This window comes from Papaver somniferum, chromosome 2 (genome assembly GCF_003573695.1).
Source record: "Papaver somniferum cultivar HN1 chromosome 2, ASM357369v1, whole genome shotgun sequence".
In the NCBI taxonomy this organism is placed as follows: domain Eukaryota; kingdom Viridiplantae; phylum Streptophyta; class Magnoliopsida; order Ranunculales; family Papaveraceae; genus Papaver; species Papaver somniferum.
In genome coordinates, this window is record NC_039359.1 from 84,184,687 (window position 1) to 84,256,775 (window position 72,089).

Sequence of the window (72,089 nt, forward strand, 5' to 3'; positions counted from 1 at the left end):
ATACATTGAATGAGTGAAGATCCTAATACTATAATTACATCAAGAGAATTAAATTTATTTCTATAGATAAACCAAAGAAATTAAAACTAATTACATCAATATTATTCTTTGCATGTACTAATCTTTGTTTCCATATTCTACATTGCATGTATTCAATCACATATTATTCTTGCATGTACTAATATTGTTTCCATATTCTTCATTGCATGTACTTAATATGTGTTGATCTTCTTATATATTTGCATGTGTTAATTCCCCCCTCAAGTTGGAGCGGTAGAGCCTGAACGAATGCCCAACTTGCCAACTACACGACCAAATTGCGGAGCTCCCAGAGGCTTAGTGAAAACATCAGCCAGTTGATCAGACGACGGAAGATGTTTTGGTAGAATCAATCCACTTATTAACTTTTCACGAACAAAATAGAAATCAATCTCGATGTATTTAGTACGTTCGTGAAATACCGGATTTTGAGCAACATGAATTGCTGCTTGACTATCACAAGAAACAGTGATAGGAAAAGGACAAGAAATGTGCATGTCTTTGAAGAGATAAACTAACCATTGAAGCTCAGCAGTTAGATTTGCCAAAGCACGATATTCAGCTTCAGCTGATGAACGAGCCACAGTAGGCTGTTTCTTTGATTTCTAAGAAATTGGACTATTACCTAAGGTAACAAAATATCCAGTGGTAGAACGACGAGTAATTGGGAAGCCTGCCCAATCAGAGTCAGTGTAACCATGAATAGAAGGAGAACTGGATGAGGACAAGAATATGCCATGTCCAATGGTTCCCTTGAGATATCTTAGAATACGATGAGCAGCATCCATATGAGTTGATCTGGGATGTTGCAAAAATTGACTCAGATAATTAACTGAGTATGTGATATCCGGCTGTGTTACCGTAAGATATAACAAACGACCTATTAAATGACGAAAGCAGCTTGGATCAGTCAATTCCGTACCATCTACAGGAAGCAACTTGAGTTTTGTATCCATTGGATAAGCTGATGTATGAGCCCCTGTGAGGCCGGAATCCTTAAGGATATCAAGAATATATTTTCTTTGGCATATAAATATACCATTGGATGAGCGAGAAACTTCAATTCCCAAAATATACTTCAAACTACCAAGATCCTTGATTGAAAAATGAGAAGCGAGATGCAATTTGAGAGAATTAATGAAGTTATTATCTGTACCAGTCATGATAATATCATCAACATAGACAAGAACAAATATAGAGGTTGTACCACGATGATACGTGAAAAGAGAATTATCACATAAGGATTTAGCAAATCCTTCAGATAACAAAACTGAAGAAAGCTTCGCAAACCATTGGCTAGAGGCTTGCTTTAAACCATAGAGAGACATTTTGAGTTTGAAAAATTTGGACTCACCTGGACGTGCCATACCTGGTGGAAGCTGCATGTAAATTTCTTCACCCAAATCACCTTGAAGAAACGCGTTGTTGACATCAAGTTGATGAAGAGACCATCCCTTAATAGCTGCAATAGATAATAAGACACGAACAGTAACCAACTTAGCTACTGGTGCAAAGGTATCATAGTAGTCTATACCCTCTTGTTGTGTATATCCTTTGGCTACCAGTCGAGCCTTGTAACTTTCAACGGTACCATCAGCATTGAACTTGATTTTAAAAACCCATTTGCATCCAATAGCTGTTTTGCAAGGTGGTAAATCTACTAATATCCAAGCATCGTTGGCTTCCAAAGCAATGATTTCTTTGGCCATGGATGCGCGCCATTTGGGACATTTATTTGCCTTTAAATAGGATGGTGGATTACGAGAAAGAGATGGATGTGAATGTATTGTTGATGATGGAATCGCTGGAGACATAAACACTTGAATAGGTGGAGATGTGGCTGATTGTCCTGGCAATATGGCAGGTGACTGAACTACTGGAACAGTAGTAGTATCGATATAAATTGATTCTGCGAAATGGACAGAAGACGAGCCACTCATGGAATTGCGTGTATCAATAGTTGGTTGTGAAGCGGAATCATGAGAAGGTACGACAGGATCTGAATGCTCAGAATGCGACTGAGACTGAGAGCATGGGATAGAATGCTCAGGATTCGGAATATCACCACATGATTGGGACTGAAATATGGAGTCGTAATAAGAATAATCAGGATGTGAAGGCTCAACAGGAACTGATGCTGATGAAGACATATCTTTAAAAGGAAATGTATGTTCATGAAACACTACATCGCGTGATACATACGCAGATTTTGATGATAGATCAAAATTTTTGTAACCCTTCTGGCCATGCGGATATCCAATGAAAATGCCAGGCTTAGCACGTTCATCGAATTTGTTACAAATACGTATATTTCTGCCAAAACAAAGGCAAGCAAACACTCGGAGATGTAAATAATCTGGTGGCGAATTGAGAAGTAACTCATGTGGAGATTTATGAGATAATACCGGTGTTGGCAATTTGTTAATCAAATATGTTGCAGCTAAAATGCAGTCTCCCCAAAATTGGATGGGTAAATTAGCTTGAAAACGTAAAGACCTTGCAACGTTGAGCAAGTGGAGATGCTTGAGTTCAACAATACCATTTTGCTGTGGCATATATATACAACTGGTTTGATGGAGAATTCCATTTTGATGAAACCAAGATTGAAGTTCATTTGATTTAAACTCAGACCCATTATCAGACCTGAAAGTCTGTAATTGAGAAATAACTAATGAATTGATACCAGAGGAGATGCTGGTAATGTGATGCCCAAATTGTTTTAAAACAAAGGAAAAGAAATATTTGAGAAACTTCAAGGTTTCAGACTTTAATTTCATCAAAAATACCCATGTACACCTAGAGTAATCATCTACTATTGTAAGAAAATATTTTGCACCAGTTAAAGAAGCAGTAGAAAAAAGACCCCATATGTCAACATGAATCAATTGAAATGGATGCTTTGATAAAGAAATACTGTTATTAAACTTGAAACGAGATTGTTTTTCCCGTGAGCATACATCACATAAGTGTTTAAATGAAGAACGAACATAAGAAAAATTACGAGCTAAAAAAATAAAACAATCCATATGTGGATGACCGGGACGACAGTGCCATATATCCACTGGTTTATTAGAAGCTAAAGATGAAACTGATGGTTGGAAACTAAAATGGTAGATGCCAGCGATACGCCTACTCCATCCAATCTCCTTGTTCGTGAGACGGTCCTGAAAGATGCAAGACTCGTGTGAGAAATTGATACAACAGCTTGCTGTGCTTGTAAGCTGACTTACAGAGATTAAGTTAAATTTAAAACTTGGAATGTGAAAAATATTGAGTAGCTGAATATTGGGAGATAGATTCACAGTCCCAATAAGAGTGACATATATATTCGAACCATCTGGTAATTGAACCGTGATTGGGTTCATAACCACTGTGTAAGAAGAAGAAAAAGAGAGAGAGGAGCAAATGTGATGAGTTGCACCACTGTCTATAATCCAAACATTAGAAGAACAAGTCAGAGTAATACCTGCAAAATTTGCAAATGGAGTGACAGCAGTGTCTCCATTGTTTGGTTCAAGTAAAGACATAAGTCTGGCATATTGAGATGCAGTTATACCAGGAGCAGCCTGTGTATTGGGAACAATAGCAGCAGCAACATATGCCGGAGTTGGAATATCTCTGGATCTCGGCGGATCTTTTGGGTAGCCATTGAGCTTCCAGCAGGTAAGCCGAGTATGACCATGTTTGTTGCAGTGGTCGCAAAAAGGTCTGGGTCTCTTGTTGGTACCATTGCCAGCATTGGATGTAGTGTCGGGATTAAAGAAAGACCTCTGATTTGATCTTTCTGAGTTGGGAGCACTGCGAAAAACATTAAGTGTAGCAAATTCAACCTGATTAAGAGAGGATGAGTTTATACCTTGCTGCTCCTCCTCCTGCCTCACGAGATTATAGAGTTTGGATGCTGATGGCAATGGTTCCATCAACAAACACTGACTGCGCAGTGCAGAAAAACGGTCATGCATCCCCTGTAAGAACTCCATGGCTCTACTTGGGTATGATGATCTACAAAATCTTTTCCTGCACCACAGATGCAAGGTTAGAGGTATGAATGTATCGAGTTGATCCCACAGCGTCTTGAGTTGAGTGAAGTACATCGCAAAGTTTTGATTTTCTTGTTTTAGAGATAAAATAGATTGATTCAGGGCAAACGATTTCGGTGCATTCTTATGAGAGAACCTGTTCTTAATCTCTAACCATTGTTCCCGTGCAGATGGGAAAGACATGACACTGGATTTGGTAACTGGATCGACTGAGTTTTCAACCCAGCTACCAACCAAATCGTCTATACGAGTCCAATGGAGGAGATCATTTGGATCCGTGGGTTTGGTGATGGTTCCATCAATGTAACCTAGCTTGGCTTTGGCACTTAGGGATTTTCGGATTCCTCTTTCCCAGATGCAATAGTTATCATCTGTGAGGAGAGGAGTAAATATGACAGTGGTAGGGTTGTCAGCCGGATGCACATAATAAGGACTTGATTGAGGAAGACCTGAATCTCTATTAGGTGGAGGATTACTGGAAGATTTAGGTATTTGGATGTCATCTTCAACAGTCATGATGATACAGTTGCAGGTAAAAAAAAAACTAACCTAGCTCTAGAGTACCATGTTGCAATATTGGGTTTTGGGATTTCTATCTCACACAACTGTGTTGAGATTAATTTCATTATTTTGTATATATACTTGTACAAATACGTTGAATGAGTGAAGATCCTAATACTATAATTACATCAAGAGAATTAAATTTATTCCTATAGATAAATCAAATAAATTAAAACTAATTACATCAATATTATTCTTTGCATGTACTAATCTTTGTTTCCATATTCTACATTGCATGTATTCAATCACATATTATTATTTGCATGTACTAATATTGTTTCCATATTCTTCATTGCATGTACTTAATATGTGTTGATCTTCTTATATATTTGCATGTGTTAATAGACTATGTTCTTGATTCCATGGCTGAAAGTGCAGGGATGGGTTGGGTTTTTTTGTAGAGAAGAAAACAGCAGTTACCTTCATGTATATGAATAATCCTTGAAAAACAAAAATAAATAACCATAGTCTTACCTTCGACATCAGCAACAACTCTACCTAAGCTTTGCAGTTTGGGGTTTTCCTCATATGATGATTTTGATTGGATTTTAGGGGGTAATGTTTTTAATCTATATGATCTGGTCGCTCCAGTTTTGGGTTTTTCATATTTGGGTTATGTGATGGCCTATGTAATGGTGTTCTTAGTTTAAGGTCTCGGTATGATGAATGTTTGCTTCAAGATCGATGATGATTATTTCCGGTAGGTGCAGGAGCTCCAACGTCTTTACCGTGGAGTTCATTGTTTACCAACTGAAGATTATAATCGTTTTTGGTCTTTCAGAAGTTTTTTCTATGGAAGAGAATGTTCTTCAAATTAAATTAAAAAATGTTACTGGGTAGTGAATTATGCTGTAACGGTTCAATCCCACCCGTGTGTATACGGACGTTACTATTATCGGTTACTAGGTATTGCATCGCTGGACATCCTATTACCTGAGTTTCTGTTGTCTAAGATTCTCCCCTTGGTTCTGTATGAAAATCGTTTAGCGTTGCAGTCAGTCGTGTGTATTTGGTTTGTGTCATATAAATTTCGGGACTATCACCCTGTTTATTTAATAAAATAAAATAAAAAATGAACAAGACCCACTTTAACGAATCCTAATCCCAAACTCAATCTCATGTTAGGATGGGTGCTATGGTCGTTCAAGATCCAAGATTCAAGCTGGTGCCACGTCACTCTAAATCCCAGCCCCTACGGTAGTTCAACATTCCCTCTAAAATCGACTAACCATCGGGCGCTCGACGTCTAACCATTGGGATCTTCTGACAGAGCGGCAAATCATTAGGCGCTTCACCTAGTCAACTAAGCTGCTCATGGATTACCCCTAAAACTAACTCGATCTTCTTTAATTTCTCTTTTCCCTTTTTTTGTGTGTGTACTCTCCTGTGATCAATTTATAATATTTAAAATTAAGTTATGAGTTTTAGCTAAACTCTACGAAGTTCAGACTCCTCACCGAACCTTCATATCCCTACCAGAATGCGAGTTATCATTAACAATGTGAGTTATGTCATCTGAGTGTAAACGGGGTGTAGTACAAAAACGGATCAAACAAATATTTAACGCCAGTGACCAATGGTTAGGCGTCCAGGTGGGGTGCCAAATGGTTAGCCGCCGGGCGCCTATACAGTAGACGCTAGAAAACATATTCTGGGAGAATATGTTGTTGAGCACCAAACTATTGGATGCTAAAGCAGAATTTTGAACGCCTAATCATTGGTCGCTCCTTTGTTGGTTCAAGATAACATCCAAGCAAATGGTTGAACCTTATATTGAATTAGAGAAAACACCACGCTTTCGTAGCGGTTTTCAGGCTAAATGTTTAATCTTGAACAACCATAACACCCAGTCTTAAAGCAGCTGAAAATCTGCAATCCATTTCCCTCTCGGGATATACCACGAGATTCTACCCGATGTGGGTAGACTGTAGAGCTCAGGTTGTACCCAAACTGTACTATGAAGTAGCAGCGTAGCACCATTTAAAAAGGAAAAATACCGTTTGCTCCTTTTTTAGGTGGGCCCATGTCTGTTTGGTCCTTTGGAAAAATGCCTTTACTGTTTGGTCCATAATTATTTAAAAATATTAAAATGACAAAAGTACCCTTCCGTGTTAATTTTTACTTATTTTCTTGTAGCAGTTCATTCCAGAAATGAAGTCCATATAAAAACCTAAAAAAACAGACTTCATTCCAGAAATTAAGTCCATATAAAAATCTAAAAAACAGACTTCATTCCAGAAATGAAGTCCATATAAAAACCTAAAAAACAGACTTCATTCCAGAAATGAAGTCCATATAAAAACCTAAAAAAAACAGACTTCATTGCTGGAATGAAGTACATATAAAAACCTAAAAAAACAGACTTCATTCCAGAAATGAAGTCCATATAAAAACCTAAAAAAACAGACTTCATTGCTGGAATGAAGTCCATATAAAAACCTAAAAAAACAGACTTCATTTTTGGAATGAAGTCCATATAAAAACATCAACAACATCATCTTCATCTTCTTCGACGTCTTCAACAGCATCAGCAACATCGTCGTCTTCAAAAACACCAGCGACAACATCATCTTCCATCATCTTCATCAAAACAGATCGGGTTCATATTCATTTGTCGTCGTCGTCTTCATCAAAACAGATCGTCGTCGTCTTCATCAAATAGATCAGGTTCATCGTCGTCTTCAACATCTTAAGCAGATCAAAAATCTTCAAGAAAAAGCTCGTTCACATCTTCAGCAGCAGCAGCGACGAGAGATGAACTTCAACAGTAGCAGCAGATTAAAAACCTAGAAATCTTCAAGAAAAACTCGTCTACATCGTTTGTTGTTTCTTATTTCATCACTGCAAATTAAAAACCTATAAAATCTTCATCTTCAAACACTAGCAGGAAGAAAAAAAAAGAAAAAAAAAGAGAGAAATTTTAGATCTGAAAATATAAGAGAGAGAAAGTAAATCTGAGAATGATTCCTTCTCTCTTACTTTTTGACTATATATATGGTCATAATCTAAAAGGGGTATTTCTGCCACTACAAGATGAGATTCACATCATCCATGACATCACCTTAGTCCCAAAATATAATTTTTAGGACCAAATTATAATTTATATTACCAAATAAGACAAAACAGACGATTGACTAAGTCAATTGGACTAGACTTTTTCTAATATATTATTTGTAGGACCAATTGGGTATTTCCTACGTTTAAGAAAGAAGTCAGCCGTCCACACGGCCCTTGGGCCCTGCCCAGTGCCCGGATAATGAGGTAAATATACGATAGTTGACAAAAATACCCCTCTCCCTTCAAAAGTCTTTTATGACTGACGTTCTTGTTCTCTTTATTATATTATTATAAGTTCCTTTCGCTCCTCGGAGTACTCTTCAGAGGTGATCATCTCGTAAAGATTTTTTATAGCAGATATGGTGAGTATAATTCAATAATCAAGAAAAATATTTGATCGTTTGAATTGATTGTGTATTTTTTCATGATCTTGAAGTTAGGGTTTTTGGGTATTTGATTGTTTGGGTGTATTAGTACTGTTGATGGTGTTAAAAATAAAAATTAATTTGTGATCATTATTCTAGAATAATCTTGAAGTTCCCTAGACTAGGTAAAGCCCAATACATTCTAGAGTTTTTGGGCCTCTAGAGTCTTCTTTTTAGTCACATGTAATCTAGAGAATTCTTTCTCTAGAATTCTCTTAAGGCATAGTAGATCATAGTCTCTAGAATTTTCATTTCTAGAGTTTTCTTCACTAGGCCTATAAATAGGCACTCCATGGTTTCATTTTGATCATCAAAACTCAAGTGAGTAACCAAGTAGTAGAGTGAGAGCTAGAGTTAGAGTAAGAGCCAAAGTGCCTCTTTGTAAACAACTAGTGGAAGCCAAAGTTGCTACACAAACCTCTTGTAACATTTTCATTTTCATATTAATCAAAGCCTCACTTTCCAATTAACCAACCTCTCTTTCAAAATCATTTCCATAAACCCATCACATTTCCGCATTGCGCCAACAAATTTGGTATCAGAGCAAACCTAACCCAGTAATCCTAAAACTCTACTCATGGCAATTAACCAAAATATTCAAGGTTTCAACTATGCCCAAAGTCTAATTCCAATTTTTGATGGTGAGAGTTACGATTATTGGAGTCTACAAATGAAGACACTATTCATTTCACAAGACCTATGGGATTTTATAGAAGAAGGTTATAAAGTACCAGAGTCAGCAGAAACTCTGTCGTCATGGACGGACGCAGAGAAAAAAGAGTATAAGGAAAATAAGAAGAAAGATGCTAAAGCATTACTGTTTCTACAACAGGGCGTAAGCAAAGCTATTTTTCCTCGAATTTCGGTGGCAAAAACTTCACAGGAGGCCTGGAATATTCTCAAAGTAGCATTCCAAGGATCAGAAAAGGTAATCTCCATTAAACTACAAAATTTATGGCGAGATTTTGATAATTTACTTATGAAAGAAAATGAAACTATCCAGAACTTCTTCTCAAGAGTTACTGGCATAGTAAATCAAATCAGTAGTTATGGAGATACCATTGAAAATAAAAGAGTGGTAGAAAAGATATTAAGAAGCTTACCATTCAAATTTGATCATATCGTCGCTGCCATTGAAGAATCAAAAAATTTATCGACTCTCTCGGTACATGAATTAATGGGTTCACTCGAGGCGCACGAGAAAAGAATAAATAGGTTCGCGGAGCAACCATTGGAGCAGGCATTTCAATCAAAAATAAATTTCAGTGAGAAGAAAAATACAGAAGCCAAAAAAGAAAGCTCTAGAGGGGGATCATCATCCAACTCGCAGTATGAGAAAGGGTCGACGTCAAATCAAGGACCCAGAAATTACTCCCGCGGACGTGGAAAAGGAAAAGGAGGTTATAGAAACAACAATCAAAGGTACGGAAAAAATAACTCCTCAAATCTCCGATGCAATGTTTGCAAAAATTTTGGACATGCAACTGAAGATTGCAAGTATAAGTGCACCAAGTGTGATAAATTAAATCACATGGAGAAAGATTGTTGGCTTAATGAAGCAAACTATTCCGAGAAAAACAATTCTCAGAATCAAGTATTCTATTCCTGCCTCACCTCGCAACAAGAATCGCAAGGTATATGGTACGTCGACAGCGGATGCAGCAGCCATATGACAGGAAACAAAGAATATTTCGTAAAATTGGAGGAACAAGAGATTCCGCCAGTCAAACTTGGAGATGGAAAGTTCCAGAATGTTGAAGGAAGAGGAGTCATATCCGTACGTACAAGGTCAGGTAAAACTCGATACATATCTGATGTTCTTTATGTTCCTGGCCTAGCTCAAAATTTATTAAGTGTTGGACAACTTATAAGAAAAGGGTACTCACTACATTTCGAAGACGGAGAATGCACAATTTACGATAAAATTAATAATCAATTGGTGGCAAAAGTAAAAATGTCAGGAAATTTTGTCTTTCCCCTATCTATGCCATCAATTGAAAATTGTGCAATGAGTACCAACCATATTGACGAAGGAAAGCTATGGCATTTGAGATACGGGCATCTCAACTACAGATCCTTAAAGGTTCTAAAATCAAAAGGCATGGTAATTGGTCTTCCCAATATCGACGGTGGAGATAAAGTATGTGAAGGTTGTATTCTAGGGAAGTTTCATAGACTTCCATTTACGAAGACATCGTGGAGAGCAAGAAGGCCCCTCGAATTGGTGCACGCTGATATATGCGGTCCGACAAGAACAACTTCACTCAACAACAGAAGATATTTTCTCTTATTCGTGGACGATTATACCAGGATGATGTGGGTGTACATTCTTGAGCAAAAGTCCGAGGCATTCACTAAATTCCTAGAATTCAAGGCGCTGGCAGAGAAGCAAAGTGGCCATCAATTGAAAGTTTTCCGTACAGACCGTGGTGGAGAATTTACTTCAAAAGAGTTTATCAACTACTGCAAAGAAAATGGAATTAAAAAGGAGCTCACCGTCCGATACACTCCACAACAAAACGGCGTTGCGGAAAGGAAAAATCGTACGATCGTGGAAATGGCTCGCAGTATGCTAAAAGCAAGGAAGCTACCCAACACCTACTGGGCGGAAGCAGTCAACACAGCAGTGTACATCCTTAATCGCTCGCCAACAAAAGCGGTTCACAATAAAACTCCATACGAGGGATGGCATAAGAAAAAGCCTGAGGTAACTTCTTTCAGAATTTTTGGTTGTGTAGCATACTCACATATTCCATCCCAACATAGAGAAAAGTTCGATGAAAAAGGAGAAAAGCTTATATTCATCGGATATAGCGAGGAGTCTAAAGCCTATAGACTTCTAAATCCAGATACAAAGGAACTGGTAATATCAAGAGATGTTATCTTTGATGAATTCAAAGCTTGGGATTGGAATGATGAACCAGATAACCACGAGTCTCCACTACTCATCGAAGAAGAGCCATATCTGTCACACCAAGAAGAAAACACTCCACCAGCAAGCCCGAGATCTCCTAGTCCAACACAACAAAGTCCAAGCTCATCTGACTCAAGTGCCCCACCTAGAAAGGTGCGTTCCCTAAGAGATATTTATAATGTATCTAATTGTGCTTTTATAGCACTAGAACCTCAAAAATATGAGGATGCGGCGAAAGAAGAAAAATGGAGAAACGCCATGGACGAAGAAATGCGAGTAATTGAGAAAAATAAGACATGGGAGCTCGTCAATCAGCCAGTTGATAAAGAAATAATTGGTCTGAAATGGGTCTACAAGACAAAATATAATGAAGATGGGTCAATTCAAAAGCACAAAGCAAGGCTAGTTGCAAAAGGATATTCCCAGCAACCAGGAATTGACTACAACGAGACATTCGCCCCAGTCGCTCGCATGGAAACAATTCGGATGGTGTTAGCTTTGGCAGCTCAACTCAAAATGAAAGTCTACCAATTAGACGTAAAGTCGGCGTTCCTAAACGGAGAACTAGAAGAAGAGGTGTACGTTGAACAACCTCAAGGATATATCCGAAAAGGAAAAGAAAAAATGGTATATCGTCTCCGCAAAGCACTATACGGTCTTAAGCAAGCACCGCGTGCATGGAACAGCAAAATCGACAAGTATTTCCGAGATAATGGATTTGAGAAAAGTCCAAGTGAGCCATCACTCTACATCAGAAAACAAGGTACGGACTTCCTAATTGTCTGTCTCTATGTTGATGATTTAATTTATGCCAGTACAAAACAAGAGATGACAGAAAAATTTAAGAAGGAGATGATGAAAGAATATGAGATGACAGACTTAGGTTATGCGATATTTTTCTTGGATTCAAGTAAAACAATCTCCAGAAGAAATATTCATTTCTCAAGAAAAATATGCGGAAGACTTACTGAAAAGGTTCAACATGATGGATTGCAAACCAATTGCAACTCCAATGGGTACCAATGAGAAATTGGTAAAAAATGATGGAGCGACAAAAGTTGATCCAACCTTATTCAGAAGTCTAGTCGGCTCACTGATCTACTTAACAAATACAAGGCCAGACATCGTCAATGCAACCAGTATTGTTTCTCGGTTTATGAGCGAGCCAAGCAAGTTACACTATGCAGCCGCAAAGAGAATTCTTCGGTATATCAAGGGAACGAAGGATTTTGGCATCAAGTATACAAAAGAAAAAGATAATGATTTAATTGGCTTCACAGATAGCGATTGGGCAGGTTCTATTGAAGACCGAAAGAGCACATCAGGCTATGTTTTCTGTATGGGAACAAAAGTTATCTCTTGGAGTTCTAAAAAGCAAAGCACGGTGGCATTATCGTCAGCCGAAGCAGAGTACATAGCATCAACAAGTGCAGCATGTGAAGCAGTGTGGCTAAGAAGAATAATGAATGACCTACAACAAAGGCAAATGCAGCCGACGACTATCTACTGTGACAATATGTCTACAATTGCAATGACAAAAAATCCAGTCTTCCACGGAAGGACGAAGCACATAGGCTACGACACCACTTCATCAGAGAGCTTGTAGAAGACAAGGAAATCGAGCTCCAATTCTGTCCAACACAAGAACAAAATGCAGACATTTTCACGAAAGCAGTCACGGTGGATAAGTTCAATCATTTCAGAGAAAAGCTCAACATCACAAATTAAGAGGGAGTGTTAAAAAAAAATTAATTTGTGATCATTATTCTAGAATAATCTTGAAGTTCCCTAGACTAGGTAAAGCCCAATACATTCTAGAGTTTTTGGGCCTCTAGAGTCTTCTTTTTAGTCACATGTAATCTAGAGAATTCTTTCTCTAGAATTCTCTTAAGGCATAGTAGATCATAGTCTCTAGAATTTTCATTTCTAGAGTTTTCTTCACTAGGCCTATAAATAGGCACTCCATGGTTTCATTTTGATCATCAAAACTCAAGTGAGTAACCAAGTAGTAGAGTGAGAGCTAGAGTTAGAGTAAGAGCCAAAGTGCCTCTTTGTAAACAACTAGTGGAAGCCAAAGTTGCTACACAAACCTCTTGTAACATTTTCATTTTCATATTAATCAAAGCCTCACTTTCCAATTAACCAACCTCTCTTTCAAAATCATTTCCATAAACCCATCACATTTCCGCATTGCGCCAACAGATGGTATCTTTAACTCTTGATCCATACAATTTGACATGAAAAGGTTGAGTTTTTTCCTCTGATCTTTAAGGTTTTTACCATCGATCATCATGAACTATCTTAAATGGTGCTTCTTGATTCTAAAAGTAAAAGTAGATGGATTGAAATTAGCATATAATTCTTGGCTCAACTTTCTTTCGATTTTCAGCTTTAATTTGATTGTTACAATCCTTGTTGTTATTGTCGCTGGCTTTGATTTCTTACTTTGGTCTGTGTTTGATGTGTATGCAGATGACTTGTGCTATATGCAACGGTGCCATACAAGTAGGAGATGGGAAGCCCATGTTCACTGCAGAATGCTCTCATTGCTTCCATTTCTTATGTGTGGTTTCGAACGCCAAGAGTGGCAACCAGAACTGCATGATTTGCCAAGCCAAATGGAAGGTTAGTCCTTTACAAGGTGCTAATTACCATCCTTCGTTTAATGGTTTACCCAATTGGATGATTAGTCCTTTAGAAGGTGCTAATTTTACTGATCCCTCTCATAAAAGGGTAAGAACAAACATGGAAAATTATTGGCCCGCAAATCTCGAAAATTTTGGGTCGACTGTATTAGACCCGACATTTGGAAACCTTTTGGTCACTGAAGATCCCTTGGATCCACAATCTCTATTTGCCTCCAACAGCTCCCCGTACATTGATATCCAAACATACCCAGAAATATCAGCTGTTCAACGATCAATTCATAAAGAAAACTTCAGTGTTCTGATTAATCTTAAAGCTCTTGTTACTGATATTAAGCAAGATAATGATGATGCACATATGTCTCAAAGTTGCCGTGCCCCAGTTGACCTTGTCACAGTTCTTGATGTAAGTGGTAGTATGAGGGGCTCCAAGATTGAGTTGCTAAAGCGAGCCATGAGGTTTGTGATAGAGAACCTTGGCCCTTCTGACCGGTTGTCTATAGTTACTTTTTCATCTTATGCCAGACGCCTCTTACCTCTCCGTCGGATGACTGACTCGGGAAAGCAGCATGCACTGTTAGTTGTCAACTCCCTGGCAACCGGCAGTGGGACTCATATTCTTAATGGACTAAGAACGGGTGCTTCAGTGATCGATTCACGAAAAGAGAAGAATCCGTTTTGTAGTATCATGCTTTTATCAGATGGGAAAGACACATCTAGAGAAACGGCAATCTCAACAAAATTAACCACGATTAAGGTTCCTGTGCATACATTTGGTTTTGGTTCCAGCCATGATCCTGTCTTGTTGCACTCAATTTCCCAGACCTGCAAGGGAACATTTTCTTTCGTTGAAGCTGAGAGGTTCATACAAGATGCTTTTGCTCAGTGCATCGGTGGACTTCTTAGTGTTGTTTTGCAGGATGTTCAGGTACATGTCCAGTGTGTGCATCCTGATATATGTCTTGGCCCACTTAATGCAGGTAGTTATTCAATGCGTCTAACAGATATGAATCAAACTGGATTCATTGATGTTGGAGATTTGTATGAAAATGAAGAGAGGGATTTTCTCGTCTTGCTAAATGTTCCAACAGTAGGAGATGAGGGCTCTAGTCTTGAGACAGAATTAGTTCATGTGGGGTGCACTTACAAAGACCCTTTCTCAAAACAAATCAAGAGTACAGCAGTTAAGAAAGTCAAAATTCAGAGACCTGAGACTGAGGAAGAAGGATTTGTTGTTGTGTCTGTTGAGGTAGACCGAGAAAAATGCAGGCTTCGAGCTACTAAAGCAATGTCAGAGTCACGGGATGCTGCTGAGAGGGGTGACCTATCTGGTGCATGGTCTATCCTGGAGAGTTGTCAAAAGGAGCTCACGGAAACAACTTCTGCACGTGCTGGTAACCAATTATGTGCAGCATTAGATTCAGAGCTGAAAGAGATACGATCAAGAATGCAGAACATGCAAATAGATGAGTCAAGTGGGAGGGCTTATGTTCTTTCTGGAATGAGTTCACATTCCGGGCAAAGGGCAACAACACGAGGAGATACTTCTAGTGATAGCTCGGGCTTTGTTCATGTCTACCAGACAAAGTCAATGGAAAACATGGTGGCAAGATCTCATACTACTGGTTAGTGCTGCCTTTTATTTCCATCTTCACTTGTCTAGTAAGGCTTTCCTTTATATTTTTCTAGTAAATGGAGACATTCTATGTGGCGTTTTTAGGTTCTGTAGATGAATAAAGTAAGGCAAGTATTTGATTAGAAGGATGGTATTAGGATTTGATGAAGTATTGGATACTTGATGTGCATAGATTTCTAGTTTTCTTTTTCTTTTATGGATGTCTGTAAGAATTAATGGATCCTCCTATTTTGTTAGTTTTGCTGTAAGATTGTAATTATTGTGGCTTTGCATGGAATGTCAGTTCCACTTAACAGGTATTAATATAGTCCCTCCGTACCTATTATATAGGCGGAGTTTAAAATTTTTGTAGTACCATTAGATAGACGGAGCTCCACTTCCAAAGTTGTTTTTTCCACATACACCCCTATTAATGATGCATGGGTATCATACAATCTAGTTTTACATGTGAGATAGAGAAATGTAAAGTAATATTTATATTGGAACAAGGTAAGGATAAATTTGGAAAGTAGAAGGAAATTTACGAAAACTAAACATTTTCTTATTCTAAGAGAATACTACTTCTCCGCCTGTATAATAAGTACGGAGGGAGTGGTACGTAGTTTTCTCTCTGGCTACTATCGTCCACGGTCATGTTTATGTATACTGAGCCATTCTTCTTTCTAAAATGACTGGTAAGATGTGGGAGGGATATGGATGGGGAATAGGCGGTATGGTTTACCAGTGAGATTCCAATGTACCTACTATATTCATTGTAGTGTTGAACTCTGTCTAGTTCCTAATCAAGACTGATGAAGAAAAATGGTTGGGTACATTGTCCTCCCAAGCCCAAGCCCACCTCCACTCAAAACTCAAAAGACAATTTCCTTGTTCCCTTGCCAAAAAAGGATCAGCTGGCCATCTGCTGATCTGTGAGCAAAATTGAAACCCATAGGAAATGCCATGCCCTAAGTAAGTGATGACTGATTTACTAAATCCCAGATGATGCAGATTTTTCTCGCTGCCATTTCCTTTAAAAACAATTTGGACTGCAGTTCATTTGGTCAAGGAAAGTCAAGTGGTCAACACTGCTTTTAGCAAAGCTTCCTCTACACACTTCCCTTGGTCTGTGAGACTGTGCCCTGTACCTTCACTTGCAGGCAGCACGTCTGTGGCAGTTTGACCCATCAATCCTAGACATTCAACATCACATCACCTCCCCATAGTCTAGAGTCTAGACTCTAATCGTGTGTGGTTCACTCTTACCCACGTAAGTAAAAAAAAATCTTTAGAACTAGATTTTACTGCCGGGTAATTATAGCTGTCTGTAACTTCTCAGAAGGCATTTAATCAGTCAAATCCTTAAAAGACCATTATAAAAACTTAACTGCAAACCCCTAGACTCCATTTTCACATCCCCACAACCATCACTCCTACCTCTACCGCCATGGATTCTGTAATGGATGATAATTTCTTCAACACAGAAGAATCAGAAACCATAAGCAAACCACCACCACCTCTTAAGAAGACGCGGAAACCCCGTGTAAGTCTCATTGGAAAAGTACTAAACAACCCTAGAGACAAAAACAATGAAGTTGAAGAAGCCATGGAAGAAGCTATTAGAGACATAAGAAAAGCTTGGAGAGGTTATATCCCTTCCAAAGACTACTCCATAAGAGAGCTTCAAGATGGTTTTTTACGTTTCAGTTTCAAAGATTCATTAGATAAGCAATGGGTCATGGATGAAAGACCATGAGTATTAGGTTATCAGGGTTATCTTCTTGTGTTAGAGGAATGGTCTCGTCCTTATGTTCCATTATCATTGGACATATTTCATACGTGTCCATTTTGGATTCAAGCTCATGGTGTTCCTGTTGAGTTGGTGTCTAGAGAAATGGGTTTTGATATTGGGGAAGTATTTGGTGCTGGAGAAGCTTTGCAAGTTGAAGTGGAAGAGAATGAAATCAAAAATGAAAATGAAAGATCTGTTCTTTTGAGAATCAAGGTTAATGTTAATGTGAAGAAAAGGGTGATTAGTGGGTGTTGGTTATCTCTTCCTAAAATTGATGCTGCTGCTGATGATGATAAGGTGTTGTGGGTGTCTTTTGTTTATGAGGAATTGCCTTATATGTGCTTCTCTTGTGGTATTATTGGTCATACTGCATTTGGTTGTTGGAATGATAGACTACCTGCAAGTATGAATAGTAAGTTGGATCATGGCAATGTCATTGTTGAGTATAATGGTGGTGAGAATGAAAAGCCAGTGGTTAGTGAAGGGAATGTTTTGATTGATATGAGAGAAGTGGGTTATGGGTTATGGATGCAAGATCAATCTCAGTTGAAAGAAGGTGAGGCATACCCAGATTTTGATGACTGTGGACCTAATTTTAAAGATAGGAGGAAAAGAGAAGGGAAAATTGTCTTGGCTAGAAATGGGACTAAAGCTTGTGGCTATCAAGTAAATGTTGAGAATGTCATTAGTGTTGTTCTCCAGCCAAAGCCTGAGATTTGATGCTGCTAGATCAAATTGGGTGTGTTTAGTTCAGGATGCTTTTTTTGTTGTGATGTAATTAGGGGAGACTTTGAAGGATTTTGAGTGCTAAGCCATGAGTTTGATATGTATTGCTATATAATGTGGTTAATGTAGTACTGTTGAATGCTTTTTATGAATCATGTTTATCATTTTTGCAACATTTGGTGAAACCATGATTCCATCCTTTAATCTTTAGTGCATTTCTTGATTGACTCTTGCTGTCTCTTGGTCTGATTCAATCTCTGTTGTTTCTATCAACTTTGATGGTTTAACAGACCATGGTTTTTTTTTATTTTTACTAGTGTTCTATGCTCCAGTGTACACTGTTCAAATCATAGCAACTCACTGGAATTCTTGCACTAGTTTTTTATGCTTCATTACTGTTTCAGGCTTTCGAGTTTGGATCGACTGCATTATATCATTGGCCAGTACCAGTGATTGGTATTGTCTTGGAATTTATTCATAGCTGGAGGAGTAAAAATGCTTGCTGGAGAGGTCGAATCGTTGACAGGTGCAGATTCTAAAAGAGTTGTGCAGATACATTTTGAATTTGTGCCCAAGACTAGAAATCACTGGAAGGCTGCTGCATCAGCTACAGTAGACACCACCAAGTCACACGTTCATAATAGAGGAATGTTTTCAAGACCAAAATTGCTCTGTCCATCAGTACCCATTGCGAAATTGTAGGTAAGCTGTCTGATCCCCAGCATTTTATTAATGGGCAGCTCTCATATCTTTAAGAAATTAGTTAACAGAAGACAAATACACAGTATTTCAGCTTCTATTCAAAATATATAATGTAGTTCACCACCATTGTGCTTTAAGCTGCACATAGATATGCATTTTACTGACAGAGGAGGAAAAAACATCACAAATTTTAGTCATGGACAAGAAGAAGAAAAATAAAGCAGAAAACGGTTATACCCATAAAACAGCACTCCACAAAACAGGAATCACACTAAAGTAACCAACCAGAGAAGTAAAAACCAATGAAACCTCCACTATTAAAGTACGTAACACTACTACTACTAATACTACTACTACTACTACCACTAGATGCCATTGGAAGCCTTATTACCATCATCTGCAGTGCCTCCACCTCCGCCACCATTAGATGTCATTGGAAGTGTACTCAAAAGTGAAGTGGAGGAGCTGGAGACTGTACCTAAGTTATGTGCAAGTGGGTTTGGAACAAATGCACGAGATTGTTGAACCATTTTACTCATCGAAGCTGTCTGGTAAATGCTCTCAGTAGAATCTCCTCGAGCTGTAGCCTTTTGACTCTCCTGTGAACATATTTCTGAAAGTAGATATCCCCTTCCTGTTGATTCATATATTTCCTGGCTTTCCATCCTTGATCGCACCTCTTGAAGCTCAAAATCTAAATGAACAGATAATTTGTCACCTGCATGTGCAGAGGCAGTATCTGATAACTGCATCCTACAACCATCAATTATAGACCATGCGGTGGGGAGATCACCTCTCCCAGCAGCAGCACGCGAATTACTCATTGCCTCAGCGGCCTGCAACCGCTTCTTCTGCCTATCAACCTCAATTGAAACAACCATATCTTCTTCATTAACCATTTCGGGTCTCTGAAGTTTCACTTCTATAGCTTCAGTGGTAACAGATTCTATAATAAAAGGATCTTTGTAAACACACCACACACTAACCAACTTCATCTGATCATCAAAATTCCCACCTGCTACAACTGGAATGTTGACCAGCACGAGAAAATCTCTCGCTTCATCTGCATACAAATTCCCAATGGCGGCAGATCCTGTTTGGTTATCTCCTGTCAAACAAGTGGAATAACTACCTGCTTTTAAATGACTAATAGAAACATAAGGGTCAAGCGATTGGATGTGTACTTGCAAGTCTTGCACAACTACACTCAGGAGACCACCAATACATTGAGCAAATGCATCTTGTATTAATCCCTCAGCTTCAATAAAAGAAAGGGTTCCCTTGGAACCCTCTGCGATCGAGTGCAACATGATGGGGTCATGGTCTGCGCCAAATGCAAATGTATGAACTGGAATTCCTAACCTTGAAATTTCTTTAAGGTTGATAGTCTTTGTGTTAGAATCCTGCCCGTCGGATAGCAGCATGATGCTACGGACATGATTTTTGTGTTTTCGATCTTCAATAACCTTTGTTCCCTTCTTGAGTCCTTCTACAGTGTTTGTCACACCATCAGCAACCAAAGAACTCACAGCTTGTAGTGCACATTGTTTACCATAATCAGTCATGAGGAGTAGGGGGAAGAGGCGGCGGGAAATCGATGAGAAGCTAACAACAGATAATCTATCAGAAGGGCCAAGGTTCTGTATTACAAACCCCATGGCTCTCTATAACAACTGAATTTTTGTACCAGTCATGCTACCACTTGTATCAAGAACCGTTATGAGGTCAATCGGTGCACGACAAGTTATATCACTATTATCAGTAACACTAGATTTGAGATTGACAAGTATATGGAAATTTTCTTGTGAAACTGACTGCGGAACAGCTGAGAATTCAGTATGTGTTTTGATATCTATGGACCTGATACTAGAAATGTTGGATTGGACATCTATGGGATCATCATCATGGAAGATAAGTGGCTCAGAAGATGGGAAATGTGATGTAATGAACGGATTAAAATTTGTTGGTGAAGGAATGTATGGCCATACTGTGGCTTGTGTCAGTCCACTCAAAGGATCAGCAGATATGTTATCCGAGGAAGAGTTGGGTTGGAAGTTTAGAGGATCATCGTCATTGAAGACAAGTGGCTCAGGAGATCGGAAATCTATGACATTTATGGGATCATCATCATTCAAGACAAGTGACTCGGAAGATAGGAAATCCATGAAATCTATGGGATCATCATCATTGAAGTCAAGTGGCTCAAAAAATGGGATTTCCATGAGACCTATGTGATCATCATCAATAACATTTGTTTGTGAAGGATTCCATGGCCATAATGTGGCTTGAGTATCCTCCCATTCAGCAGATATAATCTGTGAGTCACCGGTTGGATCAAAACCAAAACCTATTGGTGGAGGAATAGGTGGCGGTAATGGAGCTGGTGCAGGGCCAATGATAGGAATATCTTTCCACTTAGTATCACAAGTTGGGCATATCTGGTTTTCAAGAGTGCAAAAGAAAATAACAGTTGATTGAAATTCAAAGAGTTTGAGAAGTTATATACTCAACGCCATAATAATGTAGTCTGAAACAACCCAATCAGAGAATGATCAGTGAAATGAAGAGTAAACAAAGTCTTTGTTCTTCTGTGTTTTCAAGAGTGCAAAAGAAGTGTGTAGAGGAAGCTTTGCTGCAAACGAGGTTGACCACTTGACTTCCATTGACCAAATGAATTGCACCACCCAAATTGTTTTTTTATAATTTTACTAGTGCAGAACTCAAAAGAAAAATGGCAAATATTAAGGGTGTACAGGAACCGAGCCGGACCGACGGACCGTGCCGGAATCGGTGGAACCGTACCTGATTTTGGACTGAACCGAGGAACGGGGTACAGGTACCGGTCCAAAAAATAGGAACCGGGGTCTGGGGATACAGGTACACGGTCCACTACAAGTACCGTGCCGTACCGGACCGAAAGTACCGAATATTAAGAGCCGTTAGATTTAGGGGATCATAGATTAGTAATAGCCGTTAGATTAGAGGGGGTATATAAACCAACATAACAAAGCTAGGGTTTCTCTTATCAGTTTCCTTTCTTTTTTTTTTTTGTCCGTCTCCTCTCTCTGTGAAGGAGAAGAAGTGAAGAACCCCATTACTAAATCCATCTTCTTTGTTTCAAATATTCAATCATCTCTTAATTTCTCACTCTTAGAAATCAGGTTCGTCATTTCTTTTGATTAGTTTCATCTTTTTTGTTTAATTTGTTTTTAATTTTTTTATGCCTGTGATTGACGAATTTTTTTCTGTTGTATCATTGTATTAAGATTCAAGACTTCAACTCCACGATCTTCATTACACCACCTCTCGATTTTGATTTTTGACTACTGGGTTCAGTAAATCTCGATTTGGTAAGATGCAATCTAGATTTGTAGTTTCCAGATCTAATGAAATGAAAAAAAATTAGTTGATGTTATTTTTGTCTATCCTGAAAGTTTCTATTGATCTGATGACATGAATGAATTACCAGTGTTATCATTTTAAAACCCTAAAGCCCTATTTTGCCTTTATTATGAATCATTTCTTCTCACTGGATAATTCAATCTCCTTTCAGAAAATTTCTTAATTGAATTTGTGTTTTCTGAAATGCTAGTATCATTTTGATTACATATGTATCTGATGTTATAGATTGAATTTGTTGCTGGTTTTAATAGGCTGTTCTGTTTAGCAATACCGATGTGCATGTGCTGCTCCTTCACTGAAAAAAATCGTTGAGATCCGGTCTTACAAGGTAAGGATCTCTTCTTTATGCCAATTGTTTTGCTGATTTGGTTCAAGTTAAAAATCTTGGTAACATCTAGTTTCAACAGACAATGGGTACCAATTAGATTTTGGATTTATGGATTCAGCTTGGTGTCTTGAATGCATGTTGTTTGTGTTCTTTAGATTTTTTTCCAGCAATGATTCATGTTTGAATTGTGTATATATTGTTTGTCAGTGACCAATCATTCATGGATGCATCAAGTCCAGCTAGGGATCGGAACATAATATGGCGTCATTTCACTAGGAGAAATGTTGCAGAAGCCACTTGCAATTACTGTGGAAGGATATATAGGGCTCACAACTGCATAAATGGAACAACAACATTGTGGAAGCACTTTAAGAGATGCCCCCACAGAGATCGCATAATTAATGCTTAGCACTAGGCTTAGAGCCTTAGACTTAGTTTTATCCAGGGACAAGCCAAAGCAGTGTAAGTAAACCAGGGGCATGGCCAAATCGTATGAAAGAGTTGATGTCAAGGAGTAAGAGGTTCAAGAGTAGCCCAAATGATGACATGGGAAAAATAGAGTTGGATAGATATTTCATTGACAAGTATGAAGAAGGTGAAGGAGAAGATGATGATGAGGAGTTTGACTTATTGGGTTGGTGGAAGACCAACAATACAAAGTATAAGATACTTGGACATATGACTAAGGACATATTAGCCATTCCTGTGTCTTCTGTTGCCTCTGAGTCTGCTTTTAGCACAGGAAAGCGAGTCTTAAGTCCTTGTAGAAGCTTTTTATCTACAAGGACAGTTGAGGCATTGCTTTGCACACAAAGCTGTCTAAGGAAGCCAATACAACTTGATCTTATATCTGATTACATACCAGATGATGATGTTGAACTTGAAGAAGGTAACATACAATTGTACAAACATATACATTGCTGATATACATATTACATTATTACTTGTGTTTGGAAGTAATAGATATAGACTAATAGTTACTAACTGCGATTATTTGTTTTTGCAGCGTTACTTGGTCCTATCAACACTGATGCCACCACAAGTGCTGCTGACATGGATTAGAAGATCAAGATTCAAGACTACTGCAGTACTAGATGCACTGCTAGTTGTTCTTTTTCCAGATTTTCTCATTTTCAAGACTTAGTATGTGTGTCTGTGGCTACTGCCTACTGCTACTTGTTCTTTTTTCGGATTTTCAAGACTTTAGTATGTGTGTTTGCCAGTTTGTGTGCTACTGCCTACTGCTACTTCTTTTTTCAGATTTTCAAGACTTTGTTTGTTTGATTTGCTAGTAATATTGCTACTTATTAGTTGGTGCTTTGTTTTTTGATTGAGATATTACTTAATATATTGAAAAACAGGTACTTATGTTGTGAGAGAAAAAGACATATTTATGTCTGGAAAAGTACCGACTGGTACCGGAACCGTACCTGGTACCGGACGTGTACCGAATGGTACCGGAACCGAGGTACAAGATACAGATACCGGTCCAAAATTTTGGAATCGAGACTATGAAGGTACAGATACTCGGTCTCTTCAAGAACCGAGCCGAACCGTACCGTGTGCATCCTTAGCAAATATAGAGTTGGAACATTCAGAAAAACAAAAGAATAGGTCTACACAGGCTGACGATTAAATACCATAAAAAACTATATTAAACATTCCTATGAGAACTGAGTCAACTTTTTATTCATGAGCAGCTCTCACATCTTTAGGAAATCAAAGCAACAACAAAAAAAAACGCAGTATTTCAGCTGCACATAGATATGGATTTTACTGATTCACTGCTCAGAGGGTCCAAAGAGGCATGAACGCAGTTTGCAAAAGAAAACAAATCAAATTGTCACAAATTTTATTACTTAATATTCGTGGACAAGAAGAACAAAAAAAGCAAGAAACTGTTGTACCCCAAAATAGCACTCCACAAAAATAAAGCAACCATCAAGAGAAGTAAAACCAATGAAATCGCCACTGTATGTCAACTGATTTCATTCCATACAAACTGGTGAACCACGGTGCATAACAATACTACTGCTGCCACTCGGTCAACTTCAATGAACTGCTGGTTGTGGGCTGCGACTAAAGCAATTCTTTCGCCTTTTCCATCCAAGCATCAAAAACATCAACCTCAAATAGAACAAAATGCACCTCTTTGAACTTTCCGTCCGATTCCATTACAGTAGATATTGCAATCTTAGCAGCTTCGTCATAGGGATAACCATGAATACCACAAGATATGGCAGGAAAAGCGATATACTCTATCCTGTTCTCTTTTGCGAGCTTTAAGCAGTTTCTGTATGCATTTCTTAGAGTAACTTCCGGGTGATTGTCAACAGCATAAATAGGACCAACAGTGTGAATAACATGCGAAACAGGCAACTTAAATGCTGGAGTAATTCTCGCTTCTCCTTTTGGGCAGCGAATTTCAGGACAAACCTCTGCAATGGTATAACACGCTGCTCGTAGTTCGGGTCCTGCAGCTCTATGTATAGCTCCATCAACTCCCCCGCCTCCAAGCATCCGTTCATTAGCTGCATTTACAATGGCATCAGAAGTACCATTGAAACGCCACTTTGTGATATCACCTCTTTGAATTTTTAGACTACTTGATGAAGAAATTTTGAAAGCCTTAGTACCATCATCGGCAGTGCCTCCACTGTTAGACGCCATTGAAAGTTTGCTGAAAAGTGAAATGGGGGTGCTGGGGATTGTAGGTGAGTTATTTACAAGTGATTTTGGAACAGATGCACGCGATCGTTGAACCATTTTACTCATGGAAGCTGTCTGGTAAGTACTCTCAGTAGAACCTCCTCGAGTTGTAGCCTTTTGCCTCGAATGTGAACTCATTCCTGAAAGTAGATATCCCCTTCCTGTTGATTCATATGTTTTCTTGCTTTTCATCCTCGATCGTACCTCTTGAAGCTCTAAATCTAAATCAACAGAAAATTTGTCACCAGCATGCACAGAGGCAGTTTCTGATATCTGCATCCTACAACCATCAATTATAGACCATGCGGCGGGCAGATCACCTCTCTCAGCAGCCACACGCGAATTACTCATGGCCTCAGCGGCCTGCAACCGATTCTTTTGCCTAACAACCTCTATAGAAACAACCATATCTTCATCAACCATTTCGGGTCTCTGAAGTTTCACTTCTATAGCTTCAGTAGTAACAGATTCTTTTGTCAAAGGATCTTTGTATCCACAACGTACACTAACCAACTTCATCTGATTGCTGGAATTCCCATTAGGTACAACTGGAATGTTGACCAGCACGAGAAAATCCCTCTCCTCATCCGCATACAAATCCCCGATGTCTACAGATCCTGTTCGGTTATCACCTTTCAAATGAGTGGAATAACTCCCTGCTTTTAGTTGACTAAGACGAAGACAAGGGTCAAGCGACTGGATGTGTACTTGCAAGTCTTGTACAACTACACTCAGGAGACCACCAATACATTGAGCAAATGCATCTTGTATTAATCCCTCGGCTTCAATAAAAGAAAACGTTCCCTTGGAACCCTCCGCAATCGAGTGCAACATGACAGGATCATGGTCTGCACCAAATCCAAATGTATGAACTGGAATTTGCAACCTCGAAATTTCTTTAACGTTGATCTCCTTCGTGTACGAGTCCTGCCCATCGGATAATAGCATGATACTATAAACAGGATTTTTGTGTCCTCGGTCTTCAATAACCTTTGTGCCCTTCTTGAGTCCTTCTACAATGTTTGTCCCACCACCAGCAACCAAAGAATTAACAGCTTGTAGTGCATATTGTTTACCAGAATCAGTCATGAGGAGGAGGGGGAAGAGGCGACGGGCATCAGATGAAAAGCTAATAACAGACAATCTGTCAGAAGGGCCAAGGTTCTCTATCACAAACCCCATGGCTCGCTTTAGCAATTTAATTTTTGTACCTGTCATGCTACCACTAATATCAAGAACCGTGACGAGGTCAATTGGTGCACGACAAGTTACATCACTAATAACTTGATCTATATCAGTGACATTAGATTTGAGATTGACGAGTATATGGAAGTTTTCTTTCGAAACAGACCGCGGAACAGCTGGGAATTCTGTGTGTGTTTTGATATCTACGGATCTGATAACAGTAATGTTATTAGATGAAAAGTTGGATTGGGAATTTAAGGGATCATCGTCATCGAAGACAAATGGCTCAGAAGATGGAATTTGTGATGTAATGACCCGATTATAGAATGTTCGTGAAGGAATATGTGGCCGTAATGGGGCTGGTGTGAGTCCACCAGTTGAATTTGAAGCAGTACCAATGACAGGAATATCCTTCCATTGAGCATCACAAGTTGGGCAAATCTGGTTCCCAAGCTTCACATATGAAGTGATGCAATTGAAATGAAAGGGATGTGAGCACTCGGCAGAGAATATGGCATTACCATCTCCAAATATCAAGGCACCATTGCATAAAGTACAAATCCTCTGTCAAATAAAAGATAAGAACACCCATTAGAAGAAACTTATATGAAGAACAAATAACTAAGCAAAACAATTGGTAAATCTTGCAAGCAATGCTGACAGAGCACAGCACATCCACACTACGCACATGTGCAGTTATAAACTTGGAGATTCTAGGCCTTTATAGTCAACTGATTTAAAGAAATGACAAAAGAGAAATGAGAACCAACAGATTTTTCAACAATGAACAAATTTACACTTTTTAAACAGATATGCAGTAGAGCTAATAAACTGATAATCTAGCAAAGTCAAGAGAGTTTCATAAATCATTAAATCACATGTAGTCATATATTGATTGCAATCTAAACATATAGGAATGAAAAATTGAACGAACAAAATGAAAAAGATGGTAAGTCAACGCCAAATGAGCCAATTTGAGATGAATCAATCAATGTTAAAGTGAAAAGTCAATGAGGACAGTTGAAACTAAAAGAGATTTTCAGAAGTTATACTCACCACCATGAATGTATCGTCTGAAACAACCCAACCAGAGAATGATCAATCAGTGAAATGAAATAAACAACAATGTCTTGTATCTGGTTTACAATGAGATCACCACCAACACCAATTAGCACTTCTGCAAACAAACTTGTATAGAATGAAAAATACCAAGTCTTTCTTTTGATCTTCTGAGTTTTAAACAGTGCAATGAATTGGTCTTAAATAAGATGTCAAGTGATGGAATTTTGTTAACTTAAGTCTTAAGATAACTTCACTTGTCTTTTTTTTAATTAAAAATGATTCTATATGATAACAACCAACCGTGTTGAAAAGTCACAACAGCCTTAGTTAACAAAACGGAGTGCTTTATATATCAAACTATGGACTTTGAGATTAAATTAACAGAAAAGCAATATAGGTAGTACTTCAGTTCCTATTCAGAGTATATAATGACCATACCGGAGGATTCATCCACCAATGCACTTAAGCTGCCCATAGATATGTAATTTACTGATCCACAAAAGAGGAATGGCAGATAACAAAAAAAAAACAGTTTGTATGGCTCTTCAAATCACTTAAACAGTTGGATACTTTCTCAGGTGACAACAAGAGCTGCAACTCCTTCCTCTGCAGTAGCTCCCTTGTTCTCCTTAAAGTTTCAAAGTTCTGGAACTGGAAATCTACCGCCTGGGTTATATTCATTGAGCTCCAGAAGTGCATGAATAACTGCGGAATATGATTCCGCACCCTGTTCGTTCTTCAAACCTTTCAACAATTCATCCTCCTCATTGATCAATTCCTGCAGCAAAGAAACATACACATAAATGATCCCTAAGTTAACACTCCCGCTATCTGTTCGCAGTCGAATGATTGCATTAACAGATTAATTACACCAATTTCAGGAGTCAATTAGGAAGTCAATTGCAAGAGAATGAGATATTACCTGGTGTTTGCCATTAACAAGAGAAATTTAAAAATGATGCCAATGTGCATCTCCGAGCATTGCATCCCAAAAGCCACAAAGCTAGGAAAACTGACTGGTTAATGCATTGGGGAAAAAACGGTTCAGTCCAAAACCGCACAAAAAAGAACAGATTACTCCACTCCGATCCAACTAGGAACAGATTAGTCCAAAAAATGTATAAAGACGCTGTTATCCTTCGCACGCTTTTAGTAAAGCACACGTGCAGTGAATGGATACGGTTTTGTAACTGACACCATAAACGTAGTTGTGACACGTAGCTTGAAAAAAAAAACTGAATTAAAAACTGAATTAAACGGCGTAACGGACAAATCATTTATTCCTTCTTTTTCTTTTGAAGACTGGATAGCAGAAGAAAAAAATCAAAACTACTCATACCTCAACATTTTGAACTCTAGAAAATTTTCAATTCACAAAAACTTTCAATCAAAAACTCTAACATCTTACTAATCAAAACAACTAGATGGTTGAACAATCAGTAACATCATGTTGAAAGGAAAAAAAGTAGTTTCAAAGAAAAATGCACCACCAACAGTGGAAGATTCAACATCAACTGAAGAAGAAATTCCATCAGTTGCGGTAGAAGAAATTCAAAAATCAACATCACCAAGAACAAGATCAAAGTCAGCATTAAAATATTCAACACCAATTTCATCCCCAACTCCATCAGTTGCTGCAAAAGAGATTCGGAAATCAACAGGACCAAAAACGAGATTGAAGAGATCATTAGAAGATTCAACATCAATTTCAGTACCAGAAACTTCAAAAACATCACCAGCTAAGAAGAAATCAAAGCCTTCAAATCCTCCAAAGCCTCCAAAGTATTCAAAGCCTTCAACATCTGTTATATCAAAGAAAGGTAACAATTCAAGTCTAGATCTGTCTATTTTTGAGCAATTTTTATTCAATTTCTTGTACATGTGTATAGATCTGTACACCGCCATGTTGTTGCAGTGATTCATGTCTAGTTCTATCTTGTTTTTGAGCAATTTTTGTGGGAATTGTTGTTGGTGTGTATAGATCTGTACACCGCCATGTTGTTGCAGTGATTCATTTCCAGTTCTATCTGTTTTTTTAGCAATTTTTATTGGAATTGTTGCTGGTGTGTACATACTAGTACACCACAATGCTGTTGCAGTGATTCATGTCATGTTCTGTCTGTTTTAAAGATGTTTCTGTAGCAGTGTACCGGTTTGTACACCAGCATGCTATTTCAAATTCATATGGCCTAATGTGTGTGTTGTGCCGTCACTTGTGTTTACCGGTGTACACACCTTTGCACCAGCATGCTATTTCACCTTCATATGGCATGTTGTGTGTGTTGTCAACCTGTTGTGCCGTTACTTGTGTTTACTGGTGTACATATCTTTGCACCAACATGATATTTCATCTTCATATGGACTAATGCGTATGTTCTCAACATATTATCCCATCGTTTTTGGTGCTGGTGTACACATCTTTGCACCAGCATGCTATTTCACCTTTATTTTGCCTGTTGTGTGTGCTTTAAAGCTTTTTTTGATAGATTTTTGTATGGTTGTAAAGATTTGTACACGCACATTGATTTATGGCATGTTGTGTGGGAACAAATGTTGCTTTAGTTAGTTTTCTGTAGGAGTGTACACAGCTATACACCTGTATGATATGGTCCTATTTATGCGTACAGTGATATGATTTGTACTTGTATGAGTATAATGAATGTATTATTCTTCTTGGTTCATTTTCGTAGATACCAACAAACCATATAGGTCAAGTTTTCATGCCTTCAGTGACTTTGTGAATAGAAACCTTGAGGAAGATGAAAAAAAAAAGAGGAGAAAAAGTATGGTTCACCAATTATCAACTAGAGAAGCAAAAAGAAGGACCATTCTGGCTTGTTGTAGATATCTTTGTCCACAAAAAAGCAGACCGGAAAGATGAGAAACATACAATTAAAAAGAGAGATGATATATGGACTAAGAACCCAAACTCAATTCTGAAAATTGTGAGACAGTACCGCCATGAAATTTGTGACTCAGGGGGACATTATTTCATGTTTGATACTACCAAGAAGAACAAGCAAGTGGTAGTAAAGAGTGAACCTGAGGATTTGTTTCTATTTTATGGGATTAAGATGGTGCCAATGGAAGTTGAAAAAGGGGAAGATGTAAAAACTGCAGCTTAAAATAAATACGGTCCGCTGATAAACAGATTGACTCTTAATAAACGAACTGAGCTGGGAAAAAAAGATGTGGAGGAGGAAATCGTACGTATCATGAAGCTAAAACCAAAGTCGAAAATGGAGATTGAAAGAAATGTTGATGACTTAGTGGTGTTGTTTACTATGTACTTGTGTATCACGGTCTTTTTTACCCAGGAAAACGGAAGTATGATTAGCAAGAACCAGTTTGCACACTTTTTTGAGTCTTTGGATATGATGAAGAGAACTTGCTGGCCAGTTCATATACATGAGTATCTCATGGCGAGCATTAAGAAACATCAGGATTCACCACTTAAAGTTAATGGTTGTGTGCTTTATCTGTTGGTGAGTTCACAGTTGTACACCTGATATATCCATTCACCATTTTAAATAATTATGTTCATTGTGTTTGTTCCTTTCTCTTACATTTCCAACTATTCACTTATTTGTTAATGCAACATTGGTTTACTGAACACAACAAAATCATGAAGCCAAGCAATGAGGAAGGTGTGCCAGTTCATATACATGAGTATCTCATGGCGAGCATTAAGAAACATCAGGATTCACCACTTAAAGTTAATGGTTGTGTGCTTTATCTGTTGGTGAGTTCACAGTTGTACACCTGATATATCCATTCACCATTTTAAATAATTATGTTCATTGTGTTTGTTCCTTTCTCTTACATTTCCAACTATTCACTTATTTGTTAATGCAGCATTGGTTTACTGAACACAACAAAATCATGAAGCCAAGCAATGAGGAAGGTGTGCCAAGGCTTCTTAGGTGGATCATCAGCAACGTCAGTAATACAATCGAGAAAGACCTGAATAATGCCATGAAAAAGGTATCTCAAAAAACTTTCTTAGAATAGTATATGTACATTGATATACACCTTTAATAAGGTGTACAGGATTGTACATTGTTGATAGATTTTAATAAATTTGTCTTGTGTACAACAATGTACACTCTTACAACATGTGTAGAAAATTGTACACCTATGATCAATGTTGATACTTTGGCATGTTTTCAGATGCAACCAGGATGGGTGAAGGCTTATACTGATGAAGATCGATTGCTTTTGGATGAGTATCGGAGGCAGAAACAAGAAAATAGCATAGATGCTGTGAAAAAAAACTGCGCGTTTCAGATATACGAATAAAGGAGTTGGATGAGGATCTTACTGAAGTTCTGGATAGGCAAGAAAGGCTTATTAGTTTCATTGAAGAGAAAAGACTAAAAGTTAATGAAGTTGGTCTAATGAGCTTGACAGAAAGAGAAGCTAATGATTTCCGTAATTACACTTTGCATGAAATCTTTAAATGTGCAAAGGAAATACGGCTTGAAACTGAGGAGGATGAGGAGATTGAGGAGGATGAGGAGGAGGAGGAGGAGGAGGATGAGGATGATGGGGAGGAGCACAAGGAAGATGATGAGATTGAGGAGGATGAGGATGAGGAGGAGGAGGATGACAAGGTTTAGGAGGAGCACAAGGAAGATGATGATGATGGTGATGACAATGACAAGGAGGAGCACAATAAAGATGGTGATATACATGATCATAATGATGATGATAATGATGATGATGATGGTGATGACAATGACAAGGAGGGTAGCAAGGGTGGTGATATGCATGATCATGACAATGACAAAGAGGGTAGCAAAGGTGGTGATGACGAGCATGGAACTGAATCTTAAAGGAATGAATTTCCGTCTGAAACTCCTGAAAAGCAAAGGTACAACATCACTTTTTTTAAATTTGCAAGTCATTTCTTTTTTTATGTGTGTACATAGTCGTACACCAGTGTGTGAAAGCTAATACCTTTTCTCAAAACTTGAATCTTTTTAGCACTCCTTCACCAAAGACCAATGAGGCAAATGAAGAATAGGATGGCAAGGATGGAACAAGCCAAGGAGTTGAGTCTGAAACTGGTAACAAGCCGAGGTATATGTGTAGCTCGCATTTCTTCTCATTTTCTATATATGTGTACCAATATGTATACCTTAGTGATTTCTTATTTTCTAAAAAAATTGCATTTTTTTCAGCACTCTTCTGCCAAAGGAAGTTGAAATCCCTAAAGGCAAGAAGAGCATATGAACCTTAATGACCAGGATACTGCTCAAACTGATGAAATTGACAAAGTAGCTGGGTGTGAAGCTGCTAACAAGCAAAGGTCTAAAGAAAATGATCTCATCTTATATATTTTATTTTATTTTGTTTTCAGTATGTGTGTACAAGGATGTACACCTTTATGACTTCTTCTGAATTTGTGTACATACCTGTACATTGGTGTAAAACTCTGTACACCATCGAAAATTCTCATAAAAATTTCATTTTTCAGTACTTCTATGCCAAATACAAGTGTAATCAATGAAGATAAACAAGACCAAGTGAACCTTGATGACCAGAATGTGATGGATGGCACTTGAACAACTGAAATTGATGAAGCTACTATAATTGCAGCTGAAGCCATATGTCAGTTGGATCCTAAAGAAGTCCTTTTACTCACACAAGGAGAAGAATCACAGAATGAGACTTATACATCAATTGAGGACCTTCTAGATAACTTGTCTGAAACTGTATTCGTAAAGTTTGAAAAAGGTTGTTACATAACGGTACCATCTGAAGTGAAGGAAAAGATGGCAACCCTGATCCGCCACGATTGTCCAAGCTTTGCATTATTGAGCCAAGAAGATCCAAAAGAAGAGTCGTCGCAAAAATCATTATCCAATGAAGATGTACGAGAAAGGATCATTGAAGAAGCAGTGCAGTCCATTAAACAAAATCCTAGTGAATTTTTTAGCATCCAAGAGGTAGAAGAAGAGAAAACCACTCCAGTAAGGACAAAAGCAGGGAGGATTAAGGAAGAAGAGATGTTGAAGACACAAGCCGCTGGCAAGTTGTCCAAGACACCACAAAAGAGAAATGCAAAAAGAAAGCTAGATCCTGAATTCACTGCCGAGGGTAAAACCAAACGAGTTGTGATAAAAGCAGATCCAAAAGGCAAGGGGATCAAAGTGGGACAAGAACCAGGCTATCCTTCCCCAATAAAGAGAAAGGGAGATGTATATCGTACTTACAATCCATTGCCAGATGTTCGTCTATCACCACTATACCATGCTATGCAACCAGGATAGGACAAAAAAAGGGTACAAAAATTCTTCGACTATGCAAGCATGGAGTAAGTTCACAAAACACCATGATTGAATCTTATAAAAAAATTATGTGCACAACTTTATACATCATGTTAACATTTCCTTTACGTTTGTGCAGCTCTGTAGCTTGGAAATAACAAGACTGGATGATCCAACAGTCAAGGAAGATATTTTGATTGTTGGAAGAGTACTTCGTGAACTGATGTTCAACAAATATCTGGACCAAGAGGTACTCCAGTTCTACATCCATCGACGTAGAAGAGCACTTGTCAGAGATATCATTCGTCATCCAGATGACAAAAACTACCTGAGATGTGAAATTATGAGTCCTACTGCATGTGTAAGTTTCTCAAAACAAATAATAAATGTCATATATAGTTACTTTAATATTGTGTACATAGTTGTACACCTAATTGACATGGCGTGTTCTATGTGTTTTTAGATTTCTTTAGCTGTGTACATTAATATGCACCAATATGAATATATGATTGACACAAGGTATGTTAAGTGTTTATTGTTAGATTTATTTAGATATGTACATATATGTACACCAATATGCATCTATGATTGACACATGGTCTTCTAATTCTTGATTGTTAGATTTATATAGGTGTGTACATAGGTGTACACCTGTATATCATACATGGATATACGGTCTGTTTTCAGGCCTATAATGTTTGATTCGTTAGTTTTCTGTAGTAGTGTACATGCTTATTAGTTTTCTGATTAAGGTGAGCCTAATTAATTTTGTTTTCTAACAAATTATTAATTGCAGTACTATGTCAAGTATAATGTCACCAGCGAGGTGCAAAAGCTTGTGGTTGATTTCATACGAGACATGCCTGAGAATCTGAAAGTTCTTGTAATCCCTATCAATCACTCTACAGATCAAACGAGGATGGGATTGCACTGGTCGCTTTTGAATTTTGATTTCGAAGCTAAGGAATGGAAATGGTATAACTCGTTACACTCAGAAAATGAGCAGTCATATAAAGACGATGCAAAAAAACTAGCAGATGTGGTACAAGTGGAACTCAATAAGAAGAGAGCATTGAAGTGTCACCCACCTATAGAAGAGCACGAATTAAACATCATGACATGCCCTTCACAAGGAATCAACCCAGACTGTCTAATATATACTTGTTACTTTATGAAACGAAGTATGAAGACAACAAAAGGTATGGAAAAAGGTCAACAGAGGGCCGAAGACATTTGTCAGCAAATGCGATCAAAATTGGTGGCCAAGATGTTGACAAAAGTCGGATGGTATGAAAAGGTGTGGGATATAGCGAAGAATGAGGAGCATAATCAGTGGCGCAAGACTACAGGAAAGCAACCATTGAAGAGGAAGAAGAGTTTTTAATCTTCATTCAAGATCACTTTCTGAATTTCTTCTAAACATTTTTAATCTTCAGAAAAATTTAAGTTTTCAACTTTCTGTTTAAGACTTGTCACTATTATAGAGACCTTGAATTAATGTTTTTTATTAGTTTAAATATTGATGTTTTGAAAATAGACTTGTGTCAGTACTAAAGTATGTATTACAAGTTAGGAAATATTAAGGTGTACATGATTGTGCACAGTTTCTGACAGAGTATAAAATCTGACAGACAATGGTACAGGAAGGTGTACATATTGGTACACATGTACTAACAGAAAAATAAAATAGAAAAAGTAATAACCTAGTATCAATCATTAAACAACAAAAATAAAAACTAATTACTGCATTAGAACTGAAAAAAAATGAATATTACTAAACAAAATAAACTAGTAGCATCCATTGTACAGCAAGGTATACATAATGCTACACATGTAAAAAGACAGGTAAGAAAAGTGAAGTGCACAGGAAGGTGTACATAATGGTACACAGATCCTGACACTAATTATCCATGAATAGAAAAATGAAAACACATTACCAAAAGTAAAAACCAAAAAACATAGAATCTTTCAAACAAATCAAACATAATAAAAAGCATCAAGGCATGGGGCAGGTAGCTCTGTTGTGGTGACCAAGAGTGAAGCACTTTGTGCACATCATAGGCCTCTTTTGCTTCTCCCAAGCCTTCTTGAAACGCTGTTCTCTTCGTCTATCGGGTGGAGGCACTGGAATAGGAACAATAATCCTATCACTAGAATCATAAGACTGCTGATAGACACATTTTTGTGTCCGATTTGTCTCGATTCTATATATTGCTAGGGCTCATTTTTGTACTTATTATGGTGTTTTATTTATTTGTAGGTATTTTTGGCTAATAAACATTTTTAGAAAAAATTGGCTCGAAAAGTTGTCGGAAATCACCCGGAGGACATTTTCTATTCGGACTCTTACTTTGGATAAGGGGTAACCTAATTACTAAGGGGCATCCCATTTCCAGGCAGTTGCTAATCGCACACCTACTCTGGATAAGGGGCAACCATCTTCAACATTTCAAAAACCAGGTTTTTGGCGGGAAAATAGTGCAGTGAAGAACAGTTTTGACAATCGTGATTTGGAGGAGTTTGAGGTCGATTAAACCTCTGATTTTCATAGGATAGACTCCTTATGGGTCTAGGAATCTGATATGGGTGTTTAAATCAATTAGGCTGGGCTCAATCGACGGATTTTTCTCACAACGAAAAATATGGAAAGTCACGTGTGTGACCTGTTTTAATGAATTTCAGAGAGATTAAAGCGCTGTAAACCTTCCCAAAGATTTGTATCTATCTAAAGAAGAGTTTAGAATAAAAAGGAAAGCTCAGAAACGCGTAGAAATCTTAAAAGGAAAGAGATTTTGGAAGATTTGGGAGAGATTTAATCGGTATTTTTGATATAAATAGATGTCTTGGGTCATATAGAAGAGGTGTCGAGAGTTTGGGAACCTAAAGAGAGCCAGAGAAGAAGAAATCAGAGCTTTACCAAACTCTGTTTCTGCTGCTGCTACTGCTGAAGAAGAAGAACGTGAAGAACATTGACGCACGGTAAACAGTCGCAGAACAGTGTCATTGTTTAACAGCTGAAGAACATTAAGCTGTGCAGGGCAGTCGTATTTTAGGGTCTTAAAATTAGTTACAAAGCAACAGTTTTTCTATAACAATTCCATTGTAACAGTTGTTTATGCAACACCGATACACTGTTGCAAACAGTCTGTGTTATTACTTTTCACTCTTCTAATCATCTTTTGAGCAACAAACATATATTTTGAGATCATGATTAATATGAGGAGCTAAACCACATTGCTGAGACGATAGAGGAAGCTAAATAGCTTCCAACAAAAAGTGGTATATTCTATTTTATCTTTTTATTTGCAATAATTATATGATTATTTTCCTTAAACTATTATTGAATATGATTTTTATTTGAGTGATTGTGATCTATTTTGATGGAGTATGCTTAGTTTTAAGACTTTTGATGCTTCATACTTGGTATTTACAATTATTACTTTTGAAAATCTACTTGTTGCAATATTTCAGAATCAAATTAAACAAGAAAATTTCATAAATATAAGTATTGGTTTAATCACTTTGAACTTGGAAAATAATGGAATCTTAGCCTCAGTGTTTCTTTTAGTATTGATATCATCTTTGATTGAGTTTTCTATAATTTTTAGTGAGTTTTCTATTTTAATATTAGAATTTAAGTCTAATTAATATCCTTCACAAGTCTGAGAATCGAACCACTTTTACCACTGTCTACAAATCACATCAATTTTTGGCGCCGCCGACGCGGACTTGTTTTTAGGGTTTTAGATTTATTTTATTTTTTATTTTTATTTTATTATTTTTGTCCCTTTTTATGTTTTTGGGTATTTATCTTGTGTCTACAGGTTCTGGATCATAAAGAAAATTGAGCCAAGGAGTTTAGTGATTTCATAAATACTTGGAGCTAAAGATTAAAGCAAAAAGAACAGAAAAGAAGACAATTTTATTTTAGACAATTTTAGTTTAGGGTTTGTTTATTTTATTTAAAAAAAAAAACTGTATTAGGGTTTATTATTTTTGTAATTTTTCTTTATTTTTTTGGACTTTTGGACTTTTGGACATTATTTTTTTATTACCCTACGGAAGGGTACTTTAAATATAAACTGTTTGCAGAGAAGGAGGACAATTACGATATTTTCTATGCACCTTGGGTTCGTACACTAGACATCGGAGTCAGTGGTCCGAGTCGACTAAAACCGATTCATGCCCCGTCTGGAACGGGAGGTAAGATTCTAAACACTAGTGAATCCCCTGTCAGCGAGTTACTGGACTCCTTCGTATGCATATATGTTGAGGACTGAATACGGACATTTATTTTTCTAGTAAAGGGCAAGGCCTGGCCATACAAGATAAGGGTTCGGATTTCATCACCGTTCTCTTCTTGCCCGCTTTAGGAACACGTAACCTACGCGAACCTAAGCCTAAAATTTTGACTAGAACGAGACCTATAGGGTAACGAGCTTAACAGGAAAGTCATTCGAAAAATATTGGTTACTCTTTTAAGCATACTTCAAAGTTCTTGACGGTTTCTGTAAGTTGAATGCGTGACTGCGCCGCCTTGTAATACCGGTGAGGCCTTGGGTATCAAAGCTCCACCGAGCTTCCCTCGCCTCTATTCAACTTACGTTAACTCGGATTGATTCCGGAGGGGTTTGCTTAATTTGTAAGAATTCCCGTTCGAAGGATTAGAAGCTGGTCTAGAAACAATCTAAGTGGAGCCATCATGCTTTTTGTTTGCAAGAAATAAATAGGTTTGATTTGGTTGAGTCGGCCTTGATCTGTGTTTGCTTACCCTTCCAATTTAGAAAATTCTATTGTATGCCTGAACGTAAAAGAGACGCACTAGGTAGATTTGTTAAAGAGAAACCTAGTAGTTCAAAGCGTCTCGATTACCTTAATCTAGAAAGTCCGGCTTTTGAAGAGTCTGTTTTTGAACGTTCTTTGACTGAGGAAAGAATCCCTGTTGCTCCGATAGCGCCAGAAATGGCAACTTTAAAAGCTTTGTTGAATCCAACTAGGACTACCCGTCCTTCGTGTATTAAGTTAGCTGAAACGGAGGCACCCTATGAACTGAAACCTGGGACCTTACAGATGCTCCCAATCTTTTTAGGTAAAGAAAATGAAAACCCTTATTACCATGTTAGGGATTTTGAGGAAATTTGTAGTACTCTAAGAATTAGAGGCTTAGATGATGATGCTTTGAAACTTAGGTTATTCCCATTTTCCCTGAAAGATAAGGACAAGTCGTGGATGTATAGTTTGGACTCCGAGTCAATTGAGACATATGAACAACTTACATCTTCCTTTTTCAATAAGTTTTTCTCTAGGCACAAAACATCGTCTATTAGGACGCAAATATGCACATTTTCACAATAAGAGGGAGAATCTTTATATAGGTATTTGGGAAGGCTCAATGATTTATTATCCCAGTGTCCTCATCATGGTTTAGAAAAGGTTAGGCTAGTTCATATCCTTTATGAGTGTTTAGATTATTCCACAACGACCATGGTTGAGTCTCTATGCACTGGTGGATTTGAAAACCAAACTGTTGATGCGGCGATGGAATTTTTTAATGAAATCGCCGAAAAAACCCAACAATGGGAAAATAGTAGGGCACCCCAGAAAAAAATTCTTTTAAGTAGAGGAAACGTTAATAGGGTAGAAGGAGACTATGAATCAGATGCCAAAATTGCTGTTATAGCAAAAAGGTTAGACGCCTTAGAAGTGGGCCAGACTAGTGGTAGAGTGGAGACTTTTTGGCAAGGCCAGAATATTGAAGAGCAGGCCAATGTTCTTTATAATAACACTAGATTTGATAACCGTCAAAAGATTGACCCATATTCAGAAACCTATAATCCTTGTTGGAGAAACCATCCGAACCTTTCGTGGTCTAAGGGCCAAAGTCAAGGTCAGTTTAGTAATTCTAATGCTCCCCCAGGTTTTGGCTATACTAAGAATCCTTCAGGACTAGCTCAGTTTCAGAAAGAGTCAGATAAGAAAATCCTAAGTTTAAAGGAATCTCTCGCCTTGTTAACTCAGCAAACTGCAAAATTCCAGTTATCCGTAGAACAGAGTCTACAAGCTAGTAACAGGATAGGACAAGAAAATAGTCAGGTTATTTCCGAGTTAAAAACCCAGGTTGGTCTGATAAGTGATTCTTTGAGAGAAAAAGGTAAGTTTCCTAGTCAAACACAACCCAACCCTAGAGAAGTTCATGAATTAGGTGCAAAACCATCGAATCAATTGAATGCTGTTAGAACCCATAGAAGTGGTAGAGTTGTAGACAATAAGGTAACCATGCCCGATAGTTAACATACTATAGTTCACCCCTCAGGATCTCACCTCCCAGGACCAGTAGCTGAAGAGACTGATAAAGTTTCTGATGATGTGAATTCGGTTCCTGAAAGGTCTGATTTTAGGCCTAGAGCCCCATTTCCTCAGCTATTAGTACTGATAATATTTTTTGATGATGTTGTAGTAATGAGGTTCAAACTCTCAGACTTGTGAAGATTAAATTTAAAGATTTGATAAAATTATATATACAAAAATATTAACAATGGGTGCGAGAGGTAACTAAGACACTATTATGCAAAATTGAATGATAAATATTTCAAAACTCTATTCAATTCTTAAGTCCTCTTTTATTTTTAATTCACTATCAGTCATACAGATTCTCAAACATTATTTGTAAACCTTAATCATAGATTATCGAGAGATTAAACCAAGCATAACCTATCAAACTGAATAACAAATAATTAAGACAATCATTCAAATGATTTAAAACTCTGCAAAAGCAGCGATTAGGTGAATTATATAATTAAATGAAATAGTTACCCATTTATGTTGCGTGAATAGCTTCCTCCATTGCCTTGGTTACGAGGGAATTAGCCGCTCATCATGTTGGAAAACCTCTCGAAATATTTCATTGATGCTCAAAAATGGTTTACAAATGATGAGAATATGAGAAATACAATAAAACCGGGTTTGTAACAATTATATTTGTTACAAACCAGAGAACTACGACCCTCAGTGACAAAATAAGACTGTTGCAGCTGTGTCGCAAACGCCGTAGCAAATAAGTCTGCCTGATGTACGACCCACAGGTGTGAGTCGTTATTACTGTAGAAAAACGACTGCTGGTGCAGGTCCGTTCTTCGTGTTCTTCAGCAGCAGCAGCAGAAACCGAGTTTGGGAAAACTCGAATTTCTTCTTCTCTGGCTCTCCTCAGCCCCTCAGACTCTCGACACCCTTTCTACTCAACCCAGCAACCTATTTATAGCCAACAGACCCATCGAATCTCGCTCATTCACTCCATATAATTCTCTTTAACTCGGCAGTAAAGAAAATATTTATGGGAATATTTTCTTTCATGTTTCATCCTCTCACGCGTTTTAAAGCCTCAAAATTACCATATTTAACTCCTTCACGCTCCAACAGGATGTGAGGGTCTTCCATGCACGCACAAAACACGTTGAATCTTCTCCAAATCACGTGAAACCCGTGATATACACGAACTGCCCTGTTTTTAACCCGTGAATTGTTTAGCTGATTCTAGCCAATTCTGGTCGAAGCAAACGCCCACAGTGTGTTTAATAGGCCATATCACAACTATCTACCAAAAATCAGCCATTGAATCTCCCTAGAACACATTCAACAATTCGATCAAAAATCTGCAGAAGGGTTCTCCATTTTCCCCGCCAAAACAAATTCAATGGAGTAGATGACCTCCCCTAATCTGTACGGGGTGCGAATAGCAGATGCTTTTGGGTGACCTGGGGTGCCCCTTAGTAATTGAGGTGCCCCTTATCCAACGGTGGAGTCCGAATAACACGTGTCCTCCGGGGCTTTACCAACTTTTCGAGCCGAATTTTCCAAAGGTGCCTACAAACAATAAAACACCAAAATTAGTACAAACTCGAGTGCCAACATATAAGTCTGATATCAAATTAAACACAAAATGTGTCTATCAATACCCCCCCAACTTATTATTTGCTAGTCCGCGAGCAAAATTTATTTTTGAAAAGATAAAAAGACTACACTTAGCACGTGCAGCAGGCCGTTAAACCGCTAGTTGCCTAGCGGCGGAGTGTTGTCTCCGAGGGTTTACCATAGGTGTACCCACAAACCTTACTCCTAATGGTCAGAAGTATCCAAAGAGCTATGAGGACATACAATTCTCAACCTATCTCTAAGTAAGTAGAATGCCAGAGAAATTAAAGGTGTCAGCTCTAAAGCTGACTGAAGAAAAGGGAGACACATCCGCACACCACTGCTAGATAAAGAGATATCCGCTACACAGCTAGATAAACATTGTAAGATGCGTCCGCTGCTTTACAGCTGGATAAGATTAGGAGAGAGATAAAATGAGAGGGACATCTGCTACACAGCTGGACTAATACGTGTGATGAGTTAAACCAGTGCTAGAAGATCTTGTGCCAGATTGAAAGCAGACTCAAAGCAACCAAAAGCATCTTTCTTCGACCTCTCACAGTGCTCAGTAGAAATAACGTCTTCTTCGATCTTCAACTGTTGATGATAAACTCTCGAACCTCATAGAACCTTGACAATTAACTCTTCTCTCTCGATTTCTTGCTTGACTTATTATTTCATCTTCCCTATGGCCTTATTGAACAAAAAGAATGTAATGATGTTTTTTTTTTTTTTTAATGAACAAAAAATTACAAGACAAAAATTTACATGGCCATGAGAGAAGGACTTTCAAACTTGGATCTTCGCAACTTGTGATGTCTTGGTATCATGGATTCTAACAACTTATATCATTTGCTCTATAACTTCAACTTTGATTTTTGAATTATTCTCTTCTATTGTTGCTTCTACCTAAAACGTCTTCACTTTCTTCATAGATTTTGATGTCGCTCGCTTGTTGATGATGATAAGTTTCTACTGAGAGAGAGTCGCAATCCAGTATCTAAGACTACATGTGAGGTTGCTTTGTCTTTCTGGCATTTCCCTGACCTACTTGCCTTTCCATCATGTATGGTTAGGTCTATCACGGTTACCCTAAAGGAACAAGTTCTCTCCTGAATTTCAAGGATCGCATGTCTTTTTCTCTAATGTCTCAATAAGTTTTATCCCTAGCATTCCAATTTCTATCTTTCGGTGAGAAACAATATGTAAACTTAGTTAACTGGATACCATGTGACGCTAGAAGTTTCAAAAATGCAACTAAAAAGTTTCTCCCATACCCCCAAACTTAAATCTAACATGTCCTCAATGTTCTAAAGATAAATTAAAAGCATATGAACAAGGAGAAACTATTACCATTTGAAGCAAAATGGTTAAGGAAAGATATTACCATGTTGCATGAGATTGGGTTACCTCCCAAGAAGTGCTAAGTTTAAGTCTTCAGCCAGACATCGGAAGGAATTAGTCACCTCATAGAATCATACAGAAGTAGCCGAATAATTGTGGGTCATCTGGATCAAAAAGTGTTAACCACAAGAAGAGGAAACTGCAACAGACCAAGAAGATACTGAACATACCCTTATTTAACTTTTTGTTTAAGACAACTATCTCTAGTTGTGGCTCAGTTCAGGCTCTAAAAAGGGTCTAAATAAAAGCTTTCATAGGCTGGAACTTCCTCAAAAGAAGGATTCTTAAGATCAGGTTGTAGAGTCTGGAAATACTCAAGTAGGAACTTAGAGCACATAACATAACCTGAACAACTGCGGATCCTTAAAGTCTTAGACTTGACTCACAAACTGACCACAATGAAAGAGTTGGTCTTCCTTAAGAAAATGTGTCGACCCTATTCTCCTAAAGTAATTAGGTTTAGTCTCAAAACTTAATAACCGACACATTTTAAAATCAAATGTTCCCGCAATTGGAAGAAAATTTGTTGGTGGGAAAACAAAGTCAATCTTGGTATCATAGCCTGGGTCAACCACATCAACCATAGGATGGGTTTCTAACAACTGAGCTTCTCTTTGGACATCATTAGGTTCAGGAAAAAGTATACGAAGATAATCCTGTAAGATGGTTGAGGAACAAATGTCAAGTCCTACACGAGGGAACTTTTTAAGAGTTAAAGCGCACGGATAATGATAATCACCCCCAAACTTAGAGTTTTCCGAGTCTCTAGAAAGACTAGTCACAACTTCCCTAATTTCTAGGTCATCGGATTCCCGAAAATGGTCAATTGATTCTTCTAAGTCGGGTTCATCCTCACTCATCTCTACGGGTATATCTTCTTCATCTAATACTATTGTTTCTAAGTCGCTAGACTCTAAAACAGCATTTTTGGAATAAACCCGTTCCTCTAAACCACTATCGGCTTCGTAATCAAAAGGAAAAACTACATCGTCTAAAACGGTGGTATCCCTAATCAAATCCTCGTCCTTTTGAATAGGTGAATAATCATAAAAATTATTTGGATTTGAACTAGAAATAGTATAATCATTATAAAGCTTAACTGGATTAATAGATTCCTGATTACTATGCCTACATATTTCAGATTCTTCATTACTACTATCCTCATCATCATAATAGTACAAAGATGATTGAACCTTATCTAAATAAGTATTGTCTTTTATTCTAGCCTTGTCCTCTAAATTAGGCAAATATTCACTATTGATATCAAGGGTAGAATTAGAAACCCTATTTTGGAAATTTAGATTATTTCGAGCAGCATTAGCCAACTGTTCATTTTCTGCCTCTAGACGTGCCTGAATTTCACTGAGCATAACACTTATACGTTTACCACTCTCGTTTATCATCTCAGAATATCGTGTACACTCTTCTTTTGAACTATTCATTGCAACTAAACGTTTATACGTCCTTTCAATCCGTTGTTGGGTCCCTTCTAGAGATGGAACAGGTTCAGAAATATCATAATCAGGACTAGTTTCCAAAAACGAGTAACTAGTACTACAGTGTTCCTGATTTTCTTGCTCGTAAGACCAATTCGCGTGTGGATAGTAATTGGGCTCACCATGGTATGAACCATAACCTTGAAAAGGTTGGCGTTCCCAACTACTATTCCCACCATGGTCATAAAAATGATGATGTCCATATTCAAATTCAGATTGATACTCATTGTATTGGCTTCTGTCATACCAGTTCGACATTCTTAATTGCAAGGGAATTCTACACAATCACAAACAAGGCTGACTCGACCAAATCAAACCTACTGATTTCTAGCAAACAAAAAGCATGATGGCTCCACTTAGATTGTTTCTAGACCAGCTTCTAATCCTTCGAAAGGAAATTCGTTACAATTTAAGCAAACCCCTGTGGAATCAATCCGAGTCAAAGTAAGTTGAATTGAGGCGAGGGAAGCTCAGTGGATATTTTATACCCAAGGACTCACCGCTATCACAAGGCGGCGCAGTCACGCATTCAACTCACAGAAACCATCATGAACTTCGAAGTATGCTAAAAGAGTAAACAATATTTTTCGAACGACTTTCCTACTAAGCTCGTTACCCTATCGGTCTCGTTCTAATCAAATTTTAAGCTTGGGTTCACATTAAGTTTCGCTTACCTAAGGCGGGCAAGAAGGGAACGGTGATGAAATCCGAACCCTTATCTTATATGGCCAGTTCTTCCCCTTTACTAGGAAATTAAAGCAGCCGGTTCAGTCCTCAACATATAATCACCTTAAGGCAGACAGTAAACCCGCTGACAGGAGATTCACGGGTGTTTAGAAGTTTACCTCCCGTACCAGACGGGCGAAGAACCGCTGTAGTCGACTCGGGCCACTGACTCCGGTGTCAGTGTGCGAACCCGAGGGGCCGAGACGATATTGTAATCGTCGTCCTTCCCTGCAAACAGTTTATATTTAAATTTTTTTTATATAACCCTTCCGTAGGGTTTAAAATTAAAATAAATTGTTCAAAGTCCAGTCCAATGAAAAGAAATACAAAAAAAATAATAATAATTACAAAAAAAAAAAAATGGAAAGTCTCTTAAAATAAATAAATAATTCTGTCTTTTTTTTCTCTCTTTTTTCTTTATTTTTTTGCTTTGTCTTTTTCCCTTCTCTTTTAGCTTTAAGCATTGATTCCAAGGTCTTTAGTATCCAACTTCAAACCTGTAATACAAAGACACAACCAAAGAGACGTAAAAACAACAAACGGAATAATAAAAAATAATAAAAACCTAAAAGTTCTACCTAAGCACAAATCCGCGTCGGCGGCGCCAAAATGATTAAGATTTTTTGATTGTGATTGTAGTAAATAGGATTTGTTTCAGACTTGTGAAGGAAATGGAATTTTAGATTTAATAAAATTATATATACAAAAATATTAACAATGGGTGCGAGAGGTAACCAAGACACTAGATTCCACTATTATGCAAAATGGAATGATAAATATTTCAAAACTCTATTCAATTCTTAAGTCCTATTTTATCTTTAATTCACTATCAATCATACAGATTCTCAAACATTATTTGTAAACCTTAAGCATAGATTATCAAGAGATTAAACCAAGCATAACCTATCAAACTGAATAACAAATAATTAAGACAATCATTCAAATAATTTAAAACTCTGCAAAAGCAGCGATTAGGTGAATTATATAATTAAATAAAATAGTTACCCATTTATGTTGCGTGAATAGCTTCATCCATTGCCTTGGTTACGAGGGAATTAGCCGCTCATCATGTTGGAAAACCTCTCAAAATATTTCATTGATGCAAAAAAATGGTTTACAAATGATGAGAATATGAGAAATACAATACAACCGGGATTGTAACAATTATATTTGTTACAAACCAGAGAACTACGACCCTCAGTGACAAAATAATACTGTTGCATCTGTGTCGCAAAAGCTGTAGCAAATAAGTCTGCCTGATGTACGACCCACAGGTGTGAGTCGTAATTACTGTAGAAAAACGACTGCTGGTGCAGGTCCGTTCTTCGTGTTCTTCATGTTCTTCAGCAGCAGCAGCAGAAACCGAGTTTTGGAAAACTCAAATTTCTTCTTCTCTGGCTCTTCTCATCCCCCCAGACTCTCGACACCCTTTCTACTCAACCCCAGCAACCTATTTATAGCCAACAGACCCATCGAATCTCGCTCATTCACTCCATATAATTCTCTTTAACTCAACAGTAAAGAAAATATTTAAGGGAATATTTTCTTTCCTGTTTCATCTTCTCACGCGTTTTCAAGCCTCCAAATTACCATATTTAACTCCTTCACGCTCCAACAGGATGTGAGGGTCTTCCATGCACGCACAAAACACGTTGAATCTTCTCCAAATCACGTGAAACCCGTGATATACACGAACTGCCCTGTTTTCAACCCGTGAATTGTTTAGCTGATTCTAGCCAATTCTGGTCGAACCAAACACCCACAGTGTGTTTAATATGCCATATCACAACTATCTACCAAAAATCAGCCATTGAATCTCCCTAGAACACGTTCAACAATTCGATCAAAAATCTGCAGAAGTGTTCTCCATTTTCCCGCCAAAAACAAAATTCAAATGGAGAAGATGACCTCCCCCTAATCCTGTACTGGGGTGCGAATAGCATATGCCTTTTGGGGTGACCTGGGGTGCCCCTTAGTAATTGAGGTGCCCCTTATCCAACGGTGAGAGCCCGAATAACACGTGTCCTCCGGGGCTTTTACCAACTTTTCGAGCCAACAATATATAGTATTGAGATCAAATTAAACACAAAAATGTGTCTATCAAGTACCAACAAAGAAGGAATCGAACTTTAATGACATAGTGGAGGTTTTTAAGAAAGTTACCATAAACCTTCCCTTATTAGATGCAATTAGGCAAATTTCTTCTTATTCCAAGTTCCTTAAGGATATGTGTACGCGAAAGCGAAAACTTAGCGTCCATAAGAAAGCCTTTTTAGCTAGTCACGTAAGTTCAATCATTCAGAATACCACAACTCCAAAGTACAAAGACCCAGGTTCTCCTACCATTGCTTGCACAATAGGTAACTTCCGGGTAGAAAAAGCTTTACTTGACTTAGAAGCCAGTGTGAACTTACTGCCATTCCATGTATACTTACAGCTAGGACTTGGTGAAATTAAACCTACTAAGATGACACTGCAGTTAGCTCATAGGTCTGTTAAAGTCCCTCGAGGATGTTCTTATCGAGGTCGACAAGTTTATTTATCCAGTGGATTTCGTGGTCCTAGATACCCAACCTGTCCCTGACCCAGAGAACCAGATACCTGTGATTTTAGGTCGCCCATTTTTATCTACGTCTAATGCGATCGTTAACTGTCGAAATGGTGTGATGAGTTTATCTTTTGGTAATATGACTATGGAGATGAACATTTTTAATGTCAGTAAGCAACCTCATGAGCTAGATGACACATGTGTTGAGGAGGTGAACATGATAGAAGCCTTAGTTCAGGAGTCATTACCAAACATCTTGTCTGAAGACCCATTAGAAAGTTGTCTATCCCATTTTGGTTTAGATTTTGACGACGATAGCACTATTGAACAGGTGAATGCTCTATTAGATTCTACCCCTGTGTTAGACCCTGATAGATGGAAAGCTAGGTTCGAACCGTTACCAGTTTCTGAGACTACCCTAATTTCTTCTTTAGAAGAGCCCCCAAAGTTGGACCTTAAACCACTACCCGATACTGTAAAGTATGTGTTTTTAGGCCCATCTGAGACTTTATCTGTGATTGTAGCTTCCAATTTGGATAGTGATCAGGAAAGTAGTCTAGTAAATGTACTTCAAGACAATAAGGAAGCTTTAGGGTGGACTATAGCAGACATTAAGGGTATAAGTCCTACTGTGTGTATGCATCAGATTCATTTAGAGGAAGACTCCAAACCTTCTAGGGAGATGCAACGTCGACTGAACCCTAACATGAAAGAGGTAGTTCGAAAAGAGGTGCTTAAGTTGTTAGATGCAGGTATTATTTACCCAATTTCAGACAATAAGTGGGTCAGCCCTGTTCAGGTTGTCCCAAAGAAATCAGGTATCACTGTAGTCCAGAATGATAATAATGAATTAATCCCAACCCGTGTGACCACGGGATGGCGTGTATGTATTGACTATAGGAATTTGAACAAGGTCACAAGGAAGGATCACTTTCCCCTTCCTTTTATCGACCAAATGCTAGAGCGATTAGCTGGACATAGTCATTATTGCTTCTTAGATGGCTACTCCGGTTATAATCAGATCGTTATTGCCCCAGAAGACCAAGAGAAAACCAATTTTACCTGTCCCTTTGGTACCTTTGCGTATAGACGCATGCCTTTCGGGCTATGTAATGCCCCTGCAACGTTTCAGCGTTGTACGATGAGCATATTTTCTGAAACGGTAGAACGGTTCTTAGAAGTCTTTATGGATGATTTTTCAGTGTTTGGTTCATCTTTCGATGAATGTTTGCATCATTTGACATTAGTGTTGACTAGGTGTAAGGAAAAAAAATTAGTGCTTAATTGGGAAAAATGCCATTTCATGGTTAAATCAGGAATTGTATTATGGCACATCGTCTCTTCAAAGGGTGTAGAGGTAGACAAAGCTAAAGTTGACCTTAAAGACTTTACAGGTCCCAAAAACCGTAAAAGATATTAGGTCATTCCTAGGGCATGCAGGTTTTTACCGTTGATTCATTAAGGATTTTAGCTTGATTTCTAGACCTCTTTGCAATTTGCTTGCAAAAGATGTTAAGTTTGTCTTTGATGATGCTTGTTTAGAGGCTTTTGGAAAGCTTAAAACTTTAATCACTACTGCCCCGATAGTCCAGGCACCTAACTGGAACCTACCATTTGAGATTATGTGTGATTCTTCAGATTATGCTATAGGCGTCGTTTTAGGACAACGAGAAAGCAAATTACTTCATGTGATTTATTATGCTAGCAAAACTCTAAATGATACCCAAATGAACTACACAACTACCGAGAAGGAATTTTTAGCCATAGTGTTTTCCTTGGATAAGTTTAGGTCCTACCTATTAGGTTCTAAGATCATAATCTATACAGATCATGCCGCTTTGAAATACCTTTTATCTAAGAAGGATACCAAACCTAGATTGATTAGATGGATCTTGTTGTTACAGGAATTTTCCCCAGACATTAGAGACAAAAATGGTGCAGAAAATGTAGTAGCAGATCACTTGTCTAGGCTAGTTGTTAGTTCCCCTAGTGATTCCCCTCCTATAAGGGATAGCTTTCCTGATGAACAATTGTTCTCTGTTTCCCAATCACCTTGGTATAAAAATATAGTGAATTATCTTGTTACTGGTCGAACCCCTCAACATTGGGGTAAGCAAGATCGTTTTAGGTTTTTACCCGAGGTTAAGCATTTCTTTTGGGACGATCCTTATCTGTTTAAGTATTGTCCGGACCAGATTATTAGGAGATGTGTATCTGAGACTGACCAGTCTAGTATTATATCCTTTTGTCATGAACATGCATGTGGGGGTCATTTTAGTGCTAAGAAGACTGCTGCTAAGATTTTGCAGTGTGGATTTTGCTGGCCTTCGTTGTTTAAAGATTCCCATAGTAATTATGTTTCTTGTGAGCGTTGCCAGAAGTTAGGAACCATTTCCCGTAGAAATATCATGCCTTTGAACCCTATTTTAGTGATTGAGGTCTTTGATGTGTGGGGCATTGATTTTATGGGTCCATTTCCTATTTCGTTTGGTTATTTTTACATACTTGTCGCTGTAGACTATGTGCATATGTGGGTTGAGGCGGTTCCGTGTAAAACGAATGACCACAGGGTCGTAGCCCAGTTTTTGAAAGAGAATATACTTACACGTTTTGGTACGCCGCGAGCTATAATTAGTGATGGAGGTTCACACTTTTGTAATAGACCGTTTTTTCTTTTAATGAAACAATACGGTATTACCCATAAAGTATCAACCCCATATCACCCTCAGACTAGTGGTCAGGTAGAGGTTTCCAATAGGGAAATTAAACGTATTCTAAAGAAAACAGTTAATCCAAATAGGAAAGACTGGTCGTCGAGGCTTACTGATGCCTTATGGGCTTACCGTACTGCGTTTATGAGACCCATTGGAATGTCACCATATCGTTTAGTGTTTGGAAAGGCATGTCACCTGCCTGTTGAGTTAGAGCATCGATCCTATTGGGCTATTAAGAACTTAAACTTTTCACTTGACAAGGCAGGAGCTCAAAGAAAGCTCCAGCTCAATGAGTTGGACGAGATTCGTAGAGATGCATACGATAGTGCTAAGGAGTATAAGAACAAAATGAAAATTGTGCATGATAGGAATATTTTACGAAAGTCATTTTCTCCAGGTCAAAAAGTTCTTCTGTATGACACTCGTTTGCATCTATTCCCAGGGAAGTTGCGCTCTCGATGGACCGGTCCTTTTGTGGTCCATACTATTTTTCCTCATGGCGCTGTTGAGATTGAGACACCATATGGTAGTAGTTCTTCGAAGGTTAACTGTCAGCGATTGAAGCCTTTTTTAGAGCCTTTTCCTACAGGTGATGTTGAGGAGGTCCCTCTGGAGGACCCTGTTTACCTTGATTGACCATCGAGGCGATTTTGTATGTTGTATAATATTTTTGTAGGTTTTTGGTTACACTTCACCCAGGTACTATCTTTCCGACTTCTCTCTTTACTATTTCCTCATGTTACTTATATTTTTGGTACTGTTCTTTGATTAGAAACATTGAGGACAATGTTAGATTTAAGTTTGGGGGTGGGGTAGAACTTTTTGTTACCTTTTCGTTGCAATAAATAAACTCCAGAGCCTAGAAATTTATCCATATTAAGGATGGCACTAACCAATCTAAGTGGATGGAAGCATTTTGTTTATAGGAGTTGAGGAACCAATCTGACTAGATGGCAACATCTAAAGAGTATATTCATAAGAGCACAGAGCTCAGGTGTTAGAAATAACATGATAGTTTCACCATATCTCGTTGAGTCCTTTTCACTTCTGTTTTTATTTTGTTTTGTTTTTAAACTATGTTTCTCTAAGTGAATAGGTGGGGCTCACGATTCAAGTTATTACCAATGCTAGGGTGAATTAGAGTGACTGAGATACAAAAAAAAAAAAAAAAAAAAAAAAAAGACCAGACCATCAGACCAACTGGAATAAATTCAATAAAGTCGACCACTGGAACCCTTGTATATGCCAGTTGTGTTGACCTAGAGTTAGGATTATCAACCACTGTTACCCTTGTATATGCCAGTGTGTTGATATTAGTCAGACCGATATCTCAGTCCATTAGGATAGGTTCATTTTGGCGGAGGCCTTCAGACAGATACGAGAAACACCGTTCACCTAGTAAACATCAAAACCATCTATGTTTTTCTATATCCATCTTCTTGATCTATCCATGTGATTAGTTTTGACTCCGGATATTGTGTCCATAGTGCGACTATCTGAGTAGAGCTCTGTCACTTCATATGAATTTTAGTATGCTTGAGTGCAAACTCGTGTACAACAACTGGAATTTCGCATCAGGGTACTTCCTCTTGTAGTCAATAAGTATGCCAACCAAGGAGATTCTTTAGTGCCTTCCAAGGTTCTGTGTAGATAGCTAGGGTCTGGAGTATAAAGGTTTTGTGGGTATACCTCTGGTAAGCCCTCCGGAGACAACATTCCTCCATTAGGGACACCTAGGGGTTTAAAGGCTTATTGCATACGCTAAATGCAATCGACGATGCCTGCGACAGTGAGTTAGTATTTTATTTCTATTTTATTTTTGCTCGAGGACTAGCAAATAATAGGTTTGGGGGTATTTGATAGACACATTTTTGTGTCCGATTTGTCTCGATTCTATATATTGTTAGGGCTCATTTTTATACTTATTATGGTGTTTTATTTATTTGTAGGTATTTTTGGCTAATAAACATTTTTGGAAAAAATTGGCTCAAAAAGTTGTCGGAAATCACCCGGAGGACATTTGCTATTCGGACTCTCACTTTGGATAAGGGGTAATCTAATTACTAAGGGGCATCCCATTTCCAGGCAGTTTCTAATCGCACCCCTACTCTGGATAAGGGGCAACCATCTTCAACATTTCAAAAACCAGGTTTTTGGCGGGAAAATAGTGCAGTGAAGAACAGTTTTGGCAATCGTGATTTGGAGGAGTTTGAGGTCGATTAAACCTCTGATTTTCATAGGATAGACTCCTTATGGGTCTAGGAATCTGATATGGGTGTTTAAATCAATTAGACTGGGCTTAATCAACGGATTTTTCTCACAACAGAAAATATGGAAAGTCACGTGTGTGACCTGTTTTAGTGAATTTCAGAGAGATTAAAGCGCTGTAAACCTTCCCAAAGATTTGTATCTATCTGAGGAAAAGTTTAGAATAAAAGGAAAGCTCAGAAACGTGTAGAAATCTTAAAAGGAAAGAGATTTTGGAAGATTTGGGAGAGATTTAATCGGTATTTTTGATATAAATAGATGTCTTGGGTCATATAGAAGAGGTGTCGAGAGTTTGGGAACCTAAGGAGAGCCAGAGAAGAAGAAATCAGAGCTTTACCAAACTCTGTTTCTGCTGCTGCTACTGCTGAAGAAGAAGAACGCGAAGAACATTGACGCACGGTAAACAGTCGCAGAACAGTGTCGTTGTTTAACAGCTGAAGAACATTAAGCTGTGCAGGGCAGTCGTATTTTAGGGTCTTAAACTTAGTTACAAAGCAACAGTTTTTCTGTAACAGTTCTATTGTAACAGCTGTTTTGCAACACCAATATACTGTTGCAAACAGTCTGTGTTATTACTTTTCACTCTTATAATCATCTTTTGAGCAACAAACACATATTTTGAGATCATGATTAATATGAGGAGCTAAACCCCATTGCTGAGGCGATAGAGGAAGCTATTTTTACAACAAAAAGTGGTATATTCTATTTTATCTTTTTATTTGCAATAATTATATGATTATTTTCCTTGAACTATTATTGAATATGATTTTTATTTGAGTGATTGTGATCTATTTTGATGGAGTATGCTTAGTTTTAAGGCTTTTGATGCTTCATACTTGGTATTTACAATTATTACTTTTGAAAAATCTACTTGTTGCAATATTTTAGAATCAAATTAAACAAGAAAATTGCATAAATATAAGTATTGGTTTAGTCACTTTGAACTTGGAAAATAGTGGAATCTTAGCCTCAATGTTTCTTTTAGTATTGATATCATCTTTGATTGAGTTTGCTATAATTTTTAGTGAGTTTTCTATTTTAATATTAGAATTTAAGTCTAATTAATATCCTTCACAAGTCTGAGAATCGAACCACTTTTACCACTGTCTACAAATCACATCAACTGTGGCTTGTCATAATTGGGGATTGGCAAGATGATCTCTTGGTATGTCATGTTGTACCATTCCAGTGGTGAAGTATGGCTCAACAAATGAATACATGTCCTCCCTTGTAGATTGAATGGCAGCACAAGCATGTGCGCAGGGAAAACCATTTACTTGCCACCTGTGACACGTACAAGTTCTCTCTAAAAGATCTACAGAATGAGTGCGGGGATACCTGACTTCATACAATCTTTCCATAGACTCAACAACAGTCCAAGTACGACCAATGTTGATGTTCTCGTTTAGTAAATCCTCGTATACGGGAGTGAGCCTAGTGTTAAAATTTTCAAGACCTTCTACCTTTTTCTTAGAATTCATCTGCATAACCTTCAAACTAAGATAATAAAAACACAAAACATAAAATAAAAACATGATATAGAATAAATACAAATAAAACATGTGTGCAACAATGTACACACATTCGCAGAATCAAAGATATAACATGTGTACAAGTATGTACACATCAAGAAAATCCATGTGTGCGACAGTAAAAAATAAATGAATGAAACACTAAACATAAAACTCACCGTATCGCATCGAGAAGAGCAAAAGCAGGCAGTTTTTTGAACTCAAGAATCCAGTTATTGAATGACTCGGCAATAGATGAAGAGTGAGCAGCATATCTGCATAGAGGGAAAAATGCATTTTCCCATTTCTCCTTTGGAATGGTCCTGAGATAATTAGCAACATATCCACAACCAATTGCATGCATGACCCGCAAAGCTTCTTCAAAGTTCGCTGCTGTGTAAGAGTAAGCAGCTTTGTAAAACAAACCAATAACGGCATTGTAATTCGCATCACCTTTTCCAATAGGGAGATTGCACTTGATGTGGTAAAAGCAATAGCTGTGATATGAACCAGGAAATGCTCTTGGAATTCCCTGCAGAAGTCCTTTGTGACGATCACTAAGGAAAACAATTGGACGATCATCGACCGCTTGTTGAAGATTATCCAGAAACTAAAACCAATTGTCTTTGTTTTCAGATAAAACAATAGCAAAGGCATATGGGTAAAAACCATCATTTCCATTGACACATGTTGCAGCCATCAAAGTACTCCTGAATCTACCAATGAGGAAAGTAGCGTCCAAGTAAATCATGGGCCTGAGATACTTATAACTATGCTTGCAAGCACCGAAACAGATGAAAATCCGCTTAAATTTTCCAGTTTCTTCATCAACTTCAAGTTTCACAAAGCTATCAGGATTAGTTTGCTCAATGGCTTTCACATACCAATTTAAATCGCTATACGACTTCTCGTCGTTACCATATTGATCTTCAAATACAGCTTCTTTCCCTCTACGAGCATGGTGATACTTAATATTGGACCCATAGGTCTTCTTTAAGAGTGACATGATTTGTTTGGGTTTTAAAGTGGGATCACCCTGTATACTATCAGCGATCAAATGCTTAACTAACTTGGTTGTCACCACAGGACTCTTCAACCTCAAACCAACACCACAGATACAAAAAAAAATGGAGTAAGTAATGTGCACCACATTGTGCACTTAATAAAATCTCAAAAACAACAACACACATGCAAAAAGAAAGCACATACCAAGCAAGAATATGAAATTTACACCACAAGTGCCACCCAAAAAGCCTACAATAAGTAATGTGCACCACAATGTACACCTAAAACAAGTCTACATATTAAAAACTAAAAATCAATAACATGGATCAAAAAAACAAGTGAACACCACTAACCTGTGAATAACGTTAGAATCTTTCAGCACAAACCGAGAAATGTCACCATTCACAGGCCCAAAGTGAATCCTCCAACCACAACCATCTTCATCTCACTTCGCAGTAAAACGAGTCTTGTCGTTTTTAAGAATAATAATCTTGTAACCAGTACACATCTTGTATTCATCAACAACAATCCTTACATCTTTAACACCACCCACAAATTCTCTACCAATATTGTCAAAAACATAACGCCATTCATCGATAATGAGAGGCTTGGCCTTGTCCGCGTCATGATCGACCACCCTTACAAGCTTAGGACTTTCACTTACATAAGAATTTGAAGTACTAGCACCAGAACTAATGCTACAACCAGAATTAGAACGAGACAAAGACCTTGAACTAGTGCTACAACCAGTATGCTTCGGAATCACATCAACATTCAAATAGAAGTCTTCATTGTTCATCTGAATAACAAGAGAAACTAAACCTTGAAGTTGTATATCACCTTGTATAAAAACTACTTGATTAGTATCCATATAGGAAAAACGTATACTCAAAGGGGACAAAGACCTCCACTGCTTATAGGCAAAACGCTTCAATTCATCAACGGTGATTAAAGTATTAACACGAAACGCAGAAGAATGTTCACCATGATTCAAAACAGCATGAACAAACTTCTCAGACATATTTGATACACCTATATATAACAAAAGATATAATAATAGTTTCAGATTCGCATAACCTAAAACTTGAAGAGTGTACAGGAAAGTACACATTTAATCGAAGGCAAAAAATCAAATAACAGTAAACTTCAAATCAAAACTATTCCATCGATTAATCGAAGATATAACAAAAGTTTCAGAATCTTACTAGAACACATAATTGAATAAACCAAAAGCATATGATCTAATATCAGTTCGATTTCATATCATGCATCATAACACCAAACACCAAAAAACAGTAATCAAAATCATTCCCCGAAAATCAAAAGTTAAATACACCAAAAATCAAATCAATAACATACAAACAATAAGATGTAACAGATTGAATTCATATCATCAACTGATAAAATAAAAAAAAAAACTAAATATCAGAAAAGAGATTCAACGATGAAGCAAAAACAGAACTAACCTGAATTTGAATTCCGTTAAATATCAGGAATTCGTGAAATCCAACATAACCTCTATGAAACTGTTAAATCGCTGTTACTTGTAAAGTTGAATTCTGGATCGATTTATCTCTGAAATCTGACGTGAATTCAAATCTCTAGTCCAAAAATAATCCCGCAACTACACTTTACCAGTAATCTGAAGTTGAATCGCAACCAAATTTCTCTCTGAAACTGTTAAATCGCCTACGAATTTCTTCTCTGTCCGGCTCCCTGTTTTGAACTCATGTTTGAGATTTGAAATTTTCGATTTCAAATCCTCGTTTTATGTATGGAATGGTCTCAAGGGTAGTTAAGGGATATTGAAAATACAGAAAAATCGGGATCGGTCACAATTTTGGACTAAATCGTCCATTTTGAGACGGGGCTTTTTTGGACTAGAGAGTACTAGACCTGAGATGAGAGGACTAAAGCGTCCCAATCCCAATAACTTTGGGACTAAACGTCAATTTCTACTAATGCATTACCAAACGGCTTCAAATCTAACTCGCCCATTTTTTTAGTCCCAATGGAACTCCGAGAATTTAAGATTTCTCCCATTTCCTGCAACTTAGGTTAATAACAAAGTGTGTTATTTCGGCAAAGCTCCAAACAAGTAGCTCAAAATCAGTATAAATCAGTTTAAGCTCTCTCTATCAAAAAAGAACAAATGTACCCGGATTAGTTAAAATAGAAAGAGATTTTCTAAGATACTGTAGGAAAGACCAAAGAAGCAGGGACCCAAGAGGATGTTTGGATGCGCCTTAAAAAGGGAATTTTCTACTTGATTCCCTTTTCATCCTCTTGGTCCCTTTTCTACTTGTGCTTGTGACTTGAGAAAGCTGCTTTGGTTGCCAAACACGTAAGAGTCTTAACTTATGACAGTACATTGCTCTGGAATTGCACCGTTTCATGGCCATTAAAAATGAAACCTGTTATAGAGGTGGAGGGTTTTATCAGAGGGGCTGAACCATGATAATAATGTCTCTCTAGTTGGTTAGGGGGTGTCTTAATGGTAGTGTAAATTGTCTAGATTACCCTTTTAAATTTAAATGGTCTAATTTACCCTTACAGATTTATATGAAAGACAGAATTATCCTCCACTTTTAAAACGGTCATCTTCATCTTCTCTTCACCTCCATAGCCGACTCCATTAAAGCTCGAAAAATGAACGTAAATGACTTATATGAAGTACGTTTTGAAAAATCCAGTTAGAGTTTAGTTAATTTTGTTCCATTTAAGTTAAATTTCTTTCGAAATTAGGATTTTAGATGAAAATGAAATTCCAAATTCTGGGTTCATGTGAGTTACGGTTGATTTTAATTCAATTACGAACCGTAACTGAAATTTTGATGTTGTTATGGTTTGTTACATACGGTTGGTAATTAAATCTTCGAGACGAACCGTAGGTATTTTAAACCAACCGTAATTACACATTTCCAACCGTAGCAATCATTTGAAAACATACAGAGTAATATACGGTTCAAAACTAAAATAAAAAACGAACCGTAAGAAGAGTTACGGTTGGTACCGATTTTCAACTTACCAACCGTAACTGTTTCTACGATTGGGTTTTCCCCAAATTTAACCAGTTATAGTTGGTAGTTCATCTTTTACGAACCGTAACTTAGGTTTACGGTTGGTTAAGTGCAAAATTCCAACTGTAATTAGCTCTGAAAATGTAAAATTTTTGATTATTTTACGTACTTTGGATAATTTTGAGCAACAAAAAGCTAATTGGATCTAATTTAGAAGTATACTTGGTCATTTTAAGCCATTAGTTCTTCACTTTGTTAGTTAATTTCTTCAACCAAAACTTAGGGTTTTACAAATTTACACTTTTTTTTTTAACTCTAAAAAATAATTTGATTTTTTTTTTGTTTTAGAGTTAATATAAGTGAAATTTGATTAGCAAAACTAAACTAGATTATCAATCACTAAACTAGATTATCAACACTAAACTATGTAAGGGTTAATTAGTCATTATATTTTTTTATAAGGGGAACTTGAGTTACTATGGTAATGACCCTTTTTGTCCTATTATATCAACTCTTCTAATAAAACCTTCAGCCCCTATAACAGGTTTCTTAAAAATGTGGCAAAATTTCATGGGGCCGCTGAAGGAGCAGGTTTTGGATTATTAGCGAATGATTACGGTGCCATAAGAGAATAAATTTTTTAGTGAAACATGAGCTAAAGAGAACCTGTCAGGGGCTGATGAAACCATTAGACGAGCTAAACCATGATAATAATGTTTCTCTAGTTGGTTAGGGGTGTCCTAAAGGTAGTGTAACTTGTCTAGATTACGCTTTTAACTTTAAAAAACCGGAATAGTCCTCCATTGTTTTTAAATCTAAATGAAGGATGAGAAGAAACAAACCGTCTTCTTCTTCATCTTCTCTTCACCTCCATATCCGACCTTCAACCGGAAAAATCAACGGGAATGACTTATATGAAGTTTGTTTTGAAAAACCCAGTTAGGGTTTACTTAATTTTATTCGATTTAGGTTAAATTTCTATCGAAAATTAGGGTTTTAGAAGAGAATTCAAATTATAAATTCTGGGTTCATGTGAGTTACAGTTGATTTTAATTCAATTACGAACCGTAATGGAAGATTTTGATGTTGTTACAGTTTGTAAGAGTCCAATTACCAGCCTGAAAATGCGGGGTTACAACAACCTCACCCAATATTTCGATTAGCAATCTGTATGGACTAACTCCAATATACTTTCTAGAGAATCAACTAGACGGTCAGACTCAATCTAGAGAAAAGTATATCGAGGAGTTAATGTCTCAATCTCTTGATTTGATCTTTACTCAAGCAAATAGAAATCTGCGAGTCTTTATCAAATACAAGGATAAAAACTTGGATGGTACCAAAGACCAATATCCAAGGAAGAATCAATTTCTAATCAACAACCAAAGGTTGGATTTCACAATTGATCGATACAACGCACAACCTGTGATATTTAAATTATATAACAAAATATAATGCGGAATAGAAATAACACAGACACCAGAAGTTTTGTTAACGAGGAAAACGCAAATACAGAAAAACTATGGGACCTAGTCCAGATTGAACACCACACTGTATTAAGCCGCTACAGACACTAGCCTACTACAAACTAACTTCGGTCTGGACTGTAGTTGAACCCTAATCAATCTCACACTGATTCAAGGTACAGTTGCGATCCTTACGTCTCTGATCTCAGCAGGATACTACACACTTGATTCCCTTAGCTGATCTCACCCACAACTAAGAGTTGATAAACAAATCTGTCTCACACAGAAAAGTCTATAGAATTGAATAAATCTGTCTCCCACAGAAATACCCAAGAGTTTTTTTTTCCGTCTTTTGATAAATCAAGGTGAACATGAACTAATTGATAAACCAGACTTATATTCCCGAAGAACAGCCTAGTATTATCAATCACCTCACAATAATCTAAATCGTATGGTATCAAAACTAGATATTGTGGAATCACAAACGATGAGACGAAGATGTTTGTGATTTCTTTTTATCTTTCCCTATCGGAGATATAATCTCAAGCCAATTATTCAATTGAAATCGTACGATAGAAAATGGAAAGATCGGATCGCTCAACTGCAAGAAAAGTAGTTTCGTCTGGCTTCACAATCCCAATGAAGTCTTTCAGTCGTTAACCTACAGGGTCTCGAGAAGAAACCTAAGGTTAAAGGAGAATCGACTCTAGCAAACCAACTAGTATCACACATGAGGTGTGGGGATTAGTTTTTCCAGATGCTAGATGTCTCCTTTATATAGTTTTCAAATCAGGGTTTGCAATCTAAGTTACATTGGTAATAAAGCATTCAATATTCACCGTTGGATGAAAAACCCGATTCAACCAAGCTAATATCTTTCAATCGTTAGATCGAAACTTATCTTGTCACACACAAATGAAATGTATTCATTTAGGTTTGAGTAACCGTACTTAAACGTGCCTGCGGCCTTGTGAGGGAGGCAGTCCTCTTAACTAGTATATCCTGAATAAAGTACCCTTTTAAGGATCAGATGAAACTCCATATGGTTTATGGAAAGGTAAATGACCTTCTTATGAATGCGTCAAAGTGTGGGGGTGTTTGACTAAGATTGTAATTCCTCTTCCTAAAAGAACTAGATTGAAACCAAAAATGTTGATTGTGTCTTCATATAGGGTATGTTGTGTATACTTCTACATATATATCTTTGTTTGTGTGTTCTGATTTTTTACGACTTTGGTGTGAATATTATTACGAATCTAGGGATGCTGAGTTCTTTGAACATGTTTATTCTAAACCTGTACCTCAGTATAGATGTGTTGTTGATCCCCTAGATTTATTTTCAAATAGTCAGAACTTATTTTAACTGAAGATGAAGTTGATGTTGAGCCTAAGAGAAGTAAAACAATTAGACTTGAGACTTCTTATGAAACCGACTTCATAACATTCCTAGCTTATTCTGAGCCCCAGACTTGTAAAGAATCCTTGATATATATACTGAAACCTCATTCTGGTAAGAATCTTCATTTAGTGAAATGGACTTAGTCCATCGGAACCAGACTTGGAAGCTTGCTAGTTTACCTCTAGAGAGTAAGACCATGGGATGTAAATGAGTCTTTAAGAGGAAACGTTAGGTAGATGGAACCATGGAAAAATATTAAACTAAGTTGGTAGATAAAGGCTATAAAATAAAAGAAGGTGTAAATTTCCTTGATTCTTATTCACTTGTGACGAGAATTACTTCTGTTGAGATGCTAATTGATATTGCTGCCATCAACAACGTGGAGATACATCAGATGGATGTTAAGACAACTTTTCTAAAATCGTGAATTAGATAAACAAATTTACATAGACCAACCCGAGGACTTTTTAGTGAAATGTTATGAAGACAAAGTTTGTAAATTGAACGAATCTTTGTATGGTTTTCAAATAAGCACGTAAACAATGACATGGAAAATTTGATCATGTGATAATGTGTAGTAGATTTAAGTTAATGAATCTTACAAGTGTATTTACAAGTAACTTGTTAAGGATGCATGTGTGATTGTATGCTTGTATGTTGATGATATGCTTATACTTGATACAAACATAGATGTGATTAATTCCACTAAAAACATGCACTAAATGAGAACGTTCACCATAAAGACTTAGGCTCTTTTGATGTAATCTTAGGGATGAGGATTAGAAGATAATCAAAAAATTATAGTCTTAGTCGTTCTCATTATGTTGAATTTGTGCTTATGAGATACAATCAGTCTGATTGTAAGCCTCCGTGTACTCCATACGATTCTTCTTGTAGACTCGAGAAAAATAAGGGTAATGGAGTATCTTAACTTGAATACTCAAGAGTTATAGGATGTATGATGAATTTAATGAACTGTAAAAGTCCAGACATTGCCTATATTGGGATGCACTTAGTATACTATTATGGTACCTAAAATATTCTATTACCTTTTGTTTGATTTATGTAAGGTATCTTGTTGTCCTTGAGGGACTTTGTGATGCAAACTGGATAGTTGACTCAGAGGAGTCTAAGTCTACGAGTGGATATGTTTTCACTCTAGCAAGAGGGTTTGTTTTTGGAAGATTTTCAGAAAAACATATATTGCTCAATTCATTATGGAATCTGAGAGTATTGCGTTAGGTAAAGGACGAGAGGGGGCCGAGTGCCTAAGATTCTTTTTAGAAGACATTCATCTCTGGAATAGGCCTGTGCCATCTATATCTATACATTGTGTTAGCCAAGATATAATAGCTAAAGCTAAAAATAACTAATCTCAATCGGCGTTATTTCCATTGATTGGATAAAGTCCAAGGAGAATATCGCACAACCTTTGACGAAAGTTTTATCCAAAGAGATAGTTAGAAATGCATCGAGGGGGATGGGGCTTAAGCTAATAAATTAAACTTGCCATGAAGGATACTCAACCTTGCTGACTAGAGATCCCAATATCAAGGTTTCGAATGAGACAACTAATTTGTGGTGGGTAAAGGTAAACACTATCAGAGAATTTCATTCTCTGTCCCTTCCCTATGGTGTAGACGTGATAGTGTGACTGCATGTGAAGGATGACTTTTAAGAAGTCTTAATGAGTTATATAGTTTAAATTTAAGATTGAAGTGGGGTGTAGCAGTAACACTCTTTATGGAAAATCACCTATCTGAATGAGGAAGTGGCGTCGCGTCCTATGAGGATATGAGCTTTGATTCTCTAGAGCATTCTGATAAACAGGATATGTCCAAGGTCAAATTAGACAAAACGGCACAAGCTTGGCAGCAACCTTGGAGATATCATTCGTGGTTGTTATCGCGAATTACATCAAATGCTAGCAGTTCAAGACATAGTTCACTGTCTGTAGCAAGTAATTCCGGTAATATATCACTAAGCAAAGGTTCAAGACCTCATGGACACCTCTGCCTAAAATGATATTTCCTGCATTTTTTATGTGATTTTCGTTTTGATGGTTTTGGTATTACTGGAACTTAGGACCTAAGGGTCACTAAGGGTTCACTAGTTCATGCTTTTTCACTTTGGTGAAAGGAACCTTTAGTCTTACTTGTGAGTAACTAAAGATGAAATCTCTCTATACTATATGATTTTTGCAATCCATAGTATGATCCTGGGGTCAACACACTGTTGTGTAAATGAGATGACATTGGAATGGCTAGTATGACTTCAACATGCACGATCTGTCTTGTCTGTTCAGTCAGTTCGGGTCGTGAGATTGGGTTGTTGATTTACCAAGATCTATCTGTGTTTTCGTGTTTTATTTAGTTTTCATTCATATGGGGGATTGTTGGAAAAGGATTAATAAAATATGATTTTTAAAGTTTTAATAAAAACTATAATTTATTGTTTTCTTTTGTGAATGAAAAACTTATTAGTCCCACATCGTGGAGTTTCCACTTTTTAGTTGTTTTAAGAGACTATATAAGATTTTTAGTCCCACATCGGGGAGTTCATCTTTTTAACTTGTATTATTCCATTATGTAAAGAAATTCACTAATTTTGTAAAATCTACGGGAAAGGGGATTCTCCAATTTTTAAAGAGAGACCCCAAAGGGAAAATATTTTATAGTGATTTCTTTAACGTTCACGATTTTCCTTAAGTGTTTTTTCGGAGTTGCCAAGCTCAAGTTGAGCATATACTACATATGCTAGTAGTAGGTGTAGTAGGGTGTTTTATCCTGGAGATATATGTCCTATGAGGGCTATAACATCACTCTTGAGTGTATCCGGGCGCTAATGTCTTAAGGGCAGCGTGTTGAACACGTGATTCACTCTGTTTTTCAAAGTTTTGCCTTGTTGTTGTTGTGGAGATATGGGAAGCTCGCTTGTTTTGTCAAATTCATCACTTCTATTACAAAGGAGCTAAGTATCAATAACTTTTGCTTATTTGATTTTTCTTTGTTTTAATTATTGCACCCAACAGAATCTCCTCGCGTTGTAGCCTTTCGTCTCGAATGTGAACTCATTCCTGAAAGTAGATATCCCCTTCCTGTTAATTCATATATTTTCTTGCTTTTATCCTCGATCGTGCCTCTTGAAGCTCCAAATCCAAATCAACAAGAAATTTGTCAGCGGCATGCACAGAGGCAGTGTCTGATATCTGCATCCTACAACCATCAATTATAGACCACGCGATGGGCATATCACCTCTCTCAGCAGCAGCACACAAATTACTCATTTCCTCAACATCCTGCAATCGATTCTTCTACCTGTCAACCTCTACAGAAACAACCATATCTTCATTAACCATTTCAGGTCTCTCAAGTTTCACTTCTATAGCTTCAGTAGTGACAGGTTCTTTAGTAAAAGGATCTTTGTAACCACACCACACTCTTACCAACTTCATTTGATTGTTGGAATTTCTATCTGCTACAACTGGAATGTTCACCAGCACGAGAAAATCCCTCTCTTCATATGCATACAAATCCCCGATATCAACAGATCATGTTTGGTTATCACCTGTCAAATAAGTGGAATAACTCCCTGCATTTAGATGACTAAGACAAAGATGAGGGTCAAGCGACTGGATGTGTACCAGGTGATTTCTGGATACTGTGTTGTTCTCCGACCGAAACTTGTTGTCTGGTGGAAATAGGTCAAACCTATTTATACAAGTTGTAATAAAACGTACCCTGGCCTCGTAGGAAGTGGAAAACGATTGAGTGGTGGAAGAGTGGAGTAACGTGTAACGTCAGGAATTATGCTTCCATAATGAAGGATCCGTTTACACCATTACTTATTGCCATTACTAACCGCCCCACTTTATGACATGTTCTTGTAACGGGCGTATTGCACACCGCATGTTGTAAACCGCCAGACCAATACCCTGATGATTATCCCCTAGTTTGTGACATGTTTGATGTCTCGAGTGTTTTCGTGGAAAACATGTAGCACTTTGCTACGTGTGGCAAGTTAAAATCAAGAGGCTTGCCGTAGGAAAATATCATGTGATGCTATTAGGATTGTCTTGGATGGTCGCCTAAATCTTGCCACAAGTTTTTCAGTTCGGTGGCAAACTTTGATGGCTGAGATCACATCTCATGAGGAAGGGTAGCCGTTGATTATGGCTACCTTGTGTTGGCGCCTGATAATGGCAAAATGGCGTTTTGGTGTATGCCAGTGGAAGTGCGGCATGGCTGGCATAGCTCGTGCATGCCAGTGGCACGGTGGTGCAAGTGGCGCCTGGCGTAGCCATCGCCACTAGATTTAGGCGGCTGGTCGCCAAAACTTGCCACAAGTCTGCCAGCTTGGTGGCTTGGATGGCTGAGATTGCATCTCATGAGGAAGGGTGGCCGTTGATTATGGATACCTTCTGTTGGCGCGTGATAGTGGCACAATGGCGCCTTTAGTGCATGTCAGCGGCATTGCGGCATGGCTGGCATAGTTCGTGCATGCATGTGGCACGGTGGAATGGCTGACATAGTTTGTGCATGCCAGCGGTACGATGGTGCAAGTGGCGTCTGACGTGGTCATGGCCACTAGACTTAGGTGGATGGTCGCCTAAAAGTTGCCACAAGTCTGTCAGTTCGGTGGAAAACTTGGATAGCTGAGATTACATCTCATGAGGAAAGGTAGACGTTGATTATAACTACCTTCTGTTGGCGCCTGATAGTGGCACAATGGCGCCTTTAGTGCATGTCAGCGGCATTGCGGCATGGCTGACATAATTCGTGCATGCCAGCGGCATTGCGGCATGGCTGACATAGTTTGTGCATGCCAGTGGCACGGTGTAATGGATGGCATAGTTTGTTCATGCCAGCGACACGATGGTGCAAGTGGCATCTGGCATAGCCATGGCCACTGAAATTTTGGCACGTTGGTGTTAGACTCAAACGTGGCGTGGCAACATCAGTTTCAATGGCCACATTGATCCCCAAGTTCTGTGGAACATTGTTTGGCTCGGTTGGCGCATCAACTTTTCCTAAATTAGGGTTTGGCATGTAGAAACCCTAATTAGCATATATGGCATGTTGCGGGCCCGAGGTAGCATAGTTTTGTACCACAATTAGAAATTAGGGTTTCCTCCACCGCCACCAGAGCATTGCTGTGCCTAGGGTTTAGGCTAGACAAATTGAAGTCCGTTGTGAACCTGGTCACGCACGGAGAGTGGGTTGGAAAGTTTTGGCATGCTGTTGCGGTAAGTGGCGCGTTTGGCATGCCGTTTGGCATGTGCGCCTGGCATGCTTGTTTTGGCATGTTTGGCATGCCGTTAGCATGTTGGCACGGTTTTGGAAATCCAACTTAGTATGACGACCTCTTGACATAATTTCCACCTCTTTTAAGGCTGTGGCAGGTTTAGAGCAACCTGATTGGTCAATGAAAGTAGGGGGTCGGACAAGCACGGGCACGGCTACCCTTTTGGTGCGCGTGGTAGGTTTAATGCGACCTGATTGGTCCATAAAGGAATAAGGGCCTGTTGAGTAGCATGGAGCGTGGCCAAGCGGCGCTGGCTACGCTCCCTTTTATTGCTGCTCCTACCCCGCGGCTTCGTTATTCTTTGTATTCTGATTTTGGGTAGGACCCTGCTCCTACTAATCCACAACAGATTATTTGCTTAGTTGTTTAAGTATAGTCTCGACCGACGGGGTATAATATACTGCGCAGGGCGCAAAAACCCTAACTTTGTAGATTAGTCAGGTTCATGAGTTTTTTGAGTTATCACAAAATTGATTGAATTCTATGTGCTGGCACAAAATTCCTTATTTACAGAGTGTAGTGCGCTTTCTGACTGAGTATTTTGTGCAAGGGCCTTAACTTTAATTCTTGGAGATCCGTGCTACTCTGCTGTGAGTGAACACAATTCCGTCATGCCATACCGATATTAAGGGTTATGCCGGGGAACATAGCACAGGAAAGGTACTCAGTGAGTCTTATATTAATAAGTAATATATGCAAGGAGCCGAAATTTATAGAGCACCTGGGATTGTTGCTACATGCGCCAGTCTGGATAAATTTCATGTAAATATATTGAACGGCTCAATAAATATACCGATGAACAGGTTGACACTCATGACTCCACTTCCTTACAGAGTGACGTCACATCAGATGCAAGGTTTTACGATTTTAACCCTAAGTTAAAAACCACCATCAACAATATGAAAAGCTAATAACAGACAATATGTCCGAAGGGCCAAGGTTCTCAATCACAAACCCCATGGCCCGCTTTAACAACTGAATTTTCGTACCTGTCATGCTGCCACTTATATCGGGAACCATGACGAGGTCAATTGGCGCACGAAAAGTTATATCATTATTAACTTGATCTATCTCAGTAACATTAGATTTGAGATTGACGAGTATATGGAAGTTTTCTTGCGAAACTGACCGCGGAACAGCTGGGAATTCAGTGTGTGTTTTGATATCTATGGACCGGACAATAGAAATGTTATTAGATGAAAAGTTGGATTGGAAATCTAAGGGATCATCGTCATTGAAGACAAATGGATCAGAGGAAGGATGTTGTGATGTAATGACCCGATTAAAGATATGTCGTGAACGAATACGTGGTCGTAATGGGGCTGGTGTGAGTCCACCAGTTGGATTTGAAGCATGGCCAAAGGCAGGAATATCCTTCCATTGAGCATCATAAGTTGGGAAACTCTGGTTTCCAAGCTTCACATATGAAGTGATGCAACTGAAATGAAAGGAGTGTGAGCACTCTGTGGAGAAAACGACATTACCATCTCCAACTATCAAGGTGTGAGCACAAAAACCTGCGAGGGGGTCCGAACGCTCACAATCAATCATTATCATCTAAAGAGATTGTGATGATGATATCCTGGTGTTGATTCATTGGCTCAAAACCTTCGGGTTTATCATGGCCTCATCTAACAACTCCATGCGAGGCGTTTGCGCATGGGATATAATTATTAAGGAAAACAAAACATATAAGTAAACATCCATGGAGCTAAATAAATGTAAAGTGCTGAAATATAAATAAGACCAAGGTTTACGTGGTTCAGCACTAAGGCCTACATCCACGGGGTTTGTTGTTTTACTATGTTCTTCACGGTTACATGAATAGTCGAATGACTTTTGGGTTTACATGTTTCTCTCTTCTAAGTGATTAACTTACCCTTGCAATATCTCTCTCTCTCTCCTTCTCTCCCTGATTTTTCCGATCCCCTTTCCTCTTGGTGGAGATTGGGTATTTATAAGGTTAGAACGTGGGACCCATCTCTGATGACCGTTGGAACCTTATCTTCTTGTGTCCTTGCGTCCATCACGCGGAGGTCTGTGTTTGCCCCTTGATCCCGCAGAGGCATCCTCGCTCGTTCCACAGGTTGGTCGACACGTACACTGCTCAAAGTGTTTAATGCGGGTAGTTGAGGGGTCTGCTCGTGTCAGACAAGTGTCTTCTGCCCCTGTCAGTCCGTGTCAGCTAACTTTCTCTCCACCGTTGATCTTAGCTTCTCTTTTGGGGATGAGATAAAGTAACTCCTCGGGATTTATTTGGTGTTTCGTGACGCATCATGTTTTGATGTTTTGGCCTGCATGCTTTCCACGTATCTTTTTATATACACGTGTCTGATAGTGAGATATATGTGTACACAATTTGCCCCTTTTCTTCGGGCTTGAATAACTAATGGGTGCCTTGAAGAAAAACTATCGTCGCATATTCTTCTCACTCCTAATAACTTCTCCTAGATACTTGGGCACGTCTTTTATTCGTGCATTAACTGCTTATGTAACGGGCACGTTTCCCATTCCTCCCTTAATTTCCTTCTCTTTCTTTCGGGTATTTTAAGGATAGAAAGAAAATTTAATTTCATTCTTCCTAAACGCTCTCTCAGTTTTCATTCTTTTTTCAGCCCTTAAATTTTCTGTCTGTCTTCATTGAACCTGTGACCTTAAATTCTCTGTCAGTCTTCATTGCACCTGTGATCTTAAATTATCTATCAGTCTTCACTGGACCTGTGATCTTAAATTCTCTGTCAGTCTTCACTGGACCTGTGATCTTAAATTCTCTCCACCTTAGCATTAATCACGCCCGCTTCCCCTGTTTGTTTCTTCTACTGCTGTTTTTGCCGGTAAGTTTTTCTTTTCTTTATTTCCATTGTTTCACGCTGTGTTGATTTGTGAATTCTCTGCTACTGTTGTTCCTTGTTTGTGATGAAGAACTTCTTCGGATGCTTGCATACTAGTTTGCCCCTGTTCTTCATCTTAAATTAAGGAAGCCACTACTTCGAGGGTGTGAATTTTATGAAATTTTGAGCATGTATACTAATTTTAGGGTTTCTGCGTTATCGTGTGTGTATTGCTATGGATGTGGTTTTTTGATCTTTGGTAATGTTTTTTGATTGTGTGTAACTTGTTCTTGATTTTATTCTTTTCGCAGCCATGTCTGACCGTCCGCGGCTTACTTATCAGACTCATGATTCTGGGCTATCGAGATCTCCTCCGCGTCGAGAGTCTCAAGATGATGTTCGTCGGAGTCGAGTTTCTTCTGGAGCGAAGGCCTCGTCCTCTAGGGAAGAGATTCCTCCGACAATTCCGCCTGGTTCCCGAAGAGTCTTCGATCGCTCAGCGGCTCGTCCTCGTGATGATACTAGGAGTACGCAGGCTCCGCCCCGCGCTGTTGCTTTTGACATTCCTCCTCTACGTTCGTTAGTGCCCGAGCATCATCTGCGGTCTTCTCCAACTTTTAAAGGGAATAATACGAAGGGTGTAGCTCCTAGGGCTGAATCTTCAAAGAACCCCCCCGTGAAGAGAAAAGCTTCGGAAACGTTCGTTAGTTCATCCGGCCCCGCCGAGGAGGATGAGGCTGCTCCCTTGATACGCACTGTCTCGGTTAGTAGGAAAAAAGTAACCTTCAAGCATATCGATCTCGAAATATTCAAGGAAAAGCATGAGCTTCAAGCCTTCGGGGTTCGTTTCTATGCCCCTGAGGATGATATTACGTATGAGCTTATCTCCAAGTATGAGTTCGATGAATTTCATTTGTTAACGACGGTTGGAGCATTCGAAGCTGGTATTATGCTGCCGTTGTACAAATCAGGTGATTCCTTCTACTATGACGTGCTCGCTAGTCGTGAAGGCTCTTCCACCAATACTCACAGTCGTTCTGTATCCCAACTATCGGGGAATTATCTCCGCGCTCTGAAGGAATGCTATCTGCGGAGTAAGGGGGAAACGTCGATGACTTGTTACGTCCCCAATCCCATGGAGAAGGAATGGTATACTCCTGAGAATTTCAATAACTCCTTCGGTGATTACGTCAATAGTAGGAATCGCAAGCCGTGGAGTGTCAGCCTTCGGAATCTCCCTGCTCCTCGGGGCGAGATTCGTCTGTTAAATGAGGTCATCGATGCCAAGCTGAAGTATGTTCCTGGCACGGAGGCGTCTAGTCGTCGGAAACTCTTCCCCGCGCGAGAGAGGATCAAGCGCGATCATGACTACGAGTGGCACGCCACCGTTATCGAGATAGTTGGTCCGTGGGCTTACGGTTGGATTCCTGGTCCCCGCGGTTGGCGGCCTACCGAGAATAGTAAGCCGCGCGAGTCTCCTCCTGTTCGCTATGAAGATTTCTGTCCCTGGCGTCTGAACTTTGCGGGTATGAATTTTCCTTATGCCCTTGACGTCGTAGAGGGAGACGAGGAGGAAGGTTCCGGTGCTATACTCCCACCGAAGAATACCTCAGCTGCTCAGGTACGCGGATTATAGCTGCGCTTATTTTTTAGAACTTCCATCAGTCGGGAAAAATAATTCTTTTTGTGGTGTTGGTTTCAGGTGTTGAAGAAGAAAAAGATTAGGCCGAAGCAGTCTTCTACTACTGTGATGGGCGAGGTTGAAACCCAAGAAGAAGTTACTAGTCCAGTGAATGAAGAGTTTGCTGAGGATGAGATTACAGATGGGGAGGAACGTACTTGTACCTCCCCTATCAATGTCGAAGAAGAGGTCTTCGCTGGTCATGCTGGTGATGAAGGAAGGAACAAATCCGTGGTGGCTGATGACGTTGTTATCGGGGATGTTTCCGTCCCTGCTGGTGATGCCGCGGATACCCTTCCCGCTTCTCAAGAATTTTCTTTTGATCGGACGTACTCCACGGGGGAGTTCTTTGACGAAGCCCTCGATTTTCCCGAGGACTTCTCTTTACTTTCCCCCAATGATGATTGGGATGTGCTTGGTGGTGATGGTAATGGAGACGCTACTGTAGAAGATGTTGGTGCGGAGGAGCCTGCTGTGCATGTAGGCGCGGAAGAGCATGCCAATATTTGTGCTGAGGAGGTCGTGTCAGAGAAGGGAAAATCTGTCATTGATGCGCCTGCTGATAATCTTCCCCAGTCGCCGACGTCTGAGGGTGAGGACGCCATCATGGATTGGTTCAAGGAAAAGAATCTTCTATTTTTCTCTCATCCCGCCCCTGTTGTTGCTGGGGAAAAGGAATCAACCTCGTATACCCGTCGCATGATGGAGATGTCTTCTAAGGCGCGGTGTCTGAAGCCTGGGGAAAAAGGTTGACTGTTCCCAAAGCTACCCTTGTGCCGGACCTCCTACTTCCGTTGCCGATATGATGGCCATCGCCGACGGGTATCAATAGGCTTTCCGCGCAGCGTGGTGCTGGAGGTAAATTTTCGTACATACTTCTACGTGACAATCAAATGCTTCGGTGAATAATGTTTTGTCATCTTGATGTGTAGATGATGAGGAGTGAGCATTGTAACCACGTGCTGTATCAGTTCTTCAAAGCGAAATCTCTGAAGCTCGAGGCTAAGCTTCGTCACCGAGAAAAGGAATTATCTGCGGCTGAGGTGGAAATAGAAGAACTGAAGAAAAAGCCTTAAGGAGAAAAGAAAGCTGGGTGAAGCAGAGGCCGGTCTTCGTTCGAACTTGTTTGCTGTGCGCGCTGAGTTAGAGCAAACTCGTAGCCAAGTTTCCACTTTCACAGGTTTTGGTTCTTTTCCCTCGCAGTATGTCGTCATTCTTTATTTCTAGTTGTTCTGTCTAGTCTCCCACCCTATCTCCAGTGGGTGTGGCGTCCCCGAGCTGATATGGCTTCGAAACGAAAGAGCTCGGCAAAAAATCTCGTATTAGAGATTTGG

At 38.4% G+C, this 72,089-nt stretch overlaps 4 protein-coding genes across 4 annotated transcripts; 1 reads left to right on the plus strand and 3 right to left on the minus strand.

Moving 5' to 3' along the window:
• Nucleotides 1-7,997: 7,997 nt before the first annotated feature.
• LOC113348248 (E3 ubiquitin-protein ligase WAV3-like) lies at nt 7,998-15,660 on the plus strand. The gene is made up of 2 exons (XM_026591952.1): nt 7,998-8,059; nt 13,509-15,660. The coding sequence occupies exons 1-2, from the start codon at nt 8,057-8,059 to the stop codon at nt 15,309-15,311; spliced, it is 1,806 nt and encodes a 601-aa protein (XP_026447737.1). The 5' UTR covers nt 7,998-8,056; the 3' UTR covers nt 15,312-15,660.
• A 3,221-nt stretch (nt 15,661-18,881) lies between these two features.
• LOC113351525 (E3 ubiquitin-protein ligase WAV3-like) lies at nt 18,882-20,174 on the minus strand. Its single transcript, XM_026595491.1, has one exon. The coding sequence runs from the start codon at nt 20,172-20,174 to the stop codon at nt 18,882-18,884; it is 1,293 nt and encodes a 430-aa protein (XP_026451276.1).
• Nucleotides 20,175-24,050: 3,876 nt separating this feature from the next.
• LOC113348249 (E3 ubiquitin-protein ligase WAV3-like) lies at nt 24,051-27,383 on the minus strand. Its single transcript, XM_026591954.1, has 2 exons — nt 27,197-27,383; nt 24,051-26,704 (listed from the first exon to the last, which is right to left on the minus strand). Exons 1-2 carry the CDS (start codon nt 27,200-27,202, stop codon nt 24,326-24,328), a joined length of 2,385 nt encoding a protein of 794 aa, XP_026447739.1. The 5' UTR covers nt 27,203-27,383; the 3' UTR covers nt 24,051-24,325.
• A 26,288-nt stretch (nt 27,384-53,671) lies between these two features.
• Nucleotides 53,672-55,055, minus strand: LOC113351526. The gene is made up of 5 exons (XM_026595492.1): nt 54,934-55,055; nt 54,667-54,819; nt 54,229-54,546; nt 53,877-54,035; nt 53,672-53,822 (listed from the first exon to the last, which is right to left on the minus strand). The coding sequence occupies exons 1-5, from the start codon at nt 55,053-55,055 to the stop codon at nt 53,672-53,674; spliced, it is 903 nt and encodes a 300-aa protein (XP_026451277.1).
• Between the last annotated feature and the right edge of the window lie 17,034 nt (nt 55,056-72,089).

Bases quoted from the DNA above. Each gene is read 5' to 3' on its own strand.
- LOC113351525 (XM_026595491.1), bottom strand. From the start codon at position 20,174: ATGGGGTTTGTAATACAGAACCTTGGCCCTTCTGATAGATTATCTGTT.
- LOC113351526 (XM_026595492.1), bottom strand. From the start codon at position 55,055: ATGTCACTCTTAAAGAAGACCTATGGGTCCAATATTAAGTATCACCAT. The intron at 54,036-54,228 runs GTGAGTTTTATG...TTATTATCTTAG, and splicing joins GCTCTTCTCGATGCGATACG to TTTGAAGGTTATGCAGATGA. The intron at 53,823-53,876 runs GTATCCCCGCAC...TACGTGTCACAG, and splicing joins GAAAGATTGTATGAAGTCAG to GTGGCAAGTAAATGGTTTTC.